The following is a 53,170-nucleotide window of genomic DNA, read 5'->3' as shown; positions in this document are numbered from 1 at the left end:
TATTATCAATGATAAGGTCCTTAAAGAAATATATATTCTCACTGTATTTTTTCACTTGAGTTGTATATTTTAACAATTTCAAATGAAATTAACTTCAGGTGCACAACTATCCAATTCTGGCAAGTTTTTATGAACTCACTAAAGCCTTATCATGTAAATGGGAGTAGAGATTTTTCTCCCTCAGTAACTATACACACATTTTTATTCGTTTCATATTCTACAAGATCACTTGTTTTTATACAACTACCAATTATAGAATAAGTGAGCAAAATTGGCAAATAATGGCACTTGCGTAATCTATATGTTTACAGAATTTGATTCTCATGTAATTTTACAAAATTAAATAAAAAAAATGTTTATAAAATAATCACGATATAAACTAAATTAATAATGATAATATTCTCCATTACAAGTTACATGGTTTGCTATACGTTTCTTGTCTAATATTCTGAAACATGCAGAAGGAACATTCAGTTTACATATTATGAGAATTTATCTTCAGTGTTGGAAATTGAAAAGAAAGACGTGTGCCCATTACACACCATGAAAGAGTGGAGGGAGCATAGAGCTCCATTGTTTCATAATCTCAACATTAAACAAGGTGATTTGGTTAGCACCATGCTCTGACCATCTTTTTACTCCTGAGACCATTCTGAAAGTGTGGCAATGAAGAAAATGCTGCCGTCACCACCACCACCACCCATGATTGAACCCGGGACTTTAAGTCCAGAGCCAGTTGCTCTAATAACTGAACAACCTAGTTACCATTTGTGATTGGGGAAAGTAGTGTAAATCAATGTAATTTTCCACTGAATTAAAATGTCGAAACGTCTTTTCTTATTTATAATATTTCAAAATCAAACACACTTAGATTAATTCTTAAAAGAAAGTAATATTGAGTATGTGGTAGATATAAAATATGAGAATATCTATTTGAGCATTTACAAGTTTGTTAGATTACATTATTCTTTCCATGTGTAAGACAAAATTTTTTAATAACAGAGTACATATAAGTTCATGGTAATACTTACTTCACTGGTTAGTACTTTACATATATTATCTTTCAAACATTATGAATTATAAACCATATATAAAGTATAGTAAATGTATAAAAGTATTGAAAACGTGCTTTATCTTTAGCATTAACAAAATGACTGCATCAATGACTTGATATAGAAAATTACTGTAGTCTACTGTACCAAATTGGTCATGAAATTATACTGTTATATTTATTTAGGCATATAAATCATCCTCACAACAAACTACTATTCATTAAATTACTTGACTGTCCATACTTTATGATTGATTTATCTCGCATTAGTTCAAGCTATATTACAATACGGCATTAAAGGATGGAGTAGTGCTTATAGTACCTCCCTCATGCCAATAATTCTGCTACAGAAAAGAATAATAAAAATATGCCTTAATAAACCTCTTGATTATCCTTCAGAGCTGCTGTATTCAGAATTCAAAGTATGTGACTTCCATCAAATTTATAACAATGTATTACTGAATTTAGTATATAAAAATCGAAACATATTTAATTTATATTCACATAAATATAAAACCAAAAGATCAGACAACATATGCTTGACAGTTCCTAAATGTACTACAACTGTAGCATATAATCACAGTAGCAACTTTGGTAGAAGGCTTTATAACATGATAATAGATAAATTACCAAACATACAATTTGCTAATGCTCCTTATTTCAAAAAATCTATTAAAAAATTGCGTTAACAGAGAAAATTTAAAGTTCAATTATTGTGATATGTGTTTTTTCTTCTTTTTTCTTTTATTACTTTTTACTCTGTTATTCAATAAAATGTCTTAACATTAACTTATGTGGAATGCACCCTAAGCACGTGTATGTAACTTACTCTTTCTGGGGGTGCTAGCGAGTTCTTATATTAAAAAAAATCAATATGTATCTTTGTTCTGGCAATAAAGTATTATTATTATTATTATTATTATTATTATTATTATTATTTTATAAATTTATATGCAACATTCCAGTTTACATTTTTCTTGGTAATGTGCACCCTCATTTCAAATTTTATAACAATTTGTTTATAGCATTTTATTTTCTGTGCATATTGTGGACATCAGTTTAATATGGGACACAACACGTTCTGTTTACTTGAAATTAATAAATATATGCTCCTTAAGTGTCATTATGAACATTCACATTGGAGTGTCAAGCAATATTTAATCTAGTTGTATATATCATATAGGTAAAGTAAAACCCCATTTTAACTTTCCCGTTTTTAAAGAATAAACTGTCCATATAGTTACAGTAAAACCATATTTTTACTTTCCCGTTTTTTAAGAATAAACTGTCAAGTCACAGCCAAATTACTATAAGAATAATGTAATTAATTCTCGCTTTTAAGGAATAATTTTCAAGTGGATTTTGTGGTAATGAAGCCCGAAATATCGACTTTACTTTCAATAATTAGTATTGGCATATTCAATAATACTTCTCAATCGATAGTAATGCAGCGCCACATGGTGGTATTATTCTTTATGGTCTTGTTTTGCATTGCTTTCACAGAGTGGTTGCTTTGTTCTCGCGAGTTGTGTTGATCCTGTTTCCAAGTTTTTTGTTAGTTTATGCTGTTTGAGCATAATTATGATGATGACTAAATGGAAGAAATTAACTATCAGACTCAAGCACGGCTCGTGGTTTCAAAATTAGGGGAGGCTCTCAAAAACGCACAAATGTTCGTAATATTAACATGGGCAAATACTGGTGTAGTACCAATGAAGTTACCGTAACCCAATTTGTACCCAATTCTACAACTGTTAACACACTCCTTCTACTGCCAGCCATCTTCAATAGCTGTCTGTCTAGGAAGCAGTACTATAAAAGGGCCAAAGATTCTGCCCTTTGTCAGAAGACAAGAGAGGCAGTTGTGTGTCAAACCACACTCATAGGATCTCTCAAAGAAAAAGAAAACCTTTTCCTGTTCTGAATCATAAAGGTGCATTTATTTATTCTCAATTCAGTTTCCCATTATTCTTTGTTTTCTTACACCATATGGCCATGAAAGCTGCAATGCGCAAAAGAGTCATCTGTTAGCATATCCAATGAAAAGTGAGCACTGCAGTACTAGCAATATATATCACAGACATTTTTCTTCCATCAGTATATAGTATATAAAGACGAGTATTTTCCCTGAACCTAAAGGGCAGTAGGCAAGGATTGTGACAAGGTTACAATGTTAGTGTGGGTTAGATGAGAAGATAGTTCAGTCATAGGAGGCGAGATTTCCCCCCGTCAACAATGATACAACTTTTCAAACACTGACAACATTACTTCGACTTCTGCTAGAGACACTCTAATAGAATGTAACATGTATCTCACTCAGTCAATCAGAACACTTTTAATAGATGCTCTTCAGTTTGCTTACAATTCTACTATAAAAGAAACTGTGGCATTTAGGGTGGGCAGGTGGGTCACACACATTCCCAGAGGAACATTTCTCTCAAAACAACTCCATTAACCTCCTACATGCGTTGTATGTTTGAATATTGGCTTTCTTAATTCTGCAGTGCTTGGGAAAAGTGACATAAGTCAGTTTCCACAAACCTTTTTTGATAATTTATTGATAACTTACGGAACATCTGCTCGCTTGGAAAAAAATACATAAGTATTTCTCCCATTACAATAATTCATACAGAAAAAAATCAAATCGACATAAGTCAGTGTAAAGGCTGGTTCACAATAAACCAGAAACGAAAACGGTAAAATTGTTAAAATGTGTATATTTAAATGTGAGCATTCACAATTAACGAAAAGCTTGCCGGAGCCTGGGATCGGGAACAGAGAGTTGGCCAAGTTTCAACTTTGGCATTCACGTTTCCGATCACAGCCCACTAGATTCATTCTATTGCCATCTAAAAGCTATTTTGTCGTCGTATATTTTGTAGAAAGAAGATCGTGACATAACCTATGCATTATTTTGTTCTGTGCTGTGCATCATGAAGCAAGTTTTATTTGATGAGATTCTAATATTGAGTGTTGAGGAAAATCCTCACGTTTACAATAAACGGCGCGCCTTGTGTAAAGATGGGAAAATGAAGGAGAATACGTGGCTTTCAATAGCTGCATATTTGAACACTGATCGTAAGTGAATAATATTTTATTACTGTATTGGTTGTATTACACACTACATATTCATGGTTCAATTCAATAACTACTGTTGTGTTCATTTTTGTTCTATTACAAATGTTTCTTCTCTAATTATTTTACGTTATGGTAGACTTAAAATAGGTTGTGATAATAAAGATGCATGGGCATATTTATAGTACCGTACCTAATGAAATGTTTCAGTTGAAATTTCGAAGTTGGTTAACCTATGTTTATGTTGGCTGCCTTGTACTCATGAGAGAATGCCATTGGCCAATTATACACAAATAACATCAGAATGCGTAATATCGACTTTACATATCGTTATTGACATGTATATCGATGCATAGTCGTCTACGTTCTCGGTTTATTGTGAATAAAAAATTGTCATATTCACGTCCTCTGCTTCTCGTTTTCATTCTGGTTCTCGTTCCCGGTTTATTGTGAACCAGCCTTAAGTTGTCAATAAATTATGAAAAGAGGTTTGTGAAAACTGACTTATGTCACTTTTCCCAAGCACTGCAGAATTATAGTGTAAGAAAACAAAGTATAACCCAATTTTCTTCAAACTTTTGCTTTTGTGTTATGTTTTTCTATCTTTTAAGGCACCTTCCTTTTTTAATTACAGTATGTAGTTCATTATTCGTTACGGTGACTCATTCACAATGTAACTTTAGGTTTGTGTTATTCTCACGGGTATTTATAAACAAAGCAATAATTTCACAGCAACATGGCATGATATAATACATTTAAGTCAGACACAGGCTTTACTGGCAGAAAAGATACAAGACTGGCTAAAGTACTTCAAAGGCATAATGATAAGGTACAAAGATTTATGCATTTTCCCAATATAAATATGAACAGTGAAAAATGTATCCCATATATTACTTCCAACACTCAATTCCTCAGACTACTCAAGTTCATTTCTTTACCAACTTCGGGAAAGAGGGTTTATTTATCTGTCTGTATGTGCGCATTCGCTTATATTTACAGCTACTTATGTGTGAAACTAGTGAACTTTAAACATGCAATAATTACACGTTTCATTGTGCTCTGAATTCTAACTTAATATTATTACTCATAAACCTACATTCATGGAATGTTTTTAAATAGAATCGATAATATAACAAATGTATAAAACTGCTGGAATGTTTTTAAATAGAATCAATAAGATAACAAATATATAAAACTGCTCAACTTTAAAAACACACATGCATTCAGGATCTTTTTTAGTGTCATTATAGCCGAAATACTCATAAACCAACACTCATACAAATGTGAATCAATAACAGGCCTACTTGGAATACATAGTATGATCCAAAAAATTACAATTATCAGTTTTTCAAAGTTTAATCTCGCTTTAAAATCATATCTGTATCACGAGTGAAGTTAAGACTGTTCTCTCTTTCTAATGGAATGAAGACGATTATCGAAATGCTTGAACATGAATCACCATATTAGCTGAAAATAAAGCGTTTCTCTTCTCACAATCACAATACGGAAGGTTTCATGCTAAGCACAGATAAATGACGAAATGACAGTAATATTCTACAATTATAGTAAATAATTAAAGAAGAAACCGTAACTCAACTATGGTACAAATGAAAAGACAATAGAGTATGTTTCAGAGTCTCTCATTATTAATTTTACAAATGACTTAAATTAAGCTGTATTTTCAATATAAAATCTTCTCAAAGGCAACTTCTTGAAATTCTTTTATTATAATGTTCGCCTTACCCCTTACATAAGCCTGTAAATGTAACTGCAACATTTCTGTAACTATGATGGATTTAGATTTACTTTATCAATGTCTGCACAGAAGATGTAGTTCCATTAACATCTAAGGAAAATAACATAGTAAAATATCAACAGTAAGTGACGAACTCAAAAATATACTTGAATACACATGAAGGCTGGTGAAAAGCTACTAGAAGAGTTTCAAATATTCTTTTCTGTAGAAATAAACCAACAATTTAGTAACTTCTTTGTATAGACCCTGTAGTTTCATAAATATTTAAATGAGTCAAACAGTGCAATAAAGTATTAAAAATGTTGATAATATTTCATGAACGAATTTAACAAGAAAAAAAAAATTAATGGTTCTACACAGTTTGAAACTTTAACTGTCATAAACTATAAATTAAACACGAAAGACATCAAAATAAAATAAGAACATGTAACCAGACCAATAAAGCTGGCAAGTTCTTTCTTGTTTACATCAAAACAAATAAGAATGGAATGACTGCACGAGTTTTACAATTCAACTCTCGAATTCAGGAATGTCAGTGGATCTAGATATCGAATAAATTGGTTTCAGTGAATAAGTTTACTCCCAAAAAATACTAAAAATCCTACCTCACTATTCATTAAACACATTTGTTCTAAAAACACACGTGCACACACATAACCTGGTGCAGTAATTATAAATTACTTTAGGTGGTCGATACTTTACTATAGCACACTAAAATCTGGCAACTTTTTTGTTTAAAGAATGATTCAATGTCAGTCGCATGAGTTAAAAAATTCAACTCTCGAATGCTGGAATGCAAGGGATAAACAGAAGTTGATTGGCTGTAAACTCCAAATAAATTAATCTAAGTCAGTTTATCTTAAAACAAATAGCTAAAATACTCACTATTCACTAAAAGCATACAAAAAACTGGTGTAGTCTGACACTAAACAAAAATCCAACAACTGTTGTTACCAACTATAATGTTGAAATTTTCGAATTCCTTTGAACCAGAAACGTAGAGTGCTTTAGGTCCAGACTCTGCACTGATGCCATTATTACAGTGACACCACAACTGTTTAGCTAAACTTTACTATCTAGATCTGTATATTCAATGGAATCAATCAACAGAAGTTGGCAATACTATTCTCGTTTCATTCGATTCCTTCACTTCAGTGAACCAATTCTCTTTTGATAAGCAGTCCAGAGTTTAGCACGATACTCTTTAGCAACCTGTATGGGATCTGTGGCTAGAGTAATGCCTCTACCAACAACAGCAACATCTGCTCCTCGAGACAATATTACATCATCTGGAGAATTGTACTGCTGTCCTAAATCCCCATCATTTTTGCACTCCAACCTTACTCCAGGTGTTAACTGTACCAGTCCAGGATATCGCACAGCAGCAGGAGTTTGACAAACAACACCTGCCACAAAGTCTAAGTGCTTGTCACACATTTCCATAGAAGCTAGAAAAAAAAATACAAATATTACTGATCTCATCTTAAGGAAGACAAACAGCTATTGCTTACTAAAACATAAGAAAAAAGCATTTCCCTTTAATATCCTTTCGTTTTGACAGCTTCTAGTTATCTTCACTGAATCTTTTCTCCTCAATGCTAGACCAATTAATAGTGATAATTACTGGCATCATAATTATATGGACTCATAAATGCATTTCAATCACACCAAATTGACCAGTACACAATGAATTTTGTGTGATTACATAACAGACTCATTGTTGACCATACATTTTAAGAACGATACATACCAGTACATTTGTATGAGTGCTGTCTCCTTTGAGTTCAAGTCAAGCAACTGTAAGCCTCTCTTCGTGCCATCTCTGTACCATTCACCACAGAGGAGCCATTAGTAATATGCTGGCTTGCAACGCCAGGGGCCTGAGTTCAATTCCCAGTCAGGTGAGGATTTCAATTTGTTTTAAATAATGTCGCTAATTTTTATTTGTCGGCATTCAATTTTTTTTAAGTGGAACAACTTATACCCAAAACCTGTATGTTAATACTTGGCTCGACTTGGAGAATAAAGACCAACTGTAATATATATAATATATAATACTGCTTGGGAGATCAATTTTATTCCCGAAATAATACGATGATAAACAAATTAATGCAAAAAAAAAAAAAAAAAAAAAAAAAAAAAAGAGACATGTGGACCTAATACCTTGTCCACATGCCACCGGCATTAAACATCCCTGGCATCTTTGACACACAGTCGACCAACAGCATGGGAAGCAGGTCTCTCTCCATTAGACTAAAACCGTCCATGATAGAAATGGTTTGTATGAAGTGATGCAATACTCCAGGATTTAGTTAAATCATGAAATTGGACATTAACTTGATTTAATTTAAATTAATGAGATGTGTTTTACATTAGTTGTGGAAATAAACCATCTCGTCTTTCTCTCTTGCTTTTTTTTTTATTTATTTTGTTTTGTTTCACTTATAGTCTTCCTTGTACTACTTATTTATGCTAAATTCTTTTCTCTGGCACTTGTTCTAGCTACTTAGGGACGAAACAGAACGAATTTTATTACCTAACTAGTGGTTATATGTTACAAAGACATTATGCCACCCATTCTATTTTTTTTAACCAGAATGAAGATATACGTGCTGCATTGATACAACAACTTAAACAACTAATGTCATTCAAGTATTTACACAATCGTGTAAGTAAATCAATTTATGCCTTAGTTTTAAATTTTTCTTCTAGTAGCAAGGAAGTTGATATCTTCGAAGATGGTGAATATGGAGAAGAATGTAAGATTTATAGTGGCTGAAGAACTTTGCTTACAGAAAGTCCTTACTTTTAAATACATCAGTCGAGAAAATAATATTGCATGAAAAATTCTATTAAAACAGTTAAGTTCTTTGTATTTTTCATCCAAAATTGCTACTTTCACATAATTGCTGGTTAATCCATGGTAGTACTTCTTGGTAAATGAACAGAATTATAGATGATGTAAATAATCACAATAATACAGATTTCTCTGACAATTTCATATATAGTCCGTTTTAAAATTCTGATTGGTCTTGTATGCTATTTGGCTTAAGACTCCTCACTCTAGTGAACACTATCTTCTTCTTCTTCTTCTTCTTCTTCTATGGTGCGTCGGCCCGTTTTCGGGTCACGGCCTCCCCAGGTGCACTCCACCAAACTTGTCGATCCTGTGCTGTGACTCCCCAATTCCGGATTTTGAGGATTTGTAGTGCATCCTGATATACACCATCTTCCCATCTGTTACATGGTCTTCCCACCGGCCTTCAGGACTCGATGTTCTTCCATCCTAATTAGATGACCTGTCCATTTGAGTCTCTTAATCCGAATAACATGCGACAAGGGTAGTTCTCCATACAAGGAGTATAGTTCGTTATTATATCTAATTCTCCATTCCCCTTGCACGCATACAGGTCCGTAGATTCTCCTCAGGATTTTAGTGAACGCTATCTCTGGACGAATTAATATCCTGAGTGTGTACAAAGTTATGTCCGACTTCTATTCATGCAAGCAGTAATTACCCCATTGGCTCCCAATCTGAACATTATCAGTACACATTCCCTGTCAAGCGGATTGTGGCTTCAGAGAGATACTGTTCTACCAATGACATGTGGTACTGTATCTCTGGTTGAAACTAAAATAAAATACAAATAAATAATACTTCTTGAATTCAAAATATGCTTATATGGTTATTCATTACACAATAAGAATGTAACTCACAGGAAATGTAGTTTGGTGTATTAAGATTTCCTGCAGAGCTCATTTCAACTACGAGAAAACACCCGCGTTTGAGGTCTCCAACAACAGATTTAAGACCTGTTAACACATTCTCGCCTGGTACTGGATGAACTGTTACAAGGTCAGCCCAGGAAGAGATTTTGTGGGTTCCTTTCGAATATTGTAGACTTACAGCATGACCAATGTCAGCAAACTTTCTAGAAGAGAGAAAGAAAATGCAACTAAATTAAATTATGCAACATTTCATGGTTATAAAAATGTAACAAGTGCTAATGTTACTACTGCCCGTGTCTCACGTCCTGAACAAAGAGTTCCCTAGTGCTTATAACCACACCTCTTAGGTCTGCTCGGACCATCACGGGACCTGCAGCGTGGCAGCACGGCAGCATATTACATGTTCTGAAAACATTATCCTATGCCATCGCAGGGATCTTTACTGGTTATAATACTGGATACTCTGATCGTGGTTACCACTATCGCTATTATCTCTGATGGCAATTTCCTAAAATGTATGTACACACTAGGCCACTCTTCGTTCAGTCTGGACAACTGCTGAATTACCATAGAGTAGCATTTCTCAAAGTATGTTCTGGGGTTCCGTGAGCCCTATATGATTTTAAATGTTATTTTATACTTTTTTTTACTTGGTTATTTAACATTGTATTAGCTACTACGTTATTTTACATCAATGGGATTGATGATAGCGAAATAATAATAGCGAAATAATAATAATAATAATAATAATAATAATAATAATAATCCAAGAATATGCGTAAGAATAATATTCTAATAATATGCGTAATAATAATATGTTTAATGAACATCTAAAACGGAAAATACCCATAATACTTATCACTTTCATCACTGGATTCTCTGCGTATGTGTTCACTGAAACAAAATATCGAAAACACAAAATGCAGAAATATAGTAGAAATGAGACTACAACTTTCCGCCATAAAACCAGATTGCAGGCTTAAAAAGCAAATACATTCGTCCCACTGAACAGAATTATTGAGATACTAGTTTTCACTTGTCTGTTAATTATTAAACACTAATAAAATATTACAAGGATTCCGCAGTTACACTTTAGATTAAAAGGGGTTTCGTGGTGGAAAATGTTTGAGAAACACTGCCATTGAAGAAAGAGTTTACGGATGTGTACACATGACAACCGTAATCGCGATTAGGTCGATAATCTCAAGTAGAGACTGTAGTCTACCACTGGTATTAGTGTTTACTTACAGGAATTGATAAGGACATAATTTGTTTGTGAGGGGATAGCCTATACATTCGCTTGTCCATGGCTGATCTTGCTCCATAGCTGACGAAAGGAATCCTGTAAAGGCCAATGTGTTGAACGTAGGGTAGTAAGCACATGCGGTACCCAGCACCTCCTACTCTCCCCCTCTGCATCTCGCCCCACAAAGAAACAGCTCAGGAAGTGAGGCACGGGCAGTACAACAAGAGCAAATTCATTTCACAATAATTTATCCTCGTTTGCAAATGTATTTTTCAAATTAGTTTCTGTAAGTGAAATCTCACTAATTAAATGATGATTTATTATTTGTAATATTCAGGTTGAGATGATATATAAAAAACATTAAAAACATTGCAGCAAAGCAGTACAATAAATACCTATCTTCCAGCAAAAGAAAGTTATGTTGTTGCGCTGCATCAAGTAATTCTTGAATCACTTGTGGGGAAAAATCCTCCACAATATCAATATGAGTCTTAAAAATGCAAATATACGGGCCTACACTATGGGCCAGTGCGATTAACTTGGAGGCATTCGTAACATCAGCTGCTACACATAAGTTTGTCTGTTTTTCCTCCATTAACTTGAATAATTTTGCAGCTACTGGATTTTGTGCATGATCTGCTCTGGCAGCATATGATAAAGTCATTCTGTTTTGATCTGCACCTCCTGCAAAGGGTTGAAAATTAAAAGATAATTAAATAAAAAACAAATTGAAAACAAGTAGATTAAAATAAATTTTCAAATCATAACACTTTCAAAAAACAAAACAACAATATATGATATACTGAATAATTATATTATATTTAACTGCATGCAGGTAAGCAAATGTACCTCTTTCTATGTATTTTATGACATGATGATTGACCATCTGCCATTTAAGTAAAATATAAAAAGTATGAAAGATGAGGCTGCATTTAAACCGCAAAATTGTAACAATGAAAAGTTGTTTATGACAAGTCATAAAGAAAAGAGAGAAGCCTTTAAAAGAGAAAAGTGACTCATTAATAGCATTTATTGACTGACTAAAAAGGTATGATATGCACAATATAGCAATCAGGTGACGCATCATCTAAATAATATTCCCCAAATGATGGATCGGTCATGGTGGTCATTCATTGGCCACTAAAGTCTCCAGATCTGTCTTTCAGATTATGGTCTGTAGAGATGAATGAATAGTGAAGTCTACACAGATAAAATAAATACAAGACACAAACTTGTTGTTCATATTATGAATAGTGCTGCCCTTATAAATGAATGCCAAGACGACTTCAAAGGAGCTAAACATACTATTGCCAAGAGAGATGAAAAGTGCACAGAAGTTGGTGGTTGCTCTCTCCAACTGTTGCAAATTACTGATACCATTTAAATCATCATCATCATCATCATCATCATTTCCGTCACGTATTAGACCCTACAGGATCTGTTACGGTCTCATGCCAGCGCTTTCGTGGTCTTCCCAATTTCCTCTTTCCTCTTGGTACATAAGTAAGAATCTGTTTAGGCCATCTAGTGCGATCCATCCTTTCGACATGTTTTTTCCACTGGAGGCGATATTGTTGAACAAAATTAACTATAGGATCCATTTTTAGTTCCTGCAATATGTCCACATTTTTATGGTGTTCCAGCAAAGAGCATCCAGCTGTTCGTCTCACGAACCTCATTTCAGCCGTCAGCCTTTGCTCATCAGCTTTTCTGATTGTCCATGCCTCGCTGACGTAAGTTAGGACTGGTCGAGCTAGTGTTTTATATACCTTTAGCCTTGTATGTATCTGAACATGGGATGATTTGAAGACGTTAATTACGCCAGTGATTTTTATAAATCGAGATATTTTGTTCGACATATCTTCATCAGTGATGTAAGAGAGGTTATAACCTAAATAGTTAAATGAATTAACACGTTCAATTAAAGTATTATTTATCATGATCTTACTTGGAATTGGATTCTCTCCCGAAAATGCCATGACTTTTGTTTTCTCTTTTGAGATTTCCATATTGAAATCTGAGGCGGTTATTTGCAAATTATAAATGGCTCTTTGTAAAGCATCCTCTGTTTTAGCGATAATAACCTGATCGTTGGCAAACATTAGTGTATCGAGAACTGTGTTTCGATTAATTTGAATTCCAGCATGATGACTTTACCTCCAAATGTATAAAATATGGTTCATATATGATACCATTTAAATAATTAATCAATAAATGCAATCAAGTAATTTCTCTCTCCTTCATATCTTTTGCATGGCATTCATCAATTAATAAATGTAATCACTAAATCATTTATCTCACTTTTACACTTTTGTAAGTGTTCTTATGTGTAACACTGAAACAGCTATTATCTCCAAACTCATTGAAAATTGAACCCATGTTTATATTAACTTTTTTTACTAGGAATAATCCACATAATACCACCACACAAAATATTTACTATTCCTCCTGGAACATTCTGTATATATTCAAGCTGCTTCTGCCGCCGCCCCCACCCCCACCACCACCATCATTGGAAATCCAATGACTGACCAACTTCACCTCTTACAAATGAGTGTTACAATAAACCAGGTCTTCATTTCTCTTGAGTCTTTGGGTGGATAACATGAATGCTTATGTTCATAAAATAGTGAATTCATAAACCAGTGTTCCCAGACAATAGTCATGTAATGATAATTCAACACGTCTACTATATTAAACTGCCATTATGCAAATTCTGTTAGTGTTTACAAGAGAGCTGCCTGATGACTTACAATCACAAACATCTATTATGTAATTGAATAATATGTATAAAAACAACATGCAGCACGTATCCCACTTCTCACTTTGTCTCTTAATCGGCTCATTTCATATTAATTTGCCTGAAAAAGTTTACAATTTGAGGCATATTTATTACATAATTACTGGTTTGAACTAAACATTTTGAAAAAACTTATACGGTTTTATTTGGTACCAATTACAATTAATAATTATTTTTTCTTTAAGATTGACTGAAAAATCAGTATTATGAATACAACTCAAATATTATATGGTACTTTATTATAACAAAATGGAAGGGGGTTGTCTCCTTAACAAAGTATCATTTTTTTTATTGGGTTATTTTACGACGCTGTATCAACATCTAGGTTATTTAGCATTTGAATGAAATGAAGGTGATAATGCCGGTGAAATGAGTCTGGGGTCCAGCACCGAAAGTTAACCAGCATTTGCTCGTATTGGGTTGAGGGAAAACCCCGGAAAAAACCTCAACCAGGTAACTTGCACCGACCGGGCTTCGAACCCGGGCCACCTGGTTTCGCAGCCAGACGTGCTGACCATTACTCCACAGGTGTGGACCAACAAAGTATCATATATTTATATATACACTCATCATAATGAAAAGACCAAAAGCTATAAATACAGTGTCTTTGCATGAACATTTTAGAATTTTCAGGATGATATGAAAAATAAAAAATACCAGTCTGAGAAAAGGAATCTTGGTCTGGAAAAGCCTAAATTATAAGTTATAAGGCCATAACATGTTTTTAATACAGAATAGGTAGAAAGATACGCTGGAATGTCTGTAATACAGAGATACCTCACAATGGATTAGGGAAAGTATTCCAAAACTCCATCAGTTTGAGTTAACCTACATCGATTTAACCTGACATAACTATGTCGGAAGTCTAATGATTGGGGAGAAATTAAGGAGAGAAATACTGGAATGTCTTGTGGTTCTGTGTACTATACTTGACATGTTACGCCAGATCTTTTGAACACAGCAACATCTGCGCAACACACACAGCTGAATACACATTCACTTGACATTTAATTTATCTATTCGCATAGTGAATATGCAGATATATTTTTTGTTTATGGATTTTGTGATGGCAATGCATTGGCTGCTGTTGACTACAGATAACATTTTCCCAATCGAAAGGTTCCACCTATACTGTTTTCGCTGTAAGAAAAATCCTAATGTAAACATAAGCACGTTGCTGTCATACCCGTGATTGGCTCCCAGTCGAAACACTCACATGACGCAGGAAAATATAGTTTGTATTGGGAAACCATAATCTTGTATTATTTGAAAATAAAAAATTGAATTCTAGTTGCTAAATATGATGAAACATATAACTTCACTCATATGTAAAACGCTATGTAAAAGAAAAGCTACTTTTATATTTTGTTATGTACTATGAACGCGGATGAATACCAACAGTAATACCGAGGTAGTCTGTTCTTGTAACAAGCTGGCATCACTTGAGCTCCTAGTTGTTCACGTAAGCACGTGGTAATGAAGTGTAAATGAATCCTATGATAAGTTAAGTGAGTTGAATCCAACATTATCTATTCAGAGCAAGTCAATCAGACTGCACGTCCCAGCTGGAAGGGATAACTGACGCTGTTGTGGACAGTCTCGTCATAAATCCTGTCGATGATAGTTCTGATGACTCCGATTTGGAAGGAATAACTCCTTTGTCCGGCAGCGACTGACTTTATACCTAAGTTTAAAATAACTGAATTACAGTAATTATAAAGTAAATGTTTTCTAAGCAAACGAATGCATAGTAATGAGGTTAGGCCTACATGATGAGTAACGAGAAATGTTTAACATGAAACAGAATGTACAATAGTAGATGGGAACACATACTGAGAATCTATGGCGCCAAACAGTGGCCAATGAAGCCTCACTTCAGTCACGTGCTATTGTTTACATTTGGATTTTTCTTACAGCAAGAAGATTATAGCTGTGTGTTTTCCCGTGTTTATCAGATGTTACGTGAAACTAGCAAGCTACAAAGTGTTCCATTATGGTCGGAAAAAGAACCAGTACCAGTATCCAATATGAATTTACAATTCATGGAACAACACATAAGGTCAACCTTCGTAATTTGTTTATGTAATTATTTTATTTTCTTACAGAATTTGAACTTAATTATGATCATATCACAATATTCTAAAACATAGGAATATGTCTACAATGTCGCCCATTAATAACTTCCCAACCATTATGTTTCGGACATCAGTATGTGATTGATGCGGTTAACCCAACTATATCATCCTTAAGCATTTTACATTTCTTCTGAAACAATCTGTATGTATATCTCTCTTTAGTCATACATTTACCTGAAGGAGGTGGTGTTACGATAAATGAGCCATCAGGACGAATCTGACTAGCTGCAAGATACTTCTTCACATTGTCCACAGTTTCCTGTGTTACTCGTCCAGCTTCTTTTAATATTTGTAGAATCTGAAGCAAACATTCACTCCCATTGCTAGTGTTAATCAAATAAAACGTATAATAAATATTTTTCATTATAGTTCCCTTGGTACTAGCTAAGTCATAACCACCAACCTTGAGAGAGGTAGAGAGGGAGGGGGGAGAGGGAGAGGGGGAGGGGAGGAGAGAGGGGGAGGTGGAGGAGAGATAGGGATAGAGAGGGGAGAGGGAGAGAGAGGGGGAGGGGAGAGAGGGGGAGACGGAGAGAGATGAAGAGGAAGAGAGGGGGAGGGGGATAGAGAGAGGGGGAGAGGGAGAGTGGGGAAGGGGGAGAGAGGGAGAGGTAAGAGAGAGGGGGAGGGATGGGCAGAAGGAGAGAGGGGAGAGGGGGAGAGAGGGAGAGGGCGAGAGGGAGAGAGAGGGGAAGGGAGAGGGGGGACGGAGAGAGAGAGAGCACACACACAAAAAATTTATTATAGGAGTTAAGTCTCTCGGCCCTCAGAAGGGGGCGGGAAGAAAGAATTTGTTGTAAGATAGAAACTAATGAAAATTTTTTAAGCATTTTCATTTTCAATGTCATCAATGTTCAAGAACTTGACACACATTCACAACATTACAAATTGAGTTCAGTATGATGTTTTGACACCTTGGTCATTTAGTTTCAAAGCATAGGTACACATCGTACCAACACTAGCCAACAAAATAAATGTATTAAATAAAGATAAATGTATTAAATAAAGTACTGTATAAGGCTTATTTTGAGGTTTCGTAACAAGCTGTTTTTTACGGTGATGATGTGGTTTTAGGCGTAATAGATCAAGTATTGGTCAGATATTTTGTATTCTGACAGATAATGGAGAAAAAATGATACAGTGCACCAGTTATTCATAGATTTCAAAAAGGCATATGACTCTGTTAAGAGAGAAGTTTTATATGATATTCTTATTGAATTTGGTATTCCCAAGAAACTAGTTCAATTAATTAAAATGTCTCGGTGAAATGTTCAGCAGAGTCCGTATAGGTCAGTTTCTGTCAGATGTGTTTCCAATTCACTGTGGGCTAAAGCAAGGAGCTGCACTATCACCTTTACTTTTTAACTTTGCTTTAGAGTATGCCATTAGGAGAGTCCAGGATAAAAGAGAGGGTTTGGAATTGAATGGGCTACATCAGCTGCTTGTCTATGCCGATGACATGGATATATTAGAAGAAAATCTACTAACGATTAGGGAAAATACGGGAATTTTACTGGAAGCAAGTAAAGAGATAGGTTTGGAAGTAAATCCCGAAAAGACAAAGTATATGATTATGTCTCGTGACGAGAATATTGTATGAAATGGAACTATAAAAGTTGGAGATTTATACTTCGAAGAGGTGGAAAAATTCAAATATCTTGGAGCAAAAGTAACAAATATAAATGACACTCGGGAGGAAATTAAACGCAGAATAAATATGGGAAATGGCTGTTATTATTCGGTTGCGAAGCTTTTATCCAGTCTGCTGTCAAAAAATCTAAAAGTTAGAATTTATAAAACAGTTATATTACCGGTTGTTCTTTATGGTTGTGAAACTTGGACTCTTACTTTGAGAGAAGAACATAGTGTAAGGGTGTTTGAGAAATAGGTGCTTAGGAAAATATTTGAGGCTAAGAGAGATTAAGTTACAGGAGAATGAAGAAAGTTACACAACACAGAAGTGCACGCATTGTATTCTTCACCTGACATAATTAGGAACATTAAATCCAGACGTCTGAGATGGGCAGGGTATGTAGCATGTATGGGCGAATCCAGAAATGGATACAGAATGTTAGTTGGGAGGCCGGAGGGAAAAAGACCTTTGGGGAGGCAGAGACGTAGATAGGAAGATAATATTAAAATGGATTTGAGGGAGGTGGGATATGATGATAGAGACTGGATTAATCTTGCTCAGGATAGGTACTAATGGCGGACTTATGTGAGGGCGGCAATGAACCTCCGGGTTCCCTAAAAGTAAGTAAGTAAGTAAGTAAGTATAAGGTTGATTTAAAAGAATCTGAACTAAATTACAGTACTAGTGCAATATCACCTACTTGTGTTTTTACTTTTAAACATTTTCAGTATCACGACATTATATATATATATATATATATATATATATATATATATATATATATATATATACATACATACATATATATATATTTTTTTTAATTGGGTTATTTTACGACGCTGTATCAACATCTAGGTTATTTAGCGTCTGAATGATATGAAGGTGATAATGCCGGTGAAATGAGTCCGGGGTCCAACACCGAAAGTTACCCAGCATTTGCTCATATTGGGTTGAGGGAAAACCCGGAAAAAACCTCAACCAGGTAACTTGCCCCGACTGGGATTCGAACCCGGGCCACCTGGTTTCGCAGCCAGACGCGCTGACCGTAACTCCACAGGTGTGGACACGACATTATAGTCTAGAATAATAACAACATATGTAAGTAGCAGAGGTATATACCCATATCTGCACCAATAAAAGGAGTGACAGAAGAAATAAAATAAAAATTTGACGAATAGTTTTTAGAAAAAAAACTAAATGCAAAAGTCAAGATAACAATGGATCAACATAGAAAATGTTGGCAGAGTACTGCAAAATTCAGAATCTGATTATGAATGCATGGCACACCACTTGCACCACATCAAAATATTAAATTTCAACTATATACAATGCAAATGAAGCAAATGCAACTCAACCTTATTTTTAAGGTGCACAATAACAACCTCAACATCCCTCCATTATAACTTATTGCAGTTTAATAAATTAATATCAACTGTAGATTTGGTAAAGCATAATGACTAAGATTCGGATAAAGTAGCTGTATCAGGATATGCTGTATGACTGTATAGGGATTAGGGCCTCGACTTGCTTCAGTAAACACTAACCCCTTCCACTTGCTAAAACTCTACCTGCTGGGAAGAGTGCTCCCCACCTTCTAGCTAAAACATCAGTGAACTGACTGGGGGACACGCGACAACTAGTTAATGTTTGTAAATAAAATGCACGGACCAAGGATGCCTATCCTGATACAGCTACTTTATCCGAACCATAATGATGACTTTGCTATCACCATATTTTAAAAAGCAATTCCTAAAAAAATGCATCATCAATTTTCAGAACTACTGCCCACAAGAGAAACTATTATGGTAGCAGTATTTTCATTTACCAGCACTTAACTGCGAAGGTTTCAGAGTTGAAATTCAACATGGACAAGAAAAGACCGACAAATTTTGTATGGAGCCCTGTATCAGGAATAGGGTTCTTTCATATACTGTAAATCTATGACACGAACCACTCAACTTTACTTTCCTACGGAAGGAAATCATGCTAAAGATCTTAATGCCATTTAAAATCAATTACCCTCAGGCCAGGTTTGAACTCACAAACCTCGGTTTAAATGCCAACATGTTACCTTTAAGACTACTGAGAACGGCAGAAACAGAAGAAAGAGCACGTAAGTATAGATATTACTTCCTATGTAAATAAAGTTATTTTTGTACATACTCGTAGAATAAAAAAAAAAAAAAAAACAAGACATGAAGAATACATTAGATGCAGTTATAGTTTGACAACTTCAAGTGAAACCCCGTAAAACACGCCAACTTCTGGAATCTCTCTTTTTCTTTCTTCTCTCTCCCTCGCTCCTCATCATTCAGTCACCAATCACCATGTAAATATCTGAGAGGGTGTCGCGACCAATAGAAGAACCACTCTCCAGTATTACCACAATAACGGATTCTTCATTTTTGCCTCAACTGTCGGTTAGGAAGGTTCAATTATGCTAGCATTGCAGGCAACTAGTCAACCTTTTAATGCTTTTGTTAGCAGGTTTGACAAACTGTGAGTGGACCTGCAAGTACAGAGTGCATAGTGCTCTCTCCCTTCCCCCCATGTTTTCTCACTTGCTCCTCCCCAAGACAGCCAGCGCTCACATAGTAACTCAGTCAGGGTTTCAGTTCGATTTGTCAATCTATAGTATACATAATGTAGGGCCTACTTACAGTACAAGAAGCGATTTAACCAATTTACTTTCTAATGTGTGATACACGCATTTAAAAAGAAATTTCCAGTGTTTCAATAAAAAATCCAACAAAGACAGCACATCTTGTTTCAAAGAACACAACAGACGTTAACAAAATTCTGCCCACAGAAGGCCAATGCTAACCAGCGAACTGCTTGCCTCACATCCACATGACTCAGCAGAAGTCAACGATCATCCAACCACTATGGAGGTTTTGTGGTTAGCACAATGGTCTTTCCAGCCATTATATAACTGGTTTGTAGAACTGGATTTCGCTACCTACTGTAGTTCTCCAATTTCATCATGAAGCTGGGTAGGTACTGGTCTCATACACTGACTGAAATTTCATTTGAAAATTTCTTCCCACATGATGACATGAACCAGTGCTCATTGTGTAACTTAAATCTAGGCATGGCACCTTAGACCTTAGTGTGAGACACTTAAAAATCATTATGTAGTTATACGTCACAATTAATTATAATAACAACAATATGTTTCTCTCCAATAACCAGTTCTTGGCTTCGTAAAGCAATGGAAATACAGTGCCTCCACAACACTTTCCCTAACAAATTGTTAACTCTAAAATAATTTTAAAAGAACAGTACATTATGACATGAAACTGTTAAATGTAAGAGTTCACTGTATTCTGCCCACCTGAGAAAGAGTACACAAACTATGCATGGTGATTCCCTGTTGTGAGAGATTATATTTGCCACCTTGCTCACGATCTACCACAACAACAGTGGATGTCACATCCAACCCTTCAGAACGAAGATCCTGTAACACATTAATACTACAATGAGGTTTCTGTCAGGTTAAATTAATTTATTACAATGAAACTGTGCTGTAACAAAATATGAAATTGTTATAAAGCGACGAAAATTATTAGAAACATTCATTGCAGTGAGAACAGCATTACATTTGCATTAATCAAATTTGTATATTAAGATCCCTGGCTCTTGAAACAATTAACCTCAAGTATCCAGAAACTGAGCGGTTTCGTGTTTATACAGATGGATCCAAATCGGAGGATGATATTAATGTTGGTGCCGGTGTATACAGCGATATCTTTGCCTCCTATACAGCGGTAGGCACTCATAGGTCAGCTTATGATGGTGAAATTGAAGCAATCAGGGTAGCCTTAGCTCAGCTGATATGTCATCAAACTAAATTCAAGAATGTCGTCATCCTGTCAGATTCCAAAGCAGCCATAGAATCTGTAGGTTCCTCAGACCCTGAGTGTACATCAATCCAAGACTGTCAAAATGCCATACAACTATTACAAGCAAAACACAAAATCGTGGTACTACAGTGGGTCCCTGGGCACTGCAACTTATTTGGCAATGAACAGGCCGATGCCTTGGCAAAAAAAGGTGCTAAAATTTTACAAACATTTCCTAAACCAACACCCTTCCAGACAATAAAATTATACATCAAAGAAGTTGCCCACAACATCCACTCCCATGAGATTGCAGAAAGAACATATGGCAAACACTGGAGAAGGGGCCTTCTATCAATACCTAACGGACCAAGAAGATTGGCAGTCGCGAAATTCCGCCTTGCAACTGGTCATGACTGCTTGGCGCAGCATCTCCACCATTTCGGTATTTATCAACATCCAACCTGTATCCTTTGTGACCTTCAAGAAGCGATGAATAGAGATCATCTCCAACGCTGCCCAGCTCTAAAATCACTGACTGAATGTGCCAGATACTGGGAAGCGAGAAGCCTCATGCCTCTGTTTAGTTCTTAGTTTTTAGTTCTTTAAGGATTTTGTTTAGTTCCTTCATTAGATTTAATTTTAAGTTGTATTAAGTTAATTGTTTTAATCTTGAGGTTGTGTATAGGTAAAAGATAAGTTATCTATGTACCTGTCATTCGCATAAATAAATAAATAAATTTGTATTTCACTATAAAGACAGCAGAGCAATGATAATGAAATTAAAAAAATTGATGTATTATTCATCAGACAGAGGAAGAGATCTTTGGGCTGTCAAAAAAAAAAGGTGGACCGAGAATGACTGACTGAGGCTGTAACGGAACTTGAGCCTTATATTTCTTTGAATGATGAAGGCTTAATACGTGATAGGAAGAAGAAGAAAATGTATTTTTTACTTTGTTATTTAATGAAGCTGTATCAACTACTAGGTTATATAGCTTCGATGGGATTGGTGATAGTGATGGTATTTGCCGAGATGAGACCAAGGATTCACCATAGATTACCTGACACTTGCCTTATGGTTGAGGAAAACCTCGGAAAAAACCCAACCAGATAATCAGCCCAAGTGGGACTCGAACCCACACTCTCTTCTTACATTGTCCGACTTTTTTTCTAGTTCCTATTTTCTTTTTGCTGCAGAAAAATATATGATGTATTGTATGTTATATTTCTACATAGTTTTTTCTACAGAAGGTTATTACAAGCCTTCACTCTTCCTAGAAAGTATGTACAGTAGTAGAAATGCTTCACTGTCGGCAACAGAAATAGTTACTTGTAAAATAATCACTACTTGCTTCCAAAGAATTTCCACAAACCTGTATACAATTCAGTCTTTATCCTTACTATTCGAGTGGCTGTACTGTATAAACTTACATGCAAAAATAATGTCTATTACAGTTGTCAAAAGAAATTAAATGTGTTAATTATCGAAAAAATTACAAATAATTGAGAGATTTGGAAAAGAATAAACTGTCGTTAATGCTTTTTCATAGTAGAAGATTGGCGTTACAACTGTACGTAATTTAACAAAAGAAAAAAACAAGGATAAAGTAACTTATACGAAGTATGTAAATCTACAATGTAGAGACTTCAAGTATTCCTATCTTTCCACAGACAATCATCAACCATCAACCTTTGAACCAGTCATTGACATCCGAGCTTTTAATAAACTCCTGATCCACTACATAGCACGATAAACACAAGGTCACGAAGGAAATTACGAGATTGTGTATTATGCACTTAATTTAAAAAACATCTTTTATGGTACGGATTATCCGATTTTTTCGATTAACCGTTCAGTCCACCCCTTCATTACCACGGATAATAGAGATTCTACTGTATATGAAATGTATAAAACGTGTTTCAATGGTGCATATCATCACAACTATTTAATTATGCTCTGAAGTGAGCACATATGAGTTCTATATCCTGTCACACATTAGGTACTTCTATTATCTGCTCAGTCATTTGAACTGAAAACGTGATTAAGAGAAAAGACAACATGTACATACAGGATGAATATTAAATGCAGTCTTCGAAGACCAGGGCATAATAGACCACATCAAAACATGCATAAATAACATAGGAACCAGTATTCTATCTTGCAATTTTTCCCAACTGTCTAATGGGACAAGTATTATTTTCATGGGAAATGCTTCTATATGCACGAGTCCACACCTGTGGAGTAACGGTTAGTGCATCTGGCCACAAAACCAGGTGGCCCGTGTTCGATTCCGGTCGGGGCAAGTTACCTGGTTGAGGTTTTTTCCAGGGTTTCCCTCAACCCAATATGAGCAAGTGTTGGGTAACTTTCGGTGCTGGACCCTGGACTCATTTCACCGGTATTATCACCTTCATCTCATTTAGACACTAAATAACCTAAGATGTTGATAAAGCATCGTAAAATAACCTACTAAAATAAAAAATATATGCACGAGTTTAAGCTCAGACTGTAACTCTTGCAAATATGTAGTTTCTGATCTCTTCAGCTGCTTGCAGAATATGCTGGTGAATCTCTTCTTCAGTAACTATTTCACTCATGTACACTTTACTTTTCATATCACCCCATAATAAAAATCTACTAGGTTTACGTCAGGCAATCAGCCAATCCAACGGTTTGGAAATTTTTGGTTTAAATACTATGCACTGTATGCGTAAAGAACCGGTGCAACATCATGAAGAAACCACATACATCTTCTTGTCTAATAAGGGACATCATCCAACAGCTCAGATAAATTATACTTAAAAAACGTTTGTATCTACTGCATGTCATTCGAGGTGGAAGGTTGAATGGTCCAATAAGAAAATCTATTATACCAGCCCAGACATTAATTGAGAATCTCTGTTGAAAATGTGTTTGCTGTATCATATAAGGATTCTCGAAAGCATAAGTATGTGTATTATGAAAGTTCGTAATTCCCTGTTACGTGAAACAGACTTCATCAGTCACAAGGATATTGCTTAGGAAATCTGGATCCTGTATACACTGATTATGCAGCCCCTCACAAAATACCACACATGGAGCAAAATCATTAAGTAAAGGACACTGAATGCATTGTATGTAATATGATTGTAGCAATTGTTCTTTAAAAGTTCGCAAAACAGTCCAATGTGATACAACTTCATGGCCGATGTTACAGCTGCTACATTCTGGATTTTGCTCCACCAAATTCAACATATTTTCTTCATTATTTACAGTTTCATCAGGTTTAGTACCACCACGATTTCGACACTCTCGTATTACACTTCCTGTGTCACGAATATGCTGTCACACTGCAATAAATGTCCGTATTTTAGGAACAGTCCTATCTGGAAATCGTATTTTATACAGTTGTCGAGCTGCACAACTAATACATAAATGAGAATCATGTCAACATATTCCTGATTTGTAAATTTTGACATTCTTAAAACAAATGCATTCAATTATACATACAAACCCTAGATCATATATGAGGGGCTTAGAACAAAAAGCAGGTAAGTGACGGAAACCTAGTTTTGAGGAAATTACAGTTAAAGTTCTACATGCAATGAAATATTATACACTAGTTTCGTGAAATGATGCCCATATAGCAGCACTGCACAGTGTGATCACTTATCTGATTTTATCCCAAATAAACATCTTTTTGAGCTATCACAACACGCACTTACCTCAATTTTTTTAATAATGTCACTTACCTGCTTTTTCTTCTAATCCCCTCATATGTAACAGATAACTCATCGCTATGTTAAAATCGGCAGCACTTTGAAGAGAACAACCGCCAGGATCGCCACCCGTCCGCCGTAAGCGAACACGAGATGGCAGTACCATCGCTAATGCAGTTCAAATGGGAATTATGACGTGACTCCTTATGTAACAACTAGATGGCAGCGTAGTAAACCTGACAAAAGTTGTTAATGTCAAAGCCTGTAAGGCCGACCTATCTGTTACATATATGATCTAGGATACAAACAAAACTGCACTTACGGGAACGTAAGACAAATTCCTTCTCTCGAACATAAACACACGTACTGACTGCTTGTTTTTGTACTTCTGACTACGGAGTAATGAACGCAGGGCTGTTGCCTTACCTGATGTGAGGGGTAGATGTTGCCAACTTTCGCTATCAATATTACAAAATGTATCAAATGTTGTATTTAATTTGCATAAATACTATCAATGTTACTGCAAGACTGCAAAGGAAAAACATTCCTTTTTTTTTTTTTCATTTAATTATCGAAGCAAAATTTAGAACAGTACGACAAATACTTATCGAATAAGGCAGAATTTAAAGTTTAGGGAGGAACATTTTTTTATAACAGTATTCACTCCATGGAATACGCTGTTCAAATCAGCACACACATATATTACTTCCATCCTGTATATGGGTAAATGTAGTACATTTCAATTAAACATGTCTGGTGCAGGCAAGAAGACTCTAACTTTTTCAATCAAATTACTTGTTTGAGAATAAATAACAGAATCACTTCAAATATTTTCTCTTATCACGAATGCAGAAATGTCCAATACAATATATATTTAAATAATAAGTTTGTAATAAGCAGTATATATCAGACAACTGATTACTTCATTTCATATGCCATTATTGATAAAGTAACACTTTATATAATGCAATAAAGTTTCCATTGCTAATTATTCAATTTATGTGTTAGAAGTTTTCAGTTTAAAAAAAATTCACAGACCTTATGAACTTACCCTGACAGTTTCCAATATACTGGAACCACTTGTAACAACATCCTCAATAATGACACACTTATCATGTGGATTGAATTTACCCTCTACTAACTTCTTAGTTCCATACTTCTTAGCTTCCTTGCGGCGAATAAGCATTGGAATTTTTGACCGTGAAGATATGAGAGTAGCAATTGGTAACGCTGCATATGGTACACCACAAAGTTCATCATATGTTTTATCCTTAATAGCAAATTCCCATAGTAATTCTGCTACGTCTTCCTGAAAAATAAAAATATAACACATATCCCATGACAATGACAATTTAAAAAGGAACTCTATCTGTACTTGTACTTCACATACAATCCTCAAAAACTATTCACAATTAGGAGATTCATATTTTACCTGAGCAAAGTTGATGTCAATGTTCTAAACTCAAGACTAAAGGCTGGTTCACAATAAACCAGAAACGAGAATCGGAACGAAAATGAAAACGGTAAAATTGTTAAAATGTGTACATTTAAATGTGAGCATTCACAATTAACGAAAAGCTTGCCAGAGCCCGGGATCGGAAACGGAGAGTTGGGGAAGTTTCAACTTTGGCGTTCACGTTTCCGATCACAGCCCACTAGATTCATTCTATTGCCATCTAAAAGCTATTTTGTCGTCATATATTTTGTAGCAAGAAGACCGTGACATAACCTATGCATTATTTTGTTCTGTGCTGTGCATCATGGAGGAAGTTTTATTTGATGAGATTCTAATATTGAGTGTTGAGGAAAATCCTCAAGTTTATGATAAGCAGCGCGCCTCGTATAAAGATGAGAAAATGAAGGAGAATACGTGGCTTTCAATAGCTGCATCTTTGAACACCGATCGTAAGTGAATCATATTTTATTACTGTATTGGTTGTATTACACATACATATTCATGCTTCAATTCAATAACTACTGTTGTGTTCATTTTTGTTCTATTACAAATGTTTCTTCTCTAATTATTTTACGTTATGGTAGACTTAAAATAGGTTGAGATAATAAAGATGCATGGGCATATTTATAGTACCGTTGAAATTTTGAAGTTGGTTAACCTGCGTTCATGTTGGCTGCCTTGTACTCATGAGAGAACGCCATTGGTCAATTATACACAAATAACATCAGAATGCATAATATCAACTTTACATATCATTATTAACATGCATATCGATATGCATAGTCATCTATGTTCTCAGTTTACTGTGAATCAACAATTTTCATATTCACATTCTCTGCTTCTCATTTTCACTCTGGTTCTCGTTCCCGGTTTATTGTGAACCAGCCTTAATAATAATGTTTTATTAATACTGCATTTTATCGAAACTGTTGCTCACTATTCGACAATGCTCATAAAGTAAACATTAAAAGTAAATTAATGACTGAAAACGTTTAACTATATCTGACAACCAGTAACTTCTGCTGTACCCCACTGAAGGAGATCACTGAAGAGGTGGTTTACAAACTGATCTAAGTCAAAGTGACAAGTTATGAGAAAAATGGCAAACTGATACAACAAAACTGACGCTCTGGTGGCTGCATATTTTATTTCATTAAGGAGTTGAATTTGTTTTGACACTTCTCTGAAGTATTTAGAGCCACTCTGCTTGTTATAAAGATTTAATTAACTTAGTAGTTTTCAAATGGACCGAAGTCAAGACTTAGGAGAGTCTGGAAAATAAACTTATACAGGTATTATGGGCTTGCAAAGGATAAATTAAAACGTAAATAAAAGTTTAAAAAATTTTGAGAAGAAGCAAATTTTATGTCCTGAATCATTCCTTTCGTATTACCACATAAGCCACAGTTTCGTAACACTGAACTCGGAGAGGGAAGATAGCTTCTTGTACCATTTCCCCAGGTCATAATGGGTCTCCTGACATTTTAGTTTCGAAATAAATGCAATGATCGAATCTGAGACGTGCACATCCATTGTAGTTTGCCTGCTACCCCTCTCATATCTGATGTACTGTAACCTTGATCCATAAAATACCCACACAAACCATTCATTCTCTTCGTCCGACTTGGCTGATAGATAACAATATTTTGGGAAATCGCAATAAGCAGAATGTAGAAGCTCGGCCCACCACCATTTCCACTTTTCCCCTACTAGCTCACCAGATACTCTATGATAGGTGAGTGTTGTGTCGAATGCACATTTCATGTGAGTGGGGATAACTTCCCCTATTGGCATTCTCTTTATTGCGATTTATTCAATATTTTAACGCAAACAGTAACTAAGCCATTCCAGACACTCTTTTGTAGCTGTAGATTTATTTTTAAAATAATTTAAGTCACCAGTTGGCAAATTACTAGCAGTACAACCATATGTTTCTTAATGAGAACAGGTTATGATAAGTTTTCCTCTTGCATCTGGAACTTAATTATTTCTTGCATATTTACGGCGATTTGTACACCAGTCAAACTAATTTCTTATTCTCTTACTTAGACTGTAAAACAGCATCACTGTATTCTTTAATATTAATTTCATATTTTACGAATATCATGTGCGTCATAGCCCAGTGGTATTCGTACTCCTAGATACCTTTTCATTCAAGCTTGTACCCCAAAGTTAACTCAAATTATACATAACTATATCTAAACTTAATTAAACTCAACAATTTATCAATTATTAAATCGCCTATTTTTAAACTATAAAAGAGAATCATTCTAGTAAATAAATAATTAAAGGAACAACATTACAGATATCATAGAAAAGAGAAGTTATCCTATTATATTATTAACTTAAGTGCTTCTGTCCTGGTAATGAGATGCCTGATGTTCTCTGCATGCTGGCTCCTCGATTTTTGGTCGAATCTTCTTGAACGCAAGTATCAGAGATGATTCTGGATTCAAGAGATTTCTGTACTTCATTTTGATTGACGTCAATGTAAAGAAACCCTGCTCATACAATAACTAGAAGGAAACAGCAGAAGGTGTGAAGTGGCATAACACCAAAAGTCACAAATTAACAAGTTTTCGAATTTAATTTTCAGTGCACTCTCAACGAACATTTCTAGCAAACTTTCCTTCAATTTTAAGGGAAGTTCAGAGGAACTGACGGCTGCGGTGGAAAACGAATTTGTAATCTAATCATTAGCTCTGATCATTCATGAAATGTATGAGCTTATTTTAAATTTCACGTACCCTCTAGAAAGTCTTCAGGTATCTCTGGTTGAATACCAGGAGTAAACAGTGCAAGTGACATTAGTTTTGTGTACAGTCTATGCTACATGTAGCGCATGCATGCCGACTTAGGTCAGTTTGGAAGCAATAAACAGAATACTTCAGACAGTTTGGAATAAATTTAATATTTTTACTGGATGTAATGAATGATTTATAGCATTATAGAATATATGTTTATGTCCCTTTGATAGAAGGTGAAACAATAATTCTGAAGTTACATTCTGTTAAAAAAAAAAAAATGCCTGTGACCACCACAGGTTGATCAATCATTTGGAGAAGATGTGAGATTTAGGTGATGTTTTCCCTGACAGTTTATTTACACACAAAGAACAAATTAATGGCTTAAATTATGAATAATCTGCCCTCCTAAAAGAAGACGATCTCAGAAGCGCAGCACTAACTGTCCTCAACAGAGTGGTAAAGTGCATTGAAGCCGGTGGTGGAATTTTTTTAACAATTATACGTATTTTGAACTGTTAAATTGTACTGATACCATGTAAAAGCAGTAAGTGTAATCGTTAAGTCATTTATCTTTCTTTCTTGCTATTTGTAATGCTTGTTAAGTATGCGTAACATTGAAACAGCCGCATCTCCACACCCGTTGAAAATTGGATACATGTTTATAGGCCTATGAACTTTTTTTTTACTCAGAATAGTCCATGCTACAAACATCTAACTTAAAATATTTAAGTTACTGGATTTATTATTCCTGAACAACCTTGTATGTGTGAATATGTTCCTATGTACTTGAACATTATGTAGGTCATTTATTTTACTCAATTGGCAAGCCTACTAACACTGTGCATTTTCGTTGCTTTTTTTTTTTATCTTTTACTCGTATTTAAATATCACATTTGTGAAATTTACATGTTCGAATACTTTCCCCGCTCGTTGTGACTACAGAAAAACAAACCTGACCTAACCGTGGTACCGTAATCTGGAGTTTAACACACTTTTGATTATTTCAGTTCATGTTTAATATTTTCACGAAATTCAGTGCAAGTTCCTATGTCACTGTTTACAGTATAGAATGACACAGTACCAATGACTGACGAGACATACAAGCCTACTAGTGTTTCTATAAATATACTGTCCATTTACTCAAAGTTGTTTGTATGTCCAACAGTTATCATTAACTCATCGGAACTATCTTTAGCATTATGAGCATTGATGAATGATGAAGTTCACTCATTCTACCATACTTTTAAGCTGAAATGCAGTAAAAATCTTGATTTTATCCGATAAAAACAAGAGACAATAGGTTATGTTCAGAATACAACTACAAAAATTTGACACGTGTTCAGTACACAAAACTTGTACAGTTATATACTCAATAACAAATGCTCAAATTCTATATTAACATACCATAATTTCTGGATAAGATACAACACTCCTCATATCAAAGTAAACAGGAGAATCGATTCCAACTTTCATTTTAAACATGCCAAATTTTAATACTTCAATCTCGTGCAATTTTATAATAAGTTCTCTAAGCTTATGTTCAAATGTCGCCATTACACTCATGAATTGAAACTATTATGAAAACCGTATTAACGATATGCACAAACGCACTCTCATACACGCTTACTACCAAATTCCACTGCTCTTCACCCACACCCCAACCTTTTTAACAAAGTCGGCGGCAGCTTTTAATAAAGATATGCGCGAATTTCTTCGGCTCCATTGGATAGGTAGAGCCACAGTCACTAGAGATGGGTAAAAAATAACACAACAGTTATTTTGGAACTGTTCCGGTCTCGGAACTGTTGCAAAAATGAACAGTAGGTCGGAACCTCCTGTTCCGAAATAACAGTGTTCCGACTCCGAGCTGCTCACTTGCCCAGCTGTTGCGGGCTCGCAGTACCGCGTTGCACAGGGTATGTTCCGACTCTCTCGGAACTGTTGCAAAAATGAACAGTAGGTCGGGACCCTCCTGTTCCGAAATAACAGTGTTCCGACTCCGAGCTGCTCACTTGCCCAGCTGTTGCGGGCTCGCAGTACCGCGTTGCACAAGGTATGTTCCGACTCCGAGATAACAGTCGGAACGTCGGAGCTTGTTCCGATGAACCGACAGCTGCAGTTACACTGTTCTCGTTGTTCTTTATGTTATACTTGGAACTTCGTTGGATGAAGTTGGTACTTGAAACTCTCTCGTGGTTGGAGGGGGGCGCATGGAAATTGAAATCCTTGCGGTGGCGCGAACTTTAATATCAACATTTGTAAGACTGGCCAATCATCTGTAATGTTATAGTAAGTATTTAATAATCTGTAATATTCATTCCCGCTTTATGGTTTATTTCACCATTAGTTGACTAATTCTGTTTTATAAACATTCTACAAAGTCATAAAGTACGCATACTATTATTAATTCATTGATCAGCTGATTCTATACAAAGGTTAAAGTCGTAAATGGTAATGAGTGGTTTAGTTACAATGTCTGTATGTCGTTTGTTGAGGTTAAGTCTGACAAGCACAAGTTTTTGTGCTATCTTCTCTGTTATCAAAGAACGACAAAAATGTTGTAGCATTATTTGTTGGAAACTACCCATATAAGTACTGATTTGGAGAGCGAGGTTTAATGCGAAGTTTAAATTACACTTTGGTAAAGATGCGATTCCAACATTTTACTAACCCACTGCGGGGTTTCCAGGTTTCAGTACTGCCAATATATATCTTTTTTATTTATGAAATTGTAATATTTATTATTATTATTATTATTATTATTATTATTATTATTAATTATTATTATTATTATTATTATAACTGCATTAAGAAAAGTAAAAATAAAAATTAATGATTTGTTTTTTTTTATTATGTAATAGAGAGAAGAGAAATTACATACCATATGTTTTAAATGTTATGTTATTTTTTTTAGTTGGCTACCATGTCTTTATAACTTTATGTACGAAAACAAAGTGTTGTATTCTGTCCTTGTAGTCAACAGCTGTTCAATTATTAACATTAAGCTTTTGAGTTCTGTCCGCATGCACAGCAATTTTCCAAAATCGATTCGAATGTGCATTGCAGTGCCATCTATAGATAAGAATGTGTACTATGTCATGCCTCTGAGTGCTCCAGTGTGAGCAGCATGGTAAAGAGGGAGGGTACTGTACCGTTCGTTTGAACGACTCAACGACTCCGACTCATCACCACTGGTGACTGTTATTTCGGAACTGTTATTTGGAACATAGTATTTTTTCGGAACCGGAACAGTCGGAACTGTTCCGGGAAAAGAACAACTTCGCCCATCACTACCAGTCACGCAACTCATACGTATAAAACATGCCAACATTTGACAGCTGGCGCGACAGTAGCCCTCTAGCGGCAGGCAAGTTAAAATTGTGCACACGACATATGATAACACATCAGAAAACGGGTTTTGCGTAATTTGTTTTATATTTTTATGCTATACAGTAAGTGTATATGATTCTTATTAATTTTACTTTAGAATCCTAGAAGAATTTCACACGCAGTTACTCTACAAGTTTCAGAAGCTGGGGATAAACGTAATTCATTCTGCTCCTTACAACTGAATCATGGCCCTGTTCACGTATCATAGTTTGAAATAATATAATTATTCGTACGTGGATGGTTAATTCAATTCATTCCTAAATATATTTATGAATCATTAGAATTCTATATTTCCTGTGAGAAGAGTCAAAATTGTAGGGCATATCTCGTAAGGTACACTGCGTGGTGACTCCTGTCTCTATTTCCTGAGAAATTAACTATTTTCCATACCACAAATTGGGGTAAACTCGGCCGCTGAGGTAAACTTGAAAATAAAAAAGGGGAAGATTTAAACCTTAATATGACATACATTGATTTATGAAGTTCATTACTTTTCATTTCTTAAGAACCGGTATTTCCTTTATTATTTTGAGTGACAAATAGTGCTGATATTACGATTTAAATGTTTATGGCAAGTTTACCGCATTTTACATTACATTTCCAGTTTTCACACATAAGCTTAATTTTAACTTATCCTACCTATATAATACGTAATTTGCATCCACTTACTGTTAATATGACGTAGGTGAGAGCAAATAAATGAACACACAATTTTGTTGAAAAAATTGTGACTTCAATTAACTCAGAAAATGTAGGCCTAATTTTATTTTCAGAGCAGAAGTGGTGTAAGTCAAAATGGGTAATGACAGAGCCTTGTAATGAGGGTTGAAGTGAACATTCTGTAAAATGCAGCGCAAAGTAGCAGTTAATATTGAATTTATTTAAACTATTAGTAGTCAGTGAATAGCACGAAGGATATATTAATTGCTACTTTGCGTTGTATTTTACATAATATTTACTTTAAACCTCATTACCTAATTTTGACTTACACCACTTCTGCTCTGAACGGCTCAAATAATCACTGGGAATGTAAAATCAACACCAATAACAATCATGCAAATTATTACAGAAAAGATTGCTTTTTATATTAAATTTAAAAAGGCTCTTGAGAACTTAATACGTCTGCCACATGAATCTATACCAACACATCAGAAATTTATCGACACAGTCTGGATTTATTCAAGAAGTGAATATTTTGCAAAAGGATTACAATACTCCATGGAGTCTTGAAAAATTAACACCATGATCCCTACTTGAATGCAATATAACGTTCAACTTTTGAAAAATATAAAGAAAAAAACACGAATACAAAAATTATGGAATTACTTGCATTAAAAACTGTAGATACATTATCCAAAATCGGAATGGTTACACATTTACACATATGATTTCTGCAAAAAAATAATATACTGTAACAGGTATTTACTTTGTTTTTATTTAAACTCTCCTTCCTGACATACAAATAGGTAACTGATAACTAATAAATGTTTTATAGAACACAATACGTAGGCTACCTACAACGTGGATTATTGGTTATGACTGAGTTATGGTTTTCTCTTGGTCTTTAGGGAATCTGAAGAACAACAAATTCGGAGATTTAAACTTGTTACTGCAATTTTCGTCATTGCACACATTGCCTTTATTCCGATGCATGATTAAAACGTTATTATAACATCTCGCATCCCTTTAAAGCACGTGCTGGCTGAACGAACCTATGACCAGTGCCTTGCCTGCCGCTTGGGCGCTAGTGTCGCGAATGTTGGCAGAAAAAGTATTGAAGTTTCGTGACTGTATGTATTAGACTGTGGGTAGAGCGATATCGCATGTGAAGAGTCGATTTCAAGCACTTTGCGCGCGTAGTATGAAATGTAAGGGATTAAACATTTTACGATTTTAATGGATTTTTTTAAACAGAAGTGAAAATTTATTGAAACTTCGACATCCTTCCACAACACACACAGGACTGATGTCTGATTCACGTTGCGCTATTTCGTGCTCAAATGAAAGTGAGAGATGGAATAACTTCACAAATAGCCACCAGCGTAGCTTGGTCGGTTAAAGGCGGATTTTCCTAGCAGCGCACATTTTGCGTTGCGTACGACGTAACACGTGGAGCGTAATACGCTGCAGACTCAGACAACAAGAAATGATTGAAGTGTTTTGCAAGGATGCGCAGTACGTTGTGCGCCAGCGTAATGCGCTTGGCGCAGTAAACCAACTCGAACTATAGCGCTTTCAGAATAAGAAGGCATATGGCCTAAGCCACTGCCATCGTGATCTAGAGGCCGTAATGCAGGGCATAGACAAATAAATAAATAAATAGAGGCTGGAAGTGCCTCGCGAACACTTATGTCTAGCCGCTGACAAGTGTGGTGCTAATTTCGGCTTCAGTCGGCTACGTTCGGTTCCATTCATCACTGTCCCAACAGAAAAACGTAGCGAACGCAAGAGGGCCGCGTAACGTAGCGGAGGTGAGATTTAGGAATATAAAGCTTAATGCAGTATAAAAGGAATTATTGAATAATTTCGAGGGAAAAATTGTTCCGGGGCCAGGTATCGAACCCGGGACCTTTGGTTTAACGTACCAACGCTCTACCAACTGAGCTACCCGGGAATTCTACCAGACACCGATCCAATTCTTCCCTCTATATCCACAGACCTCAAAGTGGGCTGACAACGTCAAGCAACCAACGTTGAGTGCACACTAACTCTGTGTGACTTAAATTGTGGTTTTCTGTTAACGAACAGTGACGTGTATTATGCAAATCAAGCTTTCAGGTATAACTCCCTGTAAAGTTGATTTGAATAATTTCGAGGGAAAAATTGTTCCGGGGCCAGATATCGAACCCGGGACCTTTGGTTTAACGTACCAACGCTCTACCAACTGAGCTACCCGGGAACTCTACCAGACACCGATCCAATTCTTCCCTCTATATCCACAGACCTCAAAGTGGGCTGACAACCGTCAAGCAACCAACGGTGAGTGCACACTAATTCTGTGTGACTTAAATTGTGGTTTTCTGTTTCTGTTGTTCGTTAACGTGTATTAATACTTTATAACAATACAATACCTTCTATCGCATTGTGCTTCAATAATAATTACATAACTTCCCACATTTAATCTTTTATTTGGGAAAGCCCTCATGTTCCAAATATTTAAATACTTTTTCTGAGAAACTGACTTGTGTTAAGGGGATCCGGTACGCCCTCTCTCGGCTATGTTAAAATCATTATTTTTCATGCAGTTTTTCTCAGAAACTGCTAGTAGTAGGCACTTGATTTTTTTACACGTTATTGTTACATATACTGACATGACTTTAACACAGCCAATTGAAGGAAAAGTGCATAGTACATTAAATATATATTTTTTTGCACCGATCCAAATTTTAACTACAATTTTTAATATATATAATACGTGTATTAATACTTTATAACAATACAATACATTCTATCGCATTGTGCTTCAATAATAATGACATTACTTCCCACATTTAATCTTTTATTTGAGAAAGCCCTCATGTTCCAAATATTTAAATACTTTTTCTGAGAAACTGACTTGTGTTAAAACCTCAATTATGAACTTAAAACATGTAGTTACACCTTAAAACCAAGGGAAAAATATATATTTCCATAAAATTATTTTCATATGGGAAATATTTAGTTTTTTATCTCTCCTGAAAAATTTAAGATTTTGGACATGAGGGGTTTCTCAAATAACCTGTTCAATTATTATACCTATTTCATATGCAACGGTCCCGGAGAAATAGACTCAAATATACGTACTGAATACGAACAAAATTCGTCGAAAACTTTGATAAACTCACTATATACAGGCAGATGAAGGCCCAAAGATGCTTTTCCTGTATGAGGTGTGCTGTGAAACGTGTATTTGCGCAAAAATATCAAAATAAATTTTTTGAACATCACAGTAAATTATCTTAAAAAACTTTATGCTCGACCATGCCGAAATGTAGTAATTATACACCTGGTAGCAGGCCTTTAATGCATGTCATTAAAGTGCACCTACTCATTAAAGGTCAGGTCTTTCAGCCAATGACGACTCAGGTTACAACTGTTCAGCCAATGACAAGTCAGCTTTCTACCGTTATAAAACCGCAAGTATCGATTATTCTCGGATATGCAATCGAAAGAGAATTAGCGAAAAGTCACGGAGGCTGGAAATCCAATACTGTCGCAGAAGGTTATGTTCTTTTACTATAATAATTAGCGTTAATTGCAAATAATATTCAAATAAATTCAATTTGTCATCTCGTTTTTCAATGTCTAATTTAATTTTAATGTTATCTCTGTAGGTCCTCATGGCCTAGTAAGGTCAATGTGGACATCTGTTCCTCGGAAAAAATCAATACTTTCGCGTCTGCGCACATCTCACAACATACGGAACATTGCTCAAAAATTAATAATATCAAGTTAGAAATATGGTCGAGCATAAAAAGTCGTATGAAACTCGCCTATAATGGTAATTAAGAAGCTCGTATGAAAATTATGAAACTCGCTTGCGCTCATTTCATAAATATCCATACTCACTTCTTAATTACCTTCATTATAAGCTCGTTGCTTAATGTACTATTATGCTCGACCATGCCCAAATGTTGTAATTATACACCTGGTAGCAGCCCTTTAATGGACCTCATTAATGTACACCTATTTCATTAAAGTTCAGGTGTTCCACCAATCAGAAAACACCATTGTACCAATATGAAAGCGCAAGTATCGATTATTCTCGGATATGCAATCAAAAGGCAACTAGCGAAACGTCACGGAGGCTGGAAGGTTATGTTCTGTTACTTTAATAATTAGTGTTAATTGTAAATAATATTCAAATAAATTCAATTTGTCATCTCGTTTTTCAACGTCTAAATCAATTTCAAGGTTATATAAAGATTAATATTTATTTTACTCTCTAGATTATATCAAGGTCAATGACTTGTTTCTCGGAAAAAATCAATATTTTCGCGTCTGCGCACATCTCACAATTTACGAGATATTCCACAAGGTCAGTTCCGCTCCCCAGTCAGATAAGAATAACATGAATATTTATGAATAATTTCAAGTTAGAAATATGGTCGAGCATAAAAAGTCGTATGAAACTTGCCTATAATGGTAATTAAGACGCTCGTATGAGAATTATGAAACTCGCGTCTTAATTACTACCATTATAGGCTCGTTGCATAATGTACTATTATATAGCGAGAAAGTAAAAAGTACTTTAAAATAAAACACAGACAGAAGTAATCACTTTGTGACGATAATAAAGAATTAATAATCTTAGGAAATTACGTCAGGACATCTTTCTCGGCGACACACTTGATTCTTCAGAAATTTTAATCACAACAACAGAGAAACTTCAGCATCATATTTGTATTATATATTTCTCATATTTCACAGAAATGATTAATTAATTTTAAAAATAAATTTAATTAGAGGAGCCTTTACAGCCAACCTCATCATGCTACTATAGCATATGGTATATGACATAATCGAACAATGGTCTTTTTCGCTAGTTCGGAGGTCGATCAATATTTAAAAAAGGAGAATCTTAATACGTCGTACCCAGAAACTGTGACGTTCCGATTACGTGAACACAAGATGCATACGAAATAATAGACTAACACTAAGTTTGAAATGAATAGACTATTTTAATGTTGCATATAACACTATTTAAAATATAGATATAGTATCTAAACCGTTTGGTCCCATTGGTTTCTTCCGAGGTTTTCCCCAGCCGTGGGACTGATGCCGGATGGTCTATGACGAGTTCTCGGCCTCACTTCATTTCACCCCCTTTGATCTGATTACCTGATTCGGTTTTTTCCGAGGTTTTCCCCAATCATAAGGCAAATGCCAGGTAATCCTTTGGCGAATCCTCGGGCCTCACCTCATCTCACTACATCTCGCCAAAATATTGTAAAAATTGTAAGAAATTGTAGAAAATTGCAAAACTGTAAAATTGTAAAATTTTGTAAAAAAAATGGTAATTGTAATTGTAATCTTGTAAAATTTTGACTTGTTCCAGATCTTAAAGCTTCATTGCTAATGTGAGATCTACGGAATATAATAAATGAAATGAAAAAACCTACCAAATGAAGGTCTGCTGCCGGCACTTAAAATTTAACTGATATTTTTTTTTAATTTTCACTTGTATTCCGTCGCTAAGCAATGGCTCAAACCATCGCCTCCATTGCAGAATGATTGCTGTTAAGAATATAAACTTTATCTTATTAAAACTAACACAACAAATCAGCATTGTTAGGTGTGTGAAAAAGATCATGATGAAAATTAAGTTAAAGATAGGCTATTGTGTTCCGTGGATGGCTAAGGCCTCCTGCTAAAGGGCTAACGCTGTGAGCTAATCCCAGTTAGAAATTGCACTTAAGGGGTTAGGTACTGCTTACAGCAGTAAAATGTTTGGAAATATTCAACGTTTTTTTCCTCCATTACTGTATCTTGTACAATAATGAAAATTAGTATGTGTAAAACACTGTCCTTCTGCTATATGAAAAAAAATGTTTTTACGATTTAAAAAAAATTATATATAGCCTATTTTATTTTTTCAAAATTCAGTTCACTGTGCAATGATGAAGGTTTCCCACATAACTCAAAAACTACCCAACATTCTGTAATAAAATTTTTTGTGTGTATTTATGCATGTCATATCTACAATGTGATGCAAGATCACTTCTCTATCTTCTCTATAAAAAAATGAATTCATTTTTAAAAATGGTCAAATATCAGTATCTTCTCCTAACACAAAATAAAAAAATATATTATTTATTAAGGAATGTAGTTGAAAGAGCATGATAGCAATAAAATAAAAGAGAGAGAACATGAAACATTTAATACGTTTATGAGTCATGAGGGAAACGCTTCATCACTGCACAGTGAACTGCCACCACTATGAATTTTGAAAAAAAAAAAAAAATATTTTTTTTTAAATCGTAAAAATATTTTTTTCATATAGCAAAAGGACAATTTTTTACACATACCAATTTTCATTATAGTACAAGATACAGTAATGGAAGGAAAAAATGTTAAATATTTCCAAAAATTTTACTGCTGTAAGCTGTACCTAACCCCATAAGTACTGAACTTTATTTACTAGTAAACTTGTATGCACATAACAGAATATAAGATGTATGATCTCAATTGGAGAATCATAGTATATTCTCTTTTTCAATTTCGAGTTTGAAAAGGTGTGAAGAAACAAACGTAGCCCATTTTTCTATTTAAGTAATATCTCATAGAACGATTTTGAATTATACTCGATTTTATACGCGTGCCAAAGTATATGTATTAGATAAATGTTTGGTTATAGTAAAAACGCAGCAGTACATGACTACCAGCACAAATATAGAAATAGTAAACAGTTGACAATTTCTTGGCTGATACCATGACAATGGAAACTTTAAACTCTGACATCACAACACCAAGATGAAGGATACTATCTTAATTTATAAAATGACAATACGTTTTATATTGTATGCAATATTCAATAACCTTTTATGCAACAACAATGTAGAAATTTTATATAATACATAATAAAAGTAACTTAAGAATACGTATAATGATGCAAATTTTCCAAAATCAACTAACTCGTAAGCTAGGCGCAAAGGTGTCTAGTTTTTGATTCTTAGCGTTCTCTTGAGATATCATGTCTTTGTGCTTTCTATTGCTTTCAGGTCTGCTACCTTGAGGTGTTCCCTGATTAGATCCAAGCCATTTGTGATTACAGGGAGTACTTTTGCTTTGAACAGCTACAAAGCTGTCGTCAACGAGAATATTGTGGGGTTGTAATTTCGTAGCTACTTCTTATAGCGGCAGCTACTCGTTCTGTAATGTGTAATCTGAAAGAAAGTCCTGTCGTATGGAATGTGATCCCAGGTAGTTGAAGGAGTTCGCCTTCTCGAGCTCTTCTCCATTTATTATTATCCTATCTTCCGCTACTGTTCTTTCCCTAAAAACCGATTATGGAAAACCCATCAAACACAAGAGCACGAAGGGTTTTCTACATTACAGGGGCAATGTCTTCATGAAATCAATGTGATAGCAATTGTCGTTTACATCCATGGCTAAATATACTGAAACAGATTTGTAGCTTTAATTATTGTGATCATTATTATTATTATTAGTATTATTATTATTACTAGTTCGATTAATTAAAATGTGTCTCAGTGAAACATACAGCAGAGTCCGTATAGGTCAGTTTCTATCTGATGCTTTTCCAATTCACTGCGGGCTAAAGCAGGGAGATGCACTATCACCTTTACTTTTTAACTTCGCTCTAGAATATGCCATTATGAAAGTTCAGGATAACAGGCAGGGTTTGGAATTAAACGGGTTACATCAGCTTCTTGTCTATGCAGATGACGTGAATGTGTTAGGAGAAAATACACAAACGATTAGGGAAAACACGGAAATTTTACTTGAAGCAAGTAAAGCGATCGGTTTGGAAGTAAATCCCGAAAAGACAAAATATATGATTATGTCTCGTGACCAGAATATTGTACGAAATGGAAATATAAAAATTGGAGATTTATCCTTCGAAGAGGTGGAAAAATTCAAATATCTTGGAGCAACAGTAACAAATATAAATGACACTCGGGAGGAAATTAAACGCAGAATAAATATGAGAAATGCGTGTTATTATTCGGTTGAGAAGCTCTTATCACCCAGTCTGCTGTCCAAAAATCTGAAAGTTAGAATTTATAAAACAGTTATATTACCGGTTGTTCTGTATGGTTGTGAAACTTGGACTCTCACTCTGAGGGAGGAACATAGGTTAAGGGTGTTTGAGAATAAGGTGCTTTGGAAAATATTTGGGGCTAAGCGGGATGAAGTTACAGGAGAATGGAGAAAGTTACACAACACAGAACTGCACGCATTGTATTCTTCACCTAACATAATTAGGAACATTAAATCCAGACGTTTGAGATGGGGAGGGCATGTAGCACGTATGGGCGAATCCAGAAATGCATATAGAGTGTTAGTTGGGAGACCGGAGGGAAAAAGACCTTTAGGGAGGCCGAGACATAGATGGGAGGATAATATTAAAATGGATTTGAGGGAGGTTGGGTGTGATGATAGAGACTGGATTACTCTTGCTCAGGATAGGGACCGATGGCGGGCTTATGTGAGGGCGACAATGAACCTTCAGGTTCCTTAAAAGCCATTTGTAAGTAAGTATTATTATTATTATTATTATTACTATTATTATTATTATTATTATAAATAATATTAATAATACAATGTAAAGCGCCCAATGGGCACGATATTAAACACTAGTAGTGTAAAGCGTTCTGGGTGAACCCCACACTAGTCCATTATTCTCCGTTTGCAGCTAGACAGAACTGAACCAGAGATACTGTTCTCTTGTTGCACTCCAAAGCATGGTACTATCACACTGATTGTTACACAATACACATCTACACTCATGAAGAACTTCCTGATACATATTCGGTGGCGAAATCCATGAATCGAAAATCTTGTTACAATGTGTCTGAGCTCGTACTCTGCTCTCATCCATTCTCTGTTCAGCATGGCATCCATGTTGTAGAAACTGTCGCTAATAGACTCTCTCTTTCTTCTCACCTCCCGTAGCAGTTCTTCGCATGCTGGTGTGGATGGCAAGAGCAATTGTAGTCTGAGGTCTTCTACCAGGAAGGTTGCCAGTACGTACACGTAACGTGATAAAGCGAAATTTGAAATCCCCTAGGACCCTCTTCAAGAACCTAAGCTTCAAAATCTCGAGCTCCCGTAGCTGTTTGCAGGACAAATACTCCCATATGATCTCTAGTCCATATTTAGTGCGGGTACAACTTTGACCCGGAAAAGTTTCAGTGCTGACTCTATTGACATTTTTTGTAGTTGCCTGATGTCGTTTATAAAGGGTGCGGCAAAACATCCTCCCTAATTTAAAGTTTAAATAAAAAAGAGATGGATCAAAATCAGGAAACTTTATTAATACGAATGGTATCTTAATAGTGGGAATTTTTCATTTTTTTAATAACATGTCTCTCAAGTGCTGTCCTTCACTATCAATACATTGTTGAATGCGACTTCAGAAATTTTGCATCACACTAACTAGCATTTCTTGAGAAATAAGACCAATTTCTTCCTGTATTGCATTTCTTAGGTCTGGCAATGTCCTCGGCCGATGTTTGAACACCACAGCCTTAAGATGCCCCCTAGAAAAAATCGCAGGATGCAAGGTCTGGTGATCGTGCTGGCCAGGGGACGTCGCCACGTGAGAAATTGAGCGTCCGGGAAACATCTGAGCAGCGACAACGGAATTACCACTTACCAGAAACGATACCACAGCGTAAGCACGTTCTTCACCCGTCCACGGCATAGTTGGAATTCGTTACAGATTACAATTTGCACTAATTGAATGTCAATTCCGTGTATTCAATGTCCTATGTAATTCTTGTTGTTTTGCGCATGTCATTTAATATCGCTATGGCAACGCATGTAAACCTAAATGTCCCACTGTTTAGATACCATTCATATTAATACAGTTTCCTTATTTTGATCCATCTGTTTTTTATTTAAACTTTAAATTAGGGAGGATGTTTTGCCGCAACCTGTACTTCTGAGCGCGGCTGCTAGTCTCTCCTGTAGATGGATCGTGAATATTGTCCCGGTGACTTGTAGAGTGATTCCCAGATATCTGAATTGCCACTTCGGCGTTAGCACTTGATCGCCACAGACGATGTAGTCATCCTTGCTCAGCCGTCCTCCTCTTCCGAATATCATTAGTTCTGTTTTTAGGACGTTCAACACCACTTCGTTCTCCTCTGCCCATTGTCTGATTAGATTTGTTCCTTTCTGCAGGTCTGTTATGCTATCCGCCGCTAGTGCCATATCATCTGCATGTATGTACACTGAGAGGTTCTGCACTTCTTCCTTTAACTTGTTGGCGATATCATGCGTCAGTATATTGAAGAGTATAAGAGTATCGGACTTTTTTTTTTGAAGTGGCCTCCTCATCGCCCCTTATATCCATCCGATCCACCCACTTAACTGCTCATCAAATATTATTATTAAATTATTATCATTGTCATTATTTTTTTCTTATTATTATAGGGTAAATGTCAACAATATACAATACATTTTTGTTTTTTTCCTTTTTCTTTTCTCCCATTCATGGGCCGTTTTCCCTCTAATGTCATTGATTTAAAGTCCCCTGTTTTCTTTCCGTCTCCTTTTCTTTTCTTCTGTTTCCTATAAGTATAGGTATGTATCCAATCGGCGATGTACACAACGGTGAGGAAGGAATCCCCACTCTGCCCCCACCTCCAGGCAGGCTGCCCCACAAGCAGTACCCTGCCGGTTATCACTTGTGAGTTTTTTTTGGGGGGGGGGAGACACTATATTTACTTTATATATTGTTATAAAAAAATATATGTTCTTCTGTCCATGGACTAAGCATTTTGTTCTTTCTTCTTCATAGTTACTTTTGCAGAATTTAGCAACAGTTGAAACCCTAATAATGTGGGCTGTTGTGTAGTTGTAACATAGTTCAGATATCCCATACTGAGCCAAATAATGTAACTTCTATTGCGGTGTGGAGGACTGTCTAAGATGAGTACCATTCGTTTTACATCATTCGGGTTGTCTATTTTCGTTGCATCTTGAATGGTACTGTATATACATGTCCACAAATTTGGTACACAGATAGTCAGTCTATGATGTAAGGTGTCTATGTTTCCACACATTGTACATAATGGAGAATGACTAATATTATGAGTAAATTTTTTGGCTTCAGTTGGTATAATGCCATTTATACATTTATAAGCACTGCTTTTCCATTCCGTTGGTATCGTTGATATTTTAAAAGTTTTCCAAATTCTATGCCAATTGAAATTAGGAAATTTCATCATTATTGAAACAGGATTATTTTGTAGTGTCGATAAATATAAGTAAATATCCTTGGTTGTGATATGTTTTGCATTCTGTATCATGGAAGTTGGAAGGTTTTCAATTATTGTCCTAATTCGTCTGAATATAACATGTTGTGATAAACTATCGGGTATTGTGACTGATGTCCGGAATATATTTTTTATGAACAGGGCCTGGCATTTTTTTTGAACACAGTATAGAACCAGTCCCCTTTCTTCTATTGGTTTCCATAATTGTGTTTTAGCTATTTTATACAAATGCCCGGACCACAAGTAGTAGTTAATACTCAGTTCAATACATTGAGATATCTCTACAGGCAAGGGCAACACTTGACTGAGATACCATAACTTAGAAAGGACAAGTAAGTTGATGTGCCAGACTTTCTGAAATAAGTTTAAATTTCGATATTTATGTTGAGTTAGAGTATATCGTATGTACGTCAACAATGGTGTCCAATTAAGTTCCTGCATTTTTTGTATATCTGCGTGGATAATCATCCCAAGTATCTTGACCCGATCGTTTATAGGTATCTCCGCAAAAGATCCGTCGAAAGGCCAATTCCCCAGTGGTAATAATGTGGATTTTTGAATGTTGATTTTAGCTGTCGATGCTAATTCGTAACTCCTAAGTATGCGTTGAAGGTCTGCTATTTGATTGGGGTGTCTTAATCGTATCACTATGTCATCAGCATAAGCTATCGTTGAGAATAAATTGTATTGCGGTATGTAACGAGTTAGATCAGCCTGTAGCATCCTAATTAACGGTTCTGTGCATAGGGAGTACAGTAACATGGACAACGGGCATCCTTGTCTTACAGCACTCTAAAGTTTAATTGGGTGCGTAAAGTACCCATTTATTTGTGCTCTGGAATGTGCCTCCGTGTAAAGAAAATTGATGGCATTTATGATTAAGTTGGGTATTTTCATTCTACGCATGATCTGAAACATATATTGGTGATGCATATTATCAAAAGCTCCTTGGAAATCCAAAGATAATAGAGCTGCTTTCTCCTTGTTTCCACTTGCAAGCTGTATAATGGTGTCTCTTATTCCTACAAGATTTTCTATAATCGACCTGCCAGGAACGCCACATTTCTGTTCATTTCCAAGGAGTGCCGGTAGATACTGCCGGATTCTATTGGCTATTATTTTTGAAAATAATTTACAGTCAGCATTCAGAAGTGTAATAGGACGAAAATCCTTCATGATTGTTGGAGTCCTCTTCTTGGGTATTAGGATGATAATTCCTTCGTTAAATCCCATGGGAGGATCCGTCTTACACAGCAATTCGCTCATCAGTCGATGCATTTCCTGTTTAATGATGTCCCAATATTGTTTGTAGAAGCTATAACCGATTCCATCCGGCCCAGGTGCAAAGTGTTTACTGGAAGTTTTTATAGCTTGTGAGATTTCATCAAGACTTATGGGATTTGTTAGTAGGTTTATTTCCTCCTCCGGGATGCAAGTTGTTATGTGTTCTAATACTGTAACTTGTTCTTTTTGGTCAGACGGTTTATATCCAAATAACCGAGTGTAGTATAATTCTGCTTCATGTAGTATCTCTTTACATGATATAATATGACGATTATCTATTGTTGTTAGACTGGAGATATATTTCTTTTGACCTCTGTTCTTTTCTGTCGCAATCTGGTATAAGGATGCTCTCTCCTCCTCCTCCGTGGTTGTTATAGTACGTGATCGAGTTTTGACTCCTTCCATAATGTGTTCTTGAAATTGTAAAATGCGATGTTTTGTTTCCTTTATTTCATCTTCGACGTTCTGCCCAGCTCTTTGCTTCATAATTAGTTCCTGAAGTAATGTGTTGTAGAAGTCGCTCATATTTCTTCTTTCTTGGGCCTTCTCCCTTCCAATTGATTTGAAAAAAGAACTAATGGCGGGTTTATAAATTCTAAGCCATTTTTGTAATTCAGTCATATTTGAGTGCAGTGCTCGTCTTTTTGCTGTTTCCCATCTTTCGCGAAACTCATCTCGTATGTTGTCGTCATATAACGACGCAGCATTCATTTTCCAGTATCTGCGACCACATTTATGAATAGTATTATTCACTTCCATTTTAACTATGAGGCAATGATGATCACTGAAGGCCACTGGACTTACGCGCGCATGAATCACTTTTCCTTTGTGTTGTTTAGAAACGGAAATTTTATCTATTCGGAATGCCGAGTTACCGCTGTAGAATGTAAACTCTACGTAGTTTCCATGGCAAACTTCCCAAGAATCTAGCAACTGTAAGTGTTCACAAATTCTTTTCAAACCTGGGGACGGGTTATAGGCGCCTAATTGGTCTTTAGCATTAAGTACGTTGTTGAAGTCTCCTCCTAGGATGAGCATATTGTATTTGTGTCGAAGATAGAAAGGAAGATCTTGAGAAATCACGCGTTCCCGTTCCGTTCTATTATTTGTTCCTGATGGTAAATAAATATTAACTATCAGTTCATTGGCTTCTGTTAAAATCGATAAAATTCTACCACGTTAGTGTACGTACAGAATGAATTTACAGTTTAATGTGTCAAACAAATCTTGCTTTCCACGTTGACAGCACTGCTGCATACACCTCAGTAGGCTGGGTTGCCTAAAGTAATAGGTGCTGTGGAAAAGCAGACATAATCTAAATTCTAAACCCTTGGAGTGTCGGCAACTTCACTGCCTCAAGTATGTAGCGGGACGATGTAGCCTAAAGGCGAAAGCTTCGAGTGCCGGCATAAGAAAAGACGTAAATGAACAATGCAATATTTCGTTATTGTATAACATTTTATTTACATAATATTCATGTTTAAAATAACCACCCTGTTGTTCTGCACAAAGCACTATACGTCTGACAACGCTTTCTTGCACCCTCGACAACATGAAGGGTGTGATATTTTCACTTGCTACCCTAATCTTCGCCACAAGATCATCTCTGTTTTTGGGTAGTGCTGCGTAAGTTTTGTCATTCATGTAACAACACGGCCTTCGGATATGTAATAGGCTATGATGTTTATTTTGCTGGTTGTTAGGAAGTTTTTTTCTGCGTGTAATGCAATTTGAAATATACAATTATTACAACGAAAGTGATAAAATATAATTAGGAAAATGAGTGAATCAGAAACGAATAATGTATGAATCTAATCTCCAAATATTGCAATTCCCAATTTAAATAACTGTGTCCTATATTTATAATAAATAAATATTTCGATTTGTGTTTTCAGTATTTCTAATTAGCGTGCTTGAAAGTTCTTTTAGGCATGGAACTTTACTTTTAAGCATGCTAATTTATAAATGCGGAAATCAATGACTTTTCGATACTAAAATAACAATCGAAAAGTCGTCACTCTAAAAAATAATTATTTCTGAGAAATGTAAACTCAAAAGGAGTGATATGGTACAGAACTTTTCCAGTTACACTATGCTCAGGATTCGTCTCTAAAAGGACTATCACGGAAATCCTTCTACCTTGTTAAACTTTATTCATGTTTACATTGAGATAAAATAATATCAGGAATAGTTTTCAATTTAGTGTTTAAAATTCACAAAATATAACAAGGGTAAAAGAAGCGGAAACACTAATTAACGGATTTCATTAAAACAAGAGAACAAAAATACTATACTTTACTTAGAAAGAATTACAAGTTACGATTAGGTAACTCAACAAAATTAATATACCTTAAATTATCTCCTTAGGAGCACTTTCGTTAGGAGCAGATACTACTATGACTATTATTAATACCTACATTTGAACCATATTCTGTCAGAGAGTAAAAACGCGTATTCATAAAAGACTGGTGATTTATAGAAACGCTTCAGGTTTGATTGTTAGTTACAAAAAGTCATCACTCATCACTTAGATAATATCGCAACGAAAATATAAAGTAAACTGGGATATTATATTAATTTCCATAAACATTTCACTGTTTCATATTTAGCTCATTATACTTAAAAATAAAACCTTGTACTAGTTCTAAAATAAATGGTCATTGATATTTTCATACAAAGACTTAATATTTTGTGCCGAAAGTTATATTTTATGTGCATCAGTCCCAATTTAACTGACTTCAGATACTGAATGTGAACTAATTCCATCCACTATAGCTTTACACAGGAAACGGAGAAAGACGTCATAGACATAAAAATCTTTTGGACATGAATATGCTTAAAAGCTATATCTCCTTGTAAATCTCGAAATCGAATTTGTGCATTGTGATGGCGCCATCCATTAATATTTCGTATAATGACAAGTTCGATAGATACAGCTGACATTTACTATTAGCATGCTAGCTAAAACTAAACTAAAAGTAAATCTATAACATTTTGTAAAACCCGAGAGGAGACTAGTCTTAATTACGAATTCAGTGGTGTTGTAATTCCGCAAGAACAATGTTGTAAATACCTAGGAGTGTATTTAAACTCCAAACTTTCTTGGGGAGAGCATGTTGATAATGTTACAGGCAAAGCATGGAGGGCACTTCACTTTATTATGAGAATCTTGAGAAAGGCTAGCCCCAAATCGAGGGAAATAGCATATCTAACTTTAGTGCGACCGTTAATGGAATACGGAACTACGTGTTGGGATCCCTATAGAATATATCAGATAAATTCCTTAGAAAGAATCCAGTATAGGGCAGCTAAATTTGTTAAAGGTAAAAGAGAAGATGGGAACGATACGATAAAAGAACTTAAATGGGAAACTTTGGAAAACAGACGTAGGAAAACTAGAATAACATCATTGTATAGAGCACATCTAGGTCAGAAAGCATGGGTAGACATAACGGCTCGGTTAGAAAAGCCAACGTACTATGGTAGGAACGATCATGATTTTAAAATCAAATGTAGGAAACAGAAAACGGATGTAGGTAAATTCTCATTTTTAAATAGAACTATAAATGATTGGAATGACCTACCTGCAGCGGTCTTTGAGGGCTGTCCTTCCTTAAGGAGATTCAAGAATAATTTAAAGAGTTGTGTATAAAGTGAAAATTAAAATTAAGGTGACATTCAACATTTAATTTTTTAAGGTGACATGTATTTATCTAGCCTGACGAGTTTACTTCCTTGGTTTGAATTGTAAATTATTTAAAAATAGCGTGTAAGAGGGCCTTAGACTAGAAATGTTTAGTTTAAATGTAGTTCTGTTTATAAGTATGCATAAGAATGCAATTATTTGACTTATTTGAACTGTTGTATCAGTGAAGCGAGGTGAGTCAGTGAAGTTATGGTTTACAGTGCAGTGAACAGTTCCGATCAGTGATAATTTATAGCGTCAATGAAATGTGTTCTATAGTGTCAGTGAAATGTGTTACAGAGTGTCAGTGAAATGTGTGCTAAAGTGTCAGTGAAATGCGTCATAATGCCACTACAGGGAATGAGATGAGAGTAAAGTGAAAGACTATTGAAACTTATGTAGGACCTATACATAATTATGTAGGTTGTGTTGTAAAATTAGGTGTTTTATTTTATGTTTCATTATTATTGTGTTAAATTGTATTGTGTATTCTTATTGTATTGTGTATAAAATTGTATATGTGTTGTAAATTGTATTATGTATTGTAAATTTTATTGTGTATAGCTTATCATTTTAACTGTGTATTGTTAATATTGTATATACCACTGCCACCGGGTGCTTGCCCACTTGTAGTGTAAATAAATACATACATACAAATAGTCTATTAAACTAAATATTGAAGAAGTTAAATTTGTAGATACGTGTAAATGCTCTGATACATAAATGTTTAACGTTTAGTAGGCTATGTGTTTAATAAAATAATTATAGTATCCTTAGTACGGATATGGTGAGATACTGGAGGGTGGTTGGAATATTTCCACATGAGCTCGAAGATATTCAAATAAAGTAATCTGATGTTTAAAATGCAATGATTATGAACGCCACAACCAAATTATATTGCTGATTGGTATGGTAAGGATTTTTGGTGAAGGTGCGAAACGTTTATGAGCATTTATGCCACTTATGATAGGATCATTATGCTATCCCTCAAATTTAAACGTAGCCGAGGATTTGCCGGAAAGTTTTGCTAGTAGTTCAGCATCAGGGAAAAGATTCTTTACTGACTGAATCTACGACAGGGTAGCCCCAGCATTGCTTTTATTCCGAAGGAAACCTTACTGAGAGACTTTATTCGCTGTATCACAGGCTTTGGAAATAGCGCAAAATGAATACCGAATATTCTGAATTATGGAGATCAAACCACAGACATTCATTATGTATACAGCAGAATATCAAGAATCGTGTGACTTATCTTACTTGACATTAAATTTTAGTCGATAACAAAATATTAACTTAGGGAAGTTTGAAGCACGTAGTTTTAACTTGTCGGGAAGCTACAGTCCTGGAATCGGATCTTGTCAACGCGTACAGATGTTTATACACTGTTAATGTGATATTCTGTTTTGTCTCGTGGAGATCAGAGTTGTGTTGACCCCACGTACCAGGACGGAACTTCCGCCTTGGTCTCTCTAGTATAAAATAAAATAACAGAAGGCTCAAACTCTTCAATAGCTTTAGTGCCGTGAAGTTATTTATTCACAGTAATAATAAGACTCACAGTTAATGAACGCATGGTTCACATGAAGCTGCTCTAGAAATGGCGAAGCAGTCAAAGCATCACGCTCCGCAATTATTTCTCCTTGCGAACGAGTCTCTTCTTTGTCAGTCTCGCTTCAGGCGCAGGCGTGAAGAGAACTCCGTGCAGTACAGCGGCTGGATATCGCTCTTTTTTCGACAGATTCGCTGTCCAAGTTTCCATGCTGCCGGACCAGGTGCAGATGTCACTTTGAACAATAAAGAAAGAAGTTAAATAGGGCTCGAACTCGGAATCTCTTCACCACTAATCTTACGCTTTGGCACTGAGCTACCGCAGTTACTTGATTTATTATATGTTATAACCAAAGCTCGGATCTTGGGGACTTGTGTGTCGTGTGCATGAGTAAGGTTACAGGCATAACGTACACAAAGCTCACGCTGCAAGTGCTCAGGGACAGTCGTTTGTACTAAGAAAGTGGTCACATCGAATGGCAAGAAGACGAAAGAATAAACTGTGTCACGTCGAAGCCAATGACATTAAGAGAATTACAGGTAAACGGTCTGTTTGAGGAAATAGAAAATACGTGTTATTCGAATGGGTGTTATGGAAGTTTGAAAATGCATTTCTTAAATTTTAGGTACAGAATTTCGTGGAGGAATTCTGAGGAGATACATTATTTTCTTCTAATGCAGAGTTTATATCTTGTAAGTTGTACCACACATAAACTAGAGCAGGAAACGGGCATTCATTGAAAGACATTGCAGTCCTTTAAATTGATGGAGAATTTGTCCATAGCCATGGATCAAATCGTAGAGGGACCTTCCCTAGTAGTGATAGACTAATTGAAAACTATTTGCGAGAAAAATTTAGGATATACTTATCTTTCTCAGATACGAGATCTGCTGAAAATCGAACAGGAAACAGTGACAGTGAAATATTCAGTATTTTATTTAGGCCCAAGACTTTATAATAAAATTTCAAACCATATTCCAAATTTGAAATTTTTTAAAATTGAAACTTTTAAAAAATAATTTTGTAAAATTATCCATGATATATAATAGTAACAAATGTACTTTTTTTACCTTTTATTTCTATCGACTATATTCATGTTTTTATCGAATATCACTGGCTTCTGTCGGATTGTCAATTTATATTAAATGTGTATTTTTCTCTCGTTTTCCCTTTCTTCTTTATTCTTGCTCTTTTGTTGTACTTATTGGTTTGAATTAAGTTAATCACTGTATTTAGTAAACTGTCCTTGTAAATTTTATGTTATATTATTCACTAAGACCACACCGTACACGAGCCTGACTCTTACGGTAGTGGCTAGAAACATTTTTATTTTATAAATGCAATTTGTACTCACTAGATAGCTAGTTAAAATAAATAAAATAAAAAAATTAAAGTTTGCTCCCGTCACTTCATGTGACGTGGAAATAAGTTTCCTTCGTTTCAAATCATGTTTAACTAACAGACGAAGAATTTATGGGTTCGAAAATCTTCGAATGCATGTAGTCATACACTGTAATGACATGTACAGAGCAGAACTGTAAATTTGATGTATTTTGCATGTTTATTTATATATATGCTATAAAATTAGATGTTTCAACCTATCATAATATTATCATTATGTTGTTCCAGCCAGGAACCACTTTTATAGCAGACCTGACAGTACCTCCGTGCTGGAAGCGGGAGTTTGTTGACATTGAAGTCCGGTCGCTTAGCCACGTTCAAAGATACAAGTCCCCAACTTCCGAGCTTTGGTTATAACATAAGGTTGTTTATTTACGTTACTTAGAAAGGCGACAGACCACACTTGCCATTACTTGTATAATATTAGAGAGTTGAATAATCTGGCTTTCCTCTTCTTCATTATAAATTATTAACTTTCTTCCAAGACAGTAACATCAAAATGTGTAATCTCCAAGTGGTGTATTAAATATCGACTACCGGTAATTGTATTACATTATTTGTTAAAAGGAGATAATCTCTTTGACTATTGTTGAACATTTTTCAGAGCAAATTCGAGTTCAAATCATGGTTGGGACAAGCTACCTGGTTGAGGTTATCCCTCAATCTATTAAGAGCAAATGCTGGGATGCTGGGTAATTTCTCAGCGTTGGACCCTGGACTCATTTCGCTGGCATTATCACCTTC

The 53,170-nt window shown here is 35.4% G+C and overlaps 1 protein-coding gene across 2 annotated transcripts; it reads right to left on the bottom strand.

Moving 5' to 3' along the window:
- Window positions 1-208: 208 nt before the first annotated feature.
- r-l (rudimentary-like) lies at window positions 209-30,929 on the bottom strand. Of its 2 annotated transcripts, none has more exons than XM_069829050.1 (7): window positions 30,574-30,928; window positions 26,018-26,275; window positions 20,760-20,882; window positions 15,967-16,090; window positions 11,253-11,541; window positions 9,600-9,814; window positions 209-7,330 (listed from the first exon to the last, which is right to left on the bottom strand). In XM_069829050.1, the coding sequence occupies exons 1-7, from the start codon at window positions 30,730-30,732 to the stop codon at window positions 7,029-7,031; spliced, it is 1,470 nt and encodes a 489-aa protein (XP_069685151.1). In that variant the 5' UTR covers window positions 30,733-30,928; the 3' UTR covers window positions 209-7,028. The 2 variants fall into 2 exon arrangements, with proteins under 2 accessions (XP_069685151.1, XP_069685152.1); XM_069829051.1 differs by lacking the exon at window positions 209-7,330 and adding an exon at window positions 8,959-9,513 and having other exon boundaries at window positions 30,574-30,929.
- Between the last annotated feature and the right edge of the window lie 22,241 nt (window positions 30,930-53,170).

This window comes from Periplaneta americana, chromosome 6 (assembly GCF_040183065.1).
Source record: "Periplaneta americana isolate PAMFEO1 chromosome 6, P.americana_PAMFEO1_priV1, whole genome shotgun sequence".
Taxonomy (NCBI): domain Eukaryota; kingdom Metazoa; phylum Arthropoda; class Insecta; order Blattodea; family Blattidae; genus Periplaneta; species Periplaneta americana.
Note: the sequence above shows the minus strand (reverse complement) of the source record. Positions and strands in the feature narration are given on the sequence as shown.

What these genes read in the sequence shown, in the direction of transcription:
- r-l (XM_069829050.1), bottom strand. Translation starts at nt 30,732, where the DNA reads ATGAGTGTAATGGCGACATTTGAACATAAGCTTAGAGAACTTATTATA. An exon ending in GTATATTGGAAACTGTCAGG is followed by an intron (nt 20,883 to 26,017) that starts GTAAGTTCATAA and finishes AATGTGTTACAG; the next exon opens with GATCTTCGTTCTGAAGGGTT. An exon ending in TACACCAAACTACATTTCCT is followed by an intron (nt 7,331 to 9,599) that starts GTGAGTTACATT and finishes TTTTTTTTCTAG; the next exon opens with CTTCTATGGAAATGTGTGAC.